Genomic DNA, 72,089 nt, shown 5'->3' with positions numbered 1-72,089 from the left:
TGCTTCATGCCCCATTGGTTTACAATCTTCATTCGCCCTTCCCTATAACCCACAGCCAAGCCTCCGGAGTGTCCAACAGAGTCTATAGCCGTAAAATGCCAGCCCGGGAGGAGGGAATTTAACGCTGATTCTACTTCTGCACTCTTCCCCAAAGTTTCTTGGAGTAAAAGGATATCAGTTTTTGAGTTCATAATCATCTCCCGAAGGGCCAGTTTTTTGGGTTTACTAGCTAAACCCCTACAGTTCCAGGATGAAAAAATCATTTTAAAACATTCTCAGGGGCCTGCACTGCTCTAAGTGCCCCAGGGATTGACAATTGTTTACCATCCGCGACATCATGCTTTGCTTTTACCTGGGCCTTGGAAAGATTGGATTTCCTTCCCCTTGTTTTCCTTTTCAGGCTCTGAGGAGGGGTCAGACCTATTCCACCAAATGTTCCTAAGGACTCAGGTTTATTATCAAGGGATCTGAGATTATAGTGGCATATGGGAGGAGCGGGAATGAGTTTAGGTTCCTCACATGGATCATGTTCACGATTCAGATCTAAGGAAGGGATGGCCGCCGAGATGTTTTCAACACAATTTTCCACATAATTTTCATCATGAAATTCCACAGAAACATTATTTTCAGGGATGCATTTTCTAATATGTGTTCCAGGAACCAAGCAAGCATCTTTTATTTCGGAAGTAGGAAAAGATGTGTTACTTGAATCTAGACACATACCCTTTGAGTCCTCGCTGTGAATAGGATTTTGAATGGCTGCCGCTTCCTTGATGGGCTCCTGGATTGCTGCTTCATTCCCAGGCTCGACTTCTGTTTCTTTCCTTCTGTCCGGGGTGACTTGATTGGCTTCCTCCGATGTCTTCCCCTCCTGAGGGATATCCACCTCCATATCCCCTTCGGTCTGAAGAACTGATGGCTCTAACCTCTGGAGAGACTGATTTTGTTTTGCTATCTTCTCCATCTGAGCTGCCGTCTTCTGATATCTTCTACGTCGCCTCCCCAACGGGCAGTCCCTAGCCAAATGTCCATAGACGTGGCATCTATGGCATCTAAAAGGCAGATGTTCATAGTCCAGAATCTGTTCAAAAACGTATTCTTTGTACTGGATGTTAATTTTCTCTGCTAGTCCTCCACGAGGGTTTAGACTGACTAGGATCCTTGCCATAGCTTTGTTCTGGGTTTGCAGAAAGGACATATCCGCTTCCAGGTAGGTGCCCAACATATTTCCTATTGACTTGAACACCGATTCTACCCAGAGGAAAGAGGGCAACCCCGGGGCCCGAACCCATACCGGAAAGACATCCGTCTTTTCGTGCATCGCATCAAACAATGGACTCCATTTTTTTAAAAGAACAGGGATATTTCCGAAAGCCCAATTCCTTTCTACAACCCAATCTGCCGCTTCCTTGTTCTCAAACCGCACCATGAACCAGCCTTTTGCTAAGACCGATACCTTAAAGCTTCTGATTAGATCTGACTGCCAATTTTGTTCTCCCCATGATTTGATGAAATTGGTTGTGTATTTTTTCCCTCTCGCCCTACCTACCAGGGTGCATTCAGCCACCTCCAGCGCCTCTTCTATCTGCACATCCATTCCCAGCACCAAATTTTCTTCTAAATCCTTCGAATTTATCGGCCTCTGCTTTTTTCTTTTCTCCCCTGACTTTCTGATCCCGTAGCCCTCCTCCCTTATTGGCTCGCTCGCCTCATTCCTATCTTGCTGTTCCGGCTCGTATCTCTCCAGAGAAGGGCTCCTTGGCGCATTGGAGGCTGATAATGTTTTGCTGCCTGGGGCATTAACTGGCCCTGATAGAAACAGATTCGCTTCCTGCTTCTCAAATTCTGGTCCTGATGGGTTCTTTCGTGGTTCCAAGATTCCACCAGATCCAACTTCCTTCCATCCTTCGATCCTACTGGGGCTTACCAGGCCTTTGGCAAGGGAAGCCCTGGTGACTGCCGACGCCCTTTCAATACCCCCATCAAATCTTAACCCTAATGACAATCCATAATTCACAATGTCCTCGAGACCTCCTGAAAGAACGGGACGGTAGAGAAAAGCTTACCTTTATTGTCTTGGATGGGATGTAGAAAGCTTGCATGCAACTCGTTTTCCTCCGGCCCACTTATCTGCTGCAAACCCTTGATACCATGATGGCTTGAACCGTTCCCCTCCAAGTTCCCTTCCGACTGGAGTTTGAACTGCTTGTTAATCCTTAACCCTTCCGGAGAGAGAGAACCGATTCCGCGACTTTCTGTTGCTCCAAAATACCATTCTAAATTCTGGACGGTTGGATCCTTCCCCCAGACCGATAAGATATCCTCCGGAGCTGGGTCCAGGTCTACAAATTTGCTGGGGTTAACCATGGTTACTGAAAAGGGTCACTAGAAATACTCTCAGGTCGTTGAAACTTCTGCAAGTTCGATATTGGGTCTATTCGAAGGAAAATGCCAGCACAATAATCTTTTCTCCTTATTATTTTCAATATATATATATATATATATATATATATATATATATATATTACTTTTATGATAAATAATAATAACATTTAAAATAAAATTATAATTTAAATAATTTTTATATTTTTTAAATAATTACGGAATAAAATATATTATAAAATAAATGATTTAATGGTTTTATTAATACTATAAATCAATACATATCAGCCATTTAATTTAAATAAATACATTACTGTACAATCTTATTAAAAACCTACAAAATTATACCACAATTCCAAAATAAAGAAAAAACCTCTATCCGGGGATACCAATTCCAAAAATAAAAAGGCCCGAAGCAGAAATTGCATATCCAGCCAGGCTTCGAAAGCCTGCACTATATAATTTATTATGTTTAGAATTCACTCGGTTCGAAATTCTAAAATCATTTTTACTATTCTAGAATAATTTGATTATATTTTTTTAAAATTAATTTTAACAAATAATTTTATTTTGATTATTATATATATAATTTTTTAATTTTAATTAAAATATAAAAAAATGTATTTCATAATATTAAATTTATTTATTTATTTAAAAATACAATTTAAATAATTAAAATATATAATTAAAAATACAATTTAAATAATTAAAATATATAATTAAAAATGGTATGAAAAAACACACAACTGATTAGGATTTCTAGAGTATTTGACCGACCCTTCAAAGGAACAAAATATTGGTGGTAGAAATAAATATTAATGGGCAGGCATCGAAAAGTCTATAGCAATCATTAGGGTTCCACCTTGGATCTTGGTTCTCTCTCCTTAATGGGATATAAAAAGGTTGACACTGATATTAAAAAAAGAGTTTAGAGTTTAAATAATAGATTTTTAGGGGAAAATAGGTTGACACTGATTTAAAAAAAAAAAAAATTAGATTTTTATGGAAAATCAGAAAAGTTAGGTTTGTTTGAAATTTGGGAAATAATTTTTGTTATGAAATTATAATTATATTTTAATTTAAAATAAAATATTAAATATATAAATAAATTTAATATAAAAAAAATTTTTAATTAATATAAAATTTACAACTCAAATTTATAATTTTAATTTATATTTATAAATTTCAAATAAATTTACTCATAGGATTTTGGATTGATGGTAAATGGATGCATTGTTAAGATGCTGTTGAAGGTAAATAGGTGCAATGATAAAATGCTCTTTACGATAATCCCCGTAAATGTTTACTTACAATTAAAAAAACATTAAACTACAGCTTTGGTTACTGGTTTGGTTTGATGTTTTTGTATTAATAATAATAATAATATGTTTTGTCGTATTATTATTTTTAAGTTTTGTTTTTGTTTGGTTTATTTGGATTGTTGTGGTTTGTTTTATTTTGGTTATTGTGTGTTTATTTATTTTTGTTTAAATAAGTTTATGATGGATTAGGTTATTTGTTTTGTTTGTGATGAAAATCATGGTTTATCTCTGTTTATTATGACTTGGGCGTTATTGTAGTTTATGTTTTGTTTTATTGTAACTTATTCATATTATGGTTTGGTTTATTTGGATGATTGTTGGTGTGGTTCATGTTTTGGTTTATTTGAATTGTAATGGTTCATGTTTTAAGTGTAATTTATTTATATTTTGGTTTTGGTTTGGTTTAGTTTATTTGGATCGTTGTTTTGTGATTCATGTTTTGGTTTTGTTGTAATTTATTTATATTTTTGTTTTGATTTGGTTTATTTGGATTGTTGTTGTTGGGTCCCTATAATACTAGTGATTACCCCATTACTATTGTAGTTATACCCCTTATTTATATTGTTGTGCCCCTATTACCCACATATTGTTATTTCTGTGCCCCTTAGAATCCCTCTATTATTATTTTTGTGGCTTTATATTATTATTGTTAGGTCGGCTGGATTATATTGTGACTCCTTAAACTCCTATATATAGAAAGGAGGTTTTGTCATTTGTATCATCCAAGAATTGTTCATTTATGTAATGTAAAGGAGGTTGCCCCTCGAAGAGGCTGAATTCTAAGGCGTTGACCTTTCTTTTCTATCTTTTCTTGAGCTTGTTTCATAACATTTGGTATCAGAGCTTTGGATTCTAGGGTTTCGCTGCTCCAAACAGGTCATCGTGGCATTTTCGCTATAACTTTTTCTCTGTGACGTTTCAGAAGTCGCAAAAAAAACCCATTTGAGAAGAAATTGCGTTGAACCTTGGGTCCGAATTTCAGAGTTTTTCGCGCGATATTTTCGGAGATATGATCTGAGGAAGTTGGTCTTTTTGCAGACTCCTGAATTACACTCAAAACAGGTGACCTGGGGAAAATCGTCATAACTTTCTTTCTGAGCATCGGATTGAAATTTTGTAAGAAGGTACAGAAATAGAATGGACTGTAGTTTTCTTTTATATATTTTTCAGAGTCAAAGGTTGAAACAGTGACACGTGGCACGTCGTACAAGTTCGCTCTACTGAACTAGTCTATAATCAAGTCACTGTGGGATATTTCGCATAACTCTTCCTTGGAGAATCCAATTTGGGTCAGACTTGTGGCATTGGAAAGAGGACACAGAGGGCTACTACAGGTCACAAATTCAGAACTAGATAATCAGAAAGTACAGAGATACATCGGAGGCAATATCAAGCTCCTACAAAGTGAAAAAAGGTGTGTAGATTTTCTTTAATTTTTGCTTAAGCTTGGTTTGGAAATTTATTTTGAAGGAATTCAAAGGGCATATTAGAGAATTATTATCGGTAACTGATGCCCCGAGAAAAGAAAATGCAAACACCTAGTAAGGAGCCTGAAAGATCTAGCATGACTCATGAAGAAGAAGAAGAAATGTTATATGATATATCAAAATTACAAGAACAAGTGCAACGAGTGTCACTTGCACAAAAAGCAACAGAATCTAAAATGGATGGTTTAAGGAAAGATGTAGAAGCTAAGATGGATGGTTTAAAGAAAGGTGTAGAAACTAAGATGGATGGCATGGAAGTTAAGGTGAATGGCATGGACGCTAAAATTGATGGCATGGATGATAAGATGGATAAGTTGCTACAAGAAATAGTCACTAAGGGTGAAAGAGTACTAAAGGAAACTCATGATGAGAACAAAAGAAATGTTAATCATGATTCCATAGACTCTAATGTTGGATCGAAGACTCACCATGTTCCAAAAATCGATATGAGGAAGTTTGATGGCAAGGATCCCGCCACATGGATATTACAGATGGAGCAATTCTTCGATCTCAATAATGTGCAAAACACACAAAAGGTACGTATGGCAACTTTATATTTGGAACCAAATCAGTGTGTATGGTATCAATGGCTTTGTTCTCGTAAACAGTTTATCACTTGGGCAATTTTTACGGAAGAATTGATAGCACATTATGAGGATACAAAAAGAAACACTTTTTTTAGCCAATTGATAAGTCTCAAACAAAAGGGTTCAATAATGGAGCACATTGAGGAGTTCCAAAAATTGAACATAAGGGTAAAAGATATTCTAGAGGAGCATAGGATTGATGTGTTCATAGGGCCTTTAAAGGATAATATCCAACATGATGTGCGCCTTTGGGAACCTGATTCATTAGAGAAGGCATTCAGGTTAGCAAGAAAAATGGAAAGCAAAATTATGGCAACTAGGAAGCATACCATTCACAACTATAAAGACGGAAGTGTTGTTGCCCATAGTCTTCCACAACCTACAAGGTTGACACCACAAAAATTGGAAGAAAAAAGAGCAAAAGGGCTTTGTTACAATTGTGATAGCAAATACACAAAAGGTCATAAGTGTGCTGAGAAGAAATTATTCTACATAGATTGTGAAGAGGAAGAAGAAAAGGAGTAAGAAAGGTCAAAAGAAGAGGATATATTCCAGGAACAAAGCCTAGATGAAGAACAAATAAACCCGACCATATCTTGTAATGCATTGGCGGGAATTACCACTCCTCAAACCATCAAGATAGAAGGACAAATCAAGAAGAAAAAGGTAATAGTGTTGATTGATTCAGGAAGCACCCACAATTTTATTCATTGTAGGGTAGCAAAAGAATTGAATTGCTTCCTATATCCAGCACCAGAGTGTCAAGTGATGATTGTAAATGGAGGAACAATAAATTGTTCTGGAAAGTGCCATAACATCAAGCTATCCATGGGAGAATATGTATTGACTAGCCCAATGCTTTCCATTCCAATGGGAGGTGCTGATGTTGTACTAGGAGTCCAATGGCTACAATCCTTGGGTACAATAGCTTTTAATTTTCAAGAACTTTTCATGAAATTTTCTGTGGAAGGAAAGGAAGTTGAATTAAGGGGTATTGCAGGGAAACCAGGAAAGATAATCAGCTCTAATGGCATGACAAAGCTTCTAAAAAAGGAGCAAAGAGGTGTAATTGCACAATTATGTTCGCTAGATGTTTCCACATTGGAATCATCTATTTCTCCAGATCTCCAAAAAGTCTTGGACAATCATTCCAAGGTATTTGAGACTCCCAAAGGTCTCCCACCTATGCGTGATCATGATCATGCTATTCATCTGATTCCAGGAAGTGTTCCTCCAAACATCAGGCCGTACAAATATCCATATGTCCAAAAAAGTGAAATTGAACGTATGGTTGCAGAAATGCTAGAGGCTGGTATAATTCAACCGAGTCAAAGTTCTTTCTCAGCTCCAGTAGTATTGGTGCACAAGAAGGATGGATCATGGCGCATGTGTCCAGATTATAGGGAGCTCAACAAGCTCACTATTAAAGATAAGTTCCCCATTCCTGTCATTGATGAATTACTGGATGAATTGCATGGATCAATTTACTTCACCAAGTTGGATCTTCGTTCGGGATATCATCAAATCAGAATGAAGATTGAAGACATTCCGAAAACGGCATTTAGAACTCATGAGGGTCATTATGAATTTTTGGTCATGCCTTTTGGCCTTACCAATGCACCTTCAACATTTCAAGGTTTGATGAATTCAATTTTCAAACCATTCCTTAGAAAATTTGTGTTAGTATTTTTTTATGATATACTAATCTACAACAAGTCTTGGAAGGATCATGTTGAACATGTTGACAAGGTGCTACAACTATTGGAGGAGAAACTATTATATGCAAAAAGATCCAAATGTTTCTTTAGAGTCCAGGAGGTGGAATATTTGGGTCATATTGTATCTCATGAAGGAGTTAAGGTAGACCCTAGCAAAATTAAAGCCATTAAGGAATGGAAAATCCCCACATCCATAAAGCATCTGCGAGGATTTCTTGGGTTGACAGGGTATTATCGCAAGTTTGTTAAGAATTATGGGAGAATAGCAGCACCTCTAACAACATTATTGAAGAAAGATTCATTTTCATGGACTCCGGAAGCAACAAAGGTCTTTAAACATCTTAAGGAGGCAATGTGCCAAGCACCAGTCTTAGCTACACCGGACTTCACAAAAACCTTTATTGTGGAATGTGATGCTTCAGGAAATGGAATTGGTGCTGTTCTAATGCAAGATGAAAGACCCATTGCTTTTGAAAGTCGTCCAATCAAGGGAAAGTTTTTAAGCAAAGCTATTTATGAGAAGGAAATGTTGGCAATACTCCATGCACTTAAGAAATGGCGACCCTACCTAATGGGAAGACACTTCAAGGTAAAAACGGATCATGATAGCCTTAAATACTTTTTAGAACAAAGATTATCCTCTGAAGAGCAACAAAAGTGGGTCACAAAGATGTTAGGTTACGACTTTGAAATCATCTACAAAAAAGGGAAGCAAAATGTGGTGGCAGATGCACTCTCAAGAAAGGACGAGGATATGGAAGCATTCTTGTGTGCCATTTCTATTATCCAACCAGATTGGATAAATGAAGCAAAGGAGGAATGGAAGAATGACGAAGAAGTGTGGGCACTTATTCGAAAGCTACAACAAGATTCAAGTACTTCTGATACATTTAGCTAGAAAAATGATTCGTTATGGTACAAAGATCGCTTATACCTCTGTAAGAATTCCCAGCTAAAACAAAAGATTCTTATGGAATTGCACACTTCTCCCTTAGGAGGGCACTCAGGATTTTTAAAAGCTTACCACAGGGTTAAGAAGGAATTTTTTTGGGATGGCCTTAAATCAGATATTCAAAAGTTTGTAGCGGAATGTTTGGTTTGCCAACAAAATAAAGTTGAAACAATTAAGACACCGGGTCTATTACAACCTTTATCCATTCCAAGCCAACGTTGGGAGGAGGTTTCAATGGATTTTATCACAGGTTTACCCAAGTCTGAGGGAAACAGTGTAATCATGGTGGTAGTTGACAGACTTACCAAGTATGCACACTTTTGTGCATTATCACATCCATTTAAAGCCAGTACAGTTTCTACTGCATTTATGGAAACAGTTCAAAAGCTACATGGAAACCCAAAGATTATTGTAAGTGACAGAGATCCCATTTTCACTGGAAATTTTTGGACAGAATTATTTTCTTGTCTTGGTACTCAGTTAGCTCATAGCTCATCTTATCATCCTCAATCTGATGGGCAAACTGAGATAGTAAACAAATGTTTGGAAGGATATCTTCGTTGCTTTGTATCTAATAAACAGACACAATGGGTCAAATGGTTGCCTCTGGCTGAATGGTGGTATAACACTTCCTTCCATACAGCAACAAAAATGACCCCATTTATGGCACTTTATGGGTACCAACCACCATCAATCACATCATATTTAAGAGAAAATTCTAAGGTTCAGGCAGTGGAACATCACATCGAACATAAACAAAAATTCCTCCAACTCTTAAAGGATAACCTCGTGTTGGCACAAAATAGAATGAAACAACAGGCATATCAACATCGCAGTGAAAGAAGTTTTGATGTAGGTGATTGGGTATTCCTACGGCTACAACCATATAAGCAAATGTCCCTAAAGCAAGCTAAGAAGGATAATAAATTATCGCCAAAGTATTATGGTCCGTACAAGGTGTTGGAAAAGATTGGTACTATGGCATACAAATTGGAGCTTCCTGCAGCTTCTCGATTGCACCCAGTTTTCCATGTTTCATGTTTAAAGAAGGTTATAGGCGACAAGCTCCCAGTTCAAACAATATTGCCAGAACTTGACGAGGAAGGAAAAATTATATTGGAACCGGAAGCAGTCACAGAAACAAGAACTCGACAGCTACGAAATCGATCAATTTCAGAGTATCTTATCAAGTGGAAGAACTTATCCGCTGAAGATTCCACATGGGAGGATGAGAATTTTATGCAGAAGTATCCAGAACTGCTCAAGCGTTGAGGACAACACTTTTTTGAAGGAGAGGGGCATGTTGGGTCCCTATAATACTAGTGATTACCCCATTAATATTGTAGTTATACCCCTTATTTATATTGTTGTGCCCCTATTACCCACATATTGTTATTTCTGTGCCCCTTAGAATCCCTCTATTATTATTTTTGTGGCTTTATATTATTATTGTTAGGTCGGCTGGATTATATTGTGACTCCTTAGACTCCTATATATAGAAAGGAGGTTTTGTCATTTGTATCATCCAAGAATTGTTCATTTATGTAATGTAAAGGAGGTTGCCCCCTCGAAGAGGCTGAATTCTAAGGCGTTGACCTTTCTTTTCTATCTTTTCTTGAGCTGGTTTCATAACAGTTGTGGTTTTGGATTTTTTTTGTTTTATTTTTGTTTGATTTATTTGGATTGTTATTTATTTATGTTTCGGTTTTGTTGTTTACCTATGTTTGATATGGCTTGGCTTATTTGGATTGGTTGTGAACAAGATTGTTCTTTACTTATGCAGGTTATGGTTTGAGTTTGTTGTTTTTTATGTTTTGGTTTTAGTTTGGTTTATTTGGATTGTTGTGTTATGGTTTGAGTTTGTTGTTTTTTATGTTTTGGTTTTAGTTTGGTTTATTTGGATTGTTGTGTTATGGTTTGAGTTTGTTGTTTTTTATTTTTTGGTTTTAGTTTGGTTTATTTGGATTGTTGTGGCTCATGCTTTTGTTTTGGTTAGTTTTATTTGGATAATTATTTACCTATGTTTTGGTTTTTTTTTTTAACCATATTTGTTTTGACTTGACTTATTTAAATTTCATTCCAAACTTATTAAAAAATTTAGAAAGAATGATGATAATATCTAATATATTTATGCTATGGAATGATTTATCTAGATGGGCTTATTAAATAGTGATGATGATATATAAGAATTGAGAAAGAATAATGATAATATATAATACATTTGGCTTTTTGAATGATTTAGCGAGTAGGTAGGACGGTCACTAGAAAAACTTAATCTACCTACACTTGCAAGGGACCTATGATGTAAATAAAAATTCTTGATGTTGAAGAATAATTGCCAAAGTAATAGGACACTTCTCCACAATGTATTTATATCCTTTTTCGTGGCTACAACCACCCTCATCTATCATCACTCCTTCCAGTGTGAAAAATTGAGAAAACAAAACTCAACTATACCAAGGGGTTTTCTCAAAGTATAGTTTCAACAACCTAATCATTGATTACATAACCACATTGAAAGTCAAGAGATACTTGAAATTTGAATAACTTGGGAACCCTTTTATCCAACGCTCCTTATAATGCTTCATAAATTCATAATTATTTAATGATATATATGTTTTTCTAAACCATAAATAGGGAATTTCATATCAATAAAGACTACAACAAAGATTACAATAAAATTCTACTTTGAAAGTTTAACAAAGACATAAAACACCTTAACTTGTTGACACTCCATGCATCTGGAAATGCAATCGTTTAGATTTATTTTTCATATTTGGCCAATAATATGTTTTCTTCGTAGATATTATCATTTTCTAATAACCAAGATGACCTGAGTAAGGTCTTTTATGAAGCTCACACAATATGAGCTTCTTCAAATCATCCATGCAAGACACAAACTATCTATCCTTGAACTTCAACACAACATATTCAGTGTGTGAGTAGTTCTTACTCAATGATCCTTCTGGATCCTATTGCAAATGTTCCTTCACATGTTGGTAATGCTCATCATGAAGCAATGTCTCTTTGATCATTTCCTTGATGTCAACTTAATAAGTGCTTACAATTGTCAAATGGGCCACTTGTAGACTTTTGCTAAGTGCATCTACTGCTTTGTTCTCTTTGACCTTAATGTATTTTATCTTCAATTAGCCATCTAGCTTGTCTTGCATTTAACATGGGTTGGTCAAACAAGTTCTTCAACCCTCAATGATCTGACATGAAAATAAATTTGCTTCCAAGTAGGTAATGTCTCTACATATTTAGTGCATGCACTATTGCTACAAGCTCCAATTCATGAGTGACATATTTCCTCTCATGCTCATTTAATTTTCTCAATTCATAACAAATCACATGTCCTTCTTACATTAGGACTCCACCTAGCCCTTCCTTACAAGCATTTGTGCAAACTATGAAATCCTTTTCAAGATAAGTTATTCTCAGGATAGGTGCATGTGTAAGCAAATGCTTGAGTGGTTCAATGCTAATTATGCACATTGATGTCCACTAAAATTTGACTCCTTTCCTCTAAATGGTTGTGGTTGGATGCCCAATCTTTGAAAATTCTCAAATGAACCTTCAGAAATATCTGGCCAATCCCATGAAATATCTATCTTTTGTAATAGTTCAGGGTGTAGGTCAGTCTAGTGTAGGGCCATGAGATAATTCCCAAGCTGTAGAGGAATCAGTTCCAAGGACATGAAAATTAAAGAATTGATTTAAAGCAATATTGACTGGAGAAAATTGTTTTCATTCCTCATTGCTGTAAAGATTTCTCCTTTAAACATTTATCAAGGCCAAATCATCAACTAATTGTAGCCTCACAACTTAATAAGAAATGGGAGAAGACTAAAAAAGAGTAAAGTTAAGTTATGTTAGAATTTTAAACAAATAATTCACATAACCATAACTATATGATGAAAATACCCTAAGAAATTAAGCATTCATAGATCACGAAATTATATCCTTCTTAATGTCCAAATTTATACTACATCAATATCATCAAAACTTCGAAGAGTCTTTAAAAAAAATTGTTTTTACACTAATTTTGTCATCTTAAATAACAAAGCAATTTTTTTATTATCAAGGATGGATTTTACATTTTCCTAATTATGTTGGTTTAATTTAAACATCTTTAAAAAAATCACACCAAAAGAAGAGCATGCTACAGTCGTTGAAGCTAGAATCTTTAAGTAATAATCTCCAATGCCTCTATTTTTCCTTCATAATAAATTACAATTTTCTCTCTAAGTTAGTTCCCAGTCCCCTTTTTTAGTTCCTTTTGATTTCATTTTAACTATCCTAGAAGAAATAACTTCCAACATTATATTGTGGAACTATTCTTTAAATAACTTCCAATACCAAGCTATTGGAGCTTGTTTCAAGACGTACAAGACTTTCCTCAATCTATATACCTTATGATCATGTCCTAGAACTTCAAAATCAGGAGGCTTCTCAACATAAACTTATTCCTCAAACTGATAAACTTTCCATTTGTGTTGAGCTATTGTGGATAAAATGGTTCTAATAGTATCTAACTTTGCTACTAGAGCAAAGGTTTCACCATAGTCAACACCAAACTATTGTGAGAATCCTTTGGAAACCAGCCTTGCCTTATGTTTCTCAATTTCTCCTTTTTCATTTAGCTTGGTCTTATATACCCATTTTACACCAATTCTAGTTTTGTCTCTTGGGAGATCAACTAATTCCCAAGTATGGTTCTTCTCTATGGCAACAATTTCTTGGTTCATTGCATCAACCCAATGCTTTTCTTTAACTGCTTCTTCAAAATGGGTTGGTTGAGATGAAAGAAATGAAAACATATTATGTTGGTCAAACTCATGCTCCTGCTCATATATTTCTCTGATGCTTCTTGTTTTCTGACTGTCTTCTGAAGATGTTGAATCATTGGTGGATTCACTGCTTGAAGATGTACCATTTTCAGAATGGTATGGCTCTTCTTGAACCTGCAATCTTGGTAGATGTGGTGGATAAAAAGACTGATTTGAAGCTTCATCAACATGATCAAACCAAGATTTATTTTCAAAAAATTTAACATCTCTACTTAAAACAAACTTCCTAGTAACTGGATTATAAAGTTTTGATGAAAACGAATTCTGGGGTCTCTTCGTTTTCAAAATTTTTACAAGCCCGACCTTGGGACCTGTGGGTTATGGGCCCACGAAGCCTATCTAAACCTTCTCACAGTCTTCTCAACATGGTTTGTGGAACACTTCCCACTGATCCAACCATAAGGAAAGACATCTCTCTGGCCTCGTTCGCGTTCTTGGCGCAATTTCCACAGCCTTTTGGATTGCTCCAACTTCCCTCCCTTCTTGCTGCGCTGATGTGCCATATTCTCCAGCAGAGATTCTCCAGCATAGTGTTCCGCCTCTCTGGGATTCACAATAAGATGATGCAGCCACTGCAAGGGTTTCACGATGTTGCCCACAACAAAACGCAACAGGTGGGTGAGTATTCCTTCCTCTTCATATTAAGGCCGCCGCCATCTTCACCCGATATGATGCTATCGACCTTTACCACCACGTTTTCTGCCTACAGCACCAGAGCATTGAACCACCACGACACCACGCAGCATTGCCCCAGCGCCTTTATGTCCCCTACTCTGTTCAATATGCATAGCACCACCGCGTCCGCGTCCGAGAGGCACTCGAACTGCTCGCCAGGTGAAAGCTCCTCCTCATCTTCCTCATTCAACATCATGACAGCTGCAAACAAAATACATGAAAAATGAAAACACTCTAAACGCTGGGGACAGCACTTTCCAAAGTTGGTTCTCCACATCATCGACCGATTGTACTCTCTGTAGCGCTGTCCATGGTGAACGCATCGAAGTTTTAACACAATTTGGAGGCGGCTCTCCTCATGCCCTCCTTCTCTGTAATTGCAAGTAATTTAACTCTTCATAATATACCGCCAGGATTCAGCGCTCAATCCTTCACAAAACTTCTATCGAAAACCCTGCATACTGACATCCCTATTCTGTGGCATTCACACTTTCATTTTCAGCGGAAAAGAAAACCGGAAAACAATTCAAACAAAAACACACAAAGACACAAATTCACAAAGAGGAATTTTTCATTATTTACAAACTCAGAGTACAATTTTAAGGCATCTCAGCCTTAATCAAGATTTCTCTTGCAACTACATTTTGCCCTCTCTCTCTCACGCACAGGGTTTTCTCTTGTCTTTCTTCATTTACTCATGGATCCTTCTGTTCTTATTACACATACATTCAGTTTTAACTAATTTTTTTAACTAAAATTAGTTCATTAACCGAATCTTGTTCAAGGTTGGCCTGGCTGTCCATGTGGTTGTCCACGTGTCTCCTTCTCTAAATTTTTTTCATTGAGGTGTCTGGATGCTCCTGCATCAGACTCCCGAGGTACAAAAATTATGACCTCCTGGTCATATGCGTTTTCTTGTCATTAGCAATTCTACCCACTATTTCACTTCTTCAGTGGAACTTCCATCTGTGAGCTGCAACCAAACCTCTGCCATAGCAAGTCCTCCCTGCTACCAGATGCCCTACCAAGCTTCTCTGTTGAGCTTAGTCCTCCCGGCATCTTCGCGGTTCTCTCCTCTCAAACCAATTGAGCACTCCTGCTCCAGGTTTGCTGCAATCTTCTTGCCTTCACAAAATAAAATTAAAAAAACTATAAGCTTACAAATCTTCAACAAACTATACCTCTTCTTTCTTCGTACCTCTTCTTTCTTCACATGCAAAAAAGACTCCTCCCCGCAACAAATCTTTTCCCGCTCTGATACCACTTTGATGATAACGAATTCTGGGGTCTCTTCATTTTCAAAATTTTTACAAGCCTGATCTTGGGACCTGTGGGTTATGGGCCCACGAAGCCTATCTAAACCTTCTCACAGTCTTCTCAACATGGTTTGTGGAACACTTCCCACTGATCCAACCATAAGGAAAGACATCTCTCTGGCCTCGTTCGCATTCTTGGCGCAATTTCCACAGCCTTTTGGATTGCTCCAACTTCCCTCCCTTCTTCCTGCGTTGATGTGCCGTATTCTCCAGCAGAGATTCTCCAGCATAGTGTTCCGCCTCTCTGGGATTCACAATAAGATGATGCAGCCACTGGAAGGGTTTCACGATGTTGCCCACAACAAAGCGCAATAGGTGGGTGAGTATTCCTTCCTCTTCATATTAAGTCCGCCGCCATCTTTACCCGATATGATGCTATCGACCTTTACCGCCACGTTTTCTGCCTGTAGCACCAGAGCATTGAACCACCCCGACACCACGCAGCATTGCCCCAATGCCTTTATGTCCCCTACTCTGTTCAGTATGCATAGCACCACCGCGTCCGCGTTCGAGAGGTGCTCGAACTGCTCGTCAGGTGAAAGCTCCTCCTCATCTTCCTCATTCAACATAATGACAACTGCAAACAAAATACATGAAAAATGAAAACACTCTAAACGCTGGGGACAACACTTTCCAAAGTTGGTTCTCCACATCATCGACCGACTGTACTCTCTGTAGCGCTGTCCATGGTGAACGCATCGAAGTTTTAACACAATTTGGAGGCGGCTCTCCTCATGCCCTCCTTCTCTGTAATTGCAAGTAATTTAACTCTTCATAATATACCACCAAGATTCAACACTCAATCCTTCACAAAACTTCTATCGAAAACCCTGCATATTGACATGCCTATTCTGTGGCATTCACACTTTCATTTTCAGTGGAAAAGAAAACCATAAAACAATTCAAACAAAAACACACAAAGACACAAATTCACAAAGAGGAATTTTTCATTATTTACAAACTCAGAGTACAATTTTAAGGCATCTCAGCCTTAATCAAGATTTCTCTTGCAACTACATTTTGCCCTCTCTTTCTCACGCACAGGGTTTTCTCTTGTCCTTCTTCATTTACTCATGGATCCTTCTGTTCTTATTACACATACATTCAATTTTAACTGATTTTTTTTAACTAAAATTAGTTCATTAACCGAATCTTGTCCAAGATTGGCCTGGCTGTTCGTGTGGTTGTCCACGGGTCTCCTTCTCTAAATTTTTTTCATTGAGGTGTCCGGATGCTCCTGCATCAAGTTTGTAGGCCTTTGACTGCTCACTATAGCCTACGAAAATACATCTTTCACCCCTATCATCAAGATTTTTTCTTAGTTGCTCAGGAACATGTGAAAATGCTACTGATCCAAAAATTCTAAAGTGATACATTTACCTTTTTACCATCACATGCTTCTTGAGGTATTCTATCTTGGATACTGGTTTTTGGAGATCTATTGAGAACATACATTGTTTTCCAAATTGTTTCAGATCAATAGTTATTTGACAACTTCTTCTCACGAAGCATACATCTGGCCATGTTCATGATTGACTAGTTTTTCCACCTCTGTCGGATCTGAGTACTTTCAAAGGCTTTCCACCCTGCGTTTCGCCTTCTGCATTGAACTCTTTAAATCTTGAGAAAGTATCTGATTTATTTTTGAGAAAATAAACTCATATCTTCTTGCTATAATCATCAATGAAGATCTAAAAATAAAGAATACCACCAATAGACTATGTCTGCATTGGGCCACATATATCTGTATGGACTAGCTCTAAAGGCTCTTTTTCTCTAGAGGAAGAAGTGGGAAAGTTATATCTTTTGTGCTTGACTAGAACACAAATTTCACAATTACAGTCTTTTTTATTCATAACAAGGAGACCAATCACAATTGAATGTTTATGAAGCAGACTTAGACTCTTGAATGGGATGTGGCCATACCTAGAATGCCATAGTTGAGACTCATCTATTCTTGACACATTATGGGCAAAAGACTGGGAAAGATTTTGACTTCTAGGAGTCAAAGGAAACATCTTATTCTTTGTTTTTTCAACCTTTGCTACCAGTCTTCTATTTGGAGCTTTGCCATAGATATAACATGTGTTCCCATGAAATATTACATCATAATCATGTTCCATTAATTGGTCTACACTTATGAAATTATGATGCATATGTGGAACATAATACACAATTAGTGCATTTCTTCTTTGACTTTTTTTGTGAGCTCAATTTTTTTTTAAGCACTATTATCTCTGGAATCTTATACAATCTAGTGATCTAGTGCTCTAATACTATGACCAAAAGTAAAAAACAAAAAATAGAGCAGCGATTACTCTTCTCACTATTCAAAAAACCATTTAAATAAATACTTTTACAAATCTAAATAATAAAAATACACAACTATAAACATTTGCTTTCGATCACCGCTGGATATGAGCAAATTTGATTAATAATTAAACTATAAAAATTATAGTCGTAATTTAATCGTGTTACTAATATTTTTTTTTTTGTTTTTTTTTTAATATTTGTTTGTTTGTTTAACGTAACATAACGACAGAAGTGATTGTTTTTAATGTTTAAAGGTTGATTAAATAATTTTTAACAAAATATTCAAGAGGAATAAATTTATTTTATATTAGAAATTGACAATTCCTTTTATTTATATTACGATTTAAAGAAGTATTTTAATCAATCTAACAAAACCATTTAAATAAGTATTTTTATAAATCTAAATAATAAAAATACAAAACCATAAACGCTTGCTTTCTTCCGTAACCTATTAATATTTAAATAATTAATCAGGTGATTATTTAGAACTCTTCATGTGATACATGACTAGTAATTAAGTTTACTTTAAGACTAGCAATTGTCTTTAAAGGTGCAGAGGTATACTCAAAAAATAGAAATTTAGGGAAGACCATATTTCTTTTTTTAGAAAACTATATTACTAAGAGAAACTTTCTACGTAAGTGGTTGTTTACTTATTGATGGATAGATGTCATTGTCGCATTTGGTTATGCTTGGAGTAAGATGGTTGATGGAAAATAACGCAAGCAAATAGCTAAATGACCACATAATTTATAGGGCAAATTGTGAAGACAAAATGGATCAGTTTTCACACCTTTGCTTTGACTAGCCAAGTTAATACTACTGACACAACAACTGCAAAGTGCTAAACAAAATAATTGACAAGCTAGAAATTTCTCAGAGGAGGTTGGAGCCACTTTTGAGTTTATGAACGATGATTATATATCTCACTCGCTTGCTGATGAGCCCCAAAAATGTACAATTATTTGGGCTCATTCAACTTCCTAATTTGGCTTAGTCCACCATTCTCATTTGTTTATTGCATGTTTTTTATTATTTTTATGTTAATAGAGTGAATTTGGTTAGTCATTATGCCAACAAGTCTAATGGGTGCTTTGTGTAGCCTTTTTGGTCAACTTGGAGACAAATTTGAAGGTCTTAATGAGCACTTGGCAGCCAAATTCGTGGGAGAACAAGCTAGAGGATTTGTAGGAAGGTGTCCCCCTCATTTATGGGCCCTTACCTCGAATTCTCCACCATCAGCTCGGAGTTCAAGGGCCACCGAATCAATCAGCTCAAGGGCAGCCAAGCAAGTCAAGTTGGACTGCTGTTAACTCCAAGTCTTGGGCAGCCAAGTCCCTAACTTTTAGGAGGACTATTGGGTCCTCAAATTGTATAAATAAGAGGGCTTGGGGCCTCATTTGGGTTAGCTAGTTGGTAGTCATTTTTGGTAGCTAGTTGGTAGTCAATTCGTTTAGCTAGTTAGTCATTTTGTTTTAGCCATTAGTTAGCCATTTTGTAATTCGATTTTTATGCAATAGACTAGCTTTGCTTTCAGCTCATGCTCAAGCTCTCCTTGTGGACAGTTTTGATGTAACTTTTCATTTCTTGATTAATAAAGATGGATCCAGCTTTGCACCAGCTCTAAATCGTTCTTGGGAGGCTGTAGTTCTTGGGGTTGGGCCCATCTCAAGCGCCCAGTACCTCCCTTGTTTATCTTTATGTGTTTGCTGCGTTCTTGAAATAAAATCTGCTCTTTAGACTTAATTCGTGCTTTGTTACTTAGGTTTCTTTTGATGGTTCAAGTAGCTTTTCATGTTTATAATAGATTGGTAGGAGTTTGTTATGCATGTAGACCTTTTGGCATGTTCTTGCTCACGTGATATATATGGTTCTCTTTGCAAACAAAGTTGTTGTTTTTTCCATTGATAGTTGGATTGAGTTAGCTAGGACTTGGTTTGTTTGCAAGAATTCATTGATTTGTTTGAATAAGCATTGTGCAGGGCATCTTCATCACCTCCTCGTTCATTTGAGCCTCGTTCAGATCAGCTCCTCCATCACCAAGTCTGTTCCCTCATCTCCCATCTTCTCTTTTGCCAAGTAACCTTACCTTCTTCCCCATTGTTGTCTCAACCACCTTCAAGCCAAGTCAGCTTTCCACATCACCTCACCACTCCATCCATCAGTTCCTGGGTCACTTCAGACCCCCATCCTACCTCCATAACCATCCATGCATCTTCCATCAACCATCCATCCTCAAACATCCCATTTCAGAACATCCTGTAGAAGAATTGCAGACCTTCCTGTAGAAATCTCTGCGTATCCTGTAGGATCCCCTGCAGACATCCTGTAGGAGGCCACTCACTCGGTTGCTGAGCTTCTGAATGCGAGGAACCTCTGTGGATGGATGCTAAGGATCCCTAGGGACCTCTCCTAGCCTCCCCAACCTGTCCCACGCTTTCCTTCCTTCTCCATTCCATCTGCACAACCAAACCCTAGTTAGCACAAAAGCACAATCATTCCATCCACTTAAAGGAAAAATACAAAAACATATCTTTCATGATGCAAGTAGTTTAGATCCATGCATTTGCACTTATTAGAGGTAACAGCAGCATTGGTAGAAGTTTCATTCACATTCTTTGCATTGTAGAGGTTAGACTAGTTAAATTAGGGTTTCCTAGGTTTACATGCTTTGATTTGCTTTCAGTTCATTTTGTCAAGTAGAGTAGCTTTCCTTTGAGATTAGCTTTCGTCCATCAACTAGCAAGCTTCTTCTGAGAGCCTATAGAAGTTGGCTTGAGCCCTAGCGGACTTGTGCCAGCTGACCAAGTGACAGCTGCAACAAGAACTAGTACTTGTGCATATAGCACCGTCGCTTCCAAGTTTGTACGAACTACCGGGTTGATAAAATTAAGAGACAGGAAGCCCCAGGAGTTGTAGCATTATTGCTACAATACTGGAGCTCACCACTTACCTGTGTCCAATGCTTCTCTTCTTGATAAAAGGACCGTTGCAGCAGAAGCCATGTCGATTCAGGTAGGCACCCTTGATATGAAGGTCCTGAAGGTTGTTTTGAAGGATTTTGATTACAGTAATTCTAGGGATGTCTGTGGGGTTATGGTCCGAGATCCTAGAACCGAAGGTGAGGTATGGGATTACTTTCATTTTTTAGGAATACACACGTTGACAGTGTTAAAGTTGTCATAGCCACATATACTGGCTTTGATGATATCGAAGTCTTGGAGGGAGTTTAGAACAGATATGGGGCACGTAGGTGCCACATGGCAGCACGATGTTGATGTGGTGAGGGTTAATGGCCATATCAATGATCCAAATATTATTATTTGAAAAAACTTTATATCACTAAACGTTCTCGACAAGTCGAAAGAAATGGCGGTTCCTATTGTAAGTTTCGAAAAGTTTGAAAAATGACGAATATTTTAAGACCCCATTTCCATAACAGGACATTGGAGGTCAGGTCATCCATAAAAGCATCTCCTACTACCCTTCTCACCATCCTGCATTTGTTGATCCTTCACCCAACACCAATTTCTCTCCTTTGGCTAACTAATTCTACTTGAATTTGAATCCCACTCTTTGATTTTGCGCATCTTAACCTCCAAGCAGACATCGACCTGCAGAGGCCTCCCATTTTGTCTTCAAGTGTCCACTGGTCGAATCACATGGAGCTACAAAGCCAACTGTTATATGACCAAGAGGAGCAGGGGATATGTTTTCTCAAAGGGAAAGAATTCTAGCAGCAACACCAAATCTAATCCTAGCTCCTTTCTTTCATTGAAGATAAATCATAGGACTATGACTTTTCTTAGTGGCAACATAAGGCGACAACTGGCATAGGCTCAAGACAATTTTCCAATCCACTTCTAGGGATCTCAGAAGTTCTAGTGGGCAGTCATATGGCTCATCGCCAAACCCCAAAATCAATCCACACTCATCCTCCTTCTATTCTAGGGTGAAATGTGGCAACCATTCTTGCGAATATGCTAGAACCACTTGTCATATTTTAATTGGAGGGAGGTAGATGAAAATAATGCACTTCCCAGCCTAACCCCATAAAGAGACACCTTCGATGTAATTATTAAATATTTTTAATGAAATCAATGTCAATTTTTATGAAATATTAAAATGAAAAGTTGAAATTTTTAAATATTGTGTCACACTATTTTGATTTAAATTTTGAATGATATCAATTCCAAAATCATGTGAACATATGTATTTGTCCTAAAAGTTTGAATGATAAAGTTTGAGATGCCAATTATAATTATGTGTCTATTTTAAATAACATATTTAACAATCTAAATAAATATGAATGACATGCTTTTAAAATAAGTTATATTCTAATGTTTTTATAAAAGATGTATTATAAATTAATCCTTAACCTACACACCATAAAAATAACAAAAAAGCCTACGTCTCCTCACACATGTCTTGAGCACCATGATATTCACTATGATCGAGATTAACACTTTTTTTTCACTGCAAATATTTATCAATGTTGTTTATAACATATAGTTGTGTCGAATAATCACATTGTTCAAACTCTACAAACTCCAATTTTAAATCATAACATCTAATAACGGAGTTCTAATTGAATAATTGAAAAATCAACCTAAACAAGCCCAAAAAATAAATACATTTCATAATAACATGTTCATTGTTTCCAAACTTTAAAAAGATCTAATAAACAATTAACATGCCTCTAATAAGTAAACACCTCGTGGCCTTGTAAAATATACAACTCATAATAACATCTTCATTAAAATAATCTAAACTTCTCAAAAGTATTCTGCACTCATGTCCACCTCTTTTCCTTCTTTCCATTTTGATTGATAGTGACACAGTAAAATATATAACCAAACGCACACAATTCTATCTAGTTACAACACATCTCCATTAGAAACTTGAACCAATTAAAAGGTTACCTAGAAATAAGATTCCCATGGTCTCTCAAGTCATCACCATGAGCACCCAATGCGTCAGCCACCCAATGCTCGCACAGATGGCCTTGATTTAATAATAGAAAGAGCTTAATCAAATATTGTCCTTTGAGATATCTTAGCCTTCGATTCGTGCTCTTATGAGATCTTCTATTGCACCTCTGCAATCTAATATATCTTATTCTCCACATTCCAACCTATTGCCCACATCATTCAATGCCACCATAACTTCGACCATCCAAATCGTAATCTCCATTTTCCTCTCATTCAATTTTTCGAACTGCTCCTTCAAATCCAGTCGTTATCCTCTGACCCCTTCAATTTCATTGATTTAGGCCATCAAATTATCAATTTCGATTTCACTAGGGCATGAATTTACATTCATCATGAAATCCATTTTTACTCCAATCAAATATGCTACATCAACTTTGACAATTATAATCCTTTCAACATTGAGAGGTGGAAATATATTTTATAATAATACGTGTTCCTTGAATAGTCTCTGCTCTTCTAAAGTGTCCATTGTCTAATCGAGATTGCAAAATTGTAGATTGTCCTTTCCAAATCGTTCCATTTTCCATACACTTGTTGAGACCTCATGGAATAAATGACACTATTTTTTTCTATTATGTCCCTAACTATAGACTTCAACCTATCTCTATTAAGAGGCTAATGTAGACCCCCACAGTGCCCTGTGGAAAAAGCCTTGCATTAGCAACTGAAGGCTTTAAAATAGGTGCTTGGGAACGACCTTGACTTGGAGGTAGAATAGGAGATGGCACCAAACTTTCATTTTTGTTTACTAATTGACCAGATAGGCCTTCCAAACCATCATTGTCCTTTGTAGGCATCCTAGGCATCTTCCGAACCATTGCAGGCATCCCAGACATTCCAGGCATCAAACCTTCAGATTGTCCAATACCAAAACTGTTTCTAGCACCCATACCCATAACATTGGATGCACCATGACCATTGCTCACGTTTGTTGATACAGGCCTTAAACCAAGCTTATGTTCAACTAATGAATGGATCTCATTTATATTTTTAGCTTTTATCTCTTCACTTCTAGGGATCCATTTATTATCATGCAAGTCAAGAACATCACAAACCATGAATCTCATCCAAGATGCCAATTGTTGATTATTAGATAGTTGCTTCATTAAGGAGAAACAAGAATCTATGATAGAAAACGACTTGGGGTTTTCATCAAGATGTTTTCCAACGGTGTTGAAAAGATAACAAAGAGCCTCCACATTTTCTTCAACGAGAGGAGAATTTGCATCCTGACCTAACAAATATTGAATACAATGAACAATTTTTCCATATGCCATTTTTTTTCTTGAACAACTCCCCATTTAGCCTTATGTTTCCCAGAGTGTGAAGTTTTACCATATTCTCCTTGTCACGGTGCTCATATTCTTGATCTGGGGTTGTCATTTGCTTGATTTCTACTCGTAGATTTTCTGCACCTTCAATGCTTCTTGGAAAATTCTTCTTGGAAAGTGTTAATATTGTATCCTCCAGAATGTTATTGGTTTTCTTTCAGGTTCTTCAGGTGGAAATTGAGAAAGTATTATACTTAGATCATGGCATACATAGGGTAAAATGTCGGATCCAAAACTATCTTGTCAAAAATAATATGCATTGTTCCATGTAGAATGTATGTTGAATTGATCCTCGAATTCATTAGTTGATCTTCAAGAACACCAAATGATTTTGGTGTTAATTTGTTGAGTAACCCCTTCATAATTTTTAAAACTTTATCCTTTTCTGACAAGGTTTCCCTCCTGGCTAGCCAAGGAACACCAACCTTCACTAGAGTAGTAGTTGATCTAGGCCCCAAGCCCACTAAAACATGAACTTTTGAAAACTGAGTTTAGTTTCTCTTGGAAAGAAAACTAATAACCAGACTCTTGTAAACACTACAATCATGCAAAGTGATAAGAAGATATAAACAAGGCCCGAGACATGAACTTTTGAAAATTCATTTTAGTTGCTCTTGGCGAGCAAACTAATAACCAGACTCCTATAAAAACTAAAATCATGCAGAGCGATAAGAAGATAAAAACAAGGTTTCATCAATTTTCATTGGCAGGTCGTTTGAGGATTTGGAATTGCAGAGAAGGCTATGATACTAAACATTTTGGCTACCTAGAAAATATAGGTAAATAAATTATAAGTATCATAACCTAGCATGATGACGTATCAAATGTTTCTTCAAGGAATTTAAAAGAGCCAGTTGGAAGGCATTCTTTTCGAGTAAACCACGCCTTTTTTAAAGCCACATAGAGTCAGTTGGAAGGCATGTTTCTCGACTAAACCACACCTTTTGTGAAGCCACTCGCTAGTTGGGACTTTCATTCTTTACATGTCAAAAACGCTACATGGTGAACAATTTTCAATGTTCTTATGGAAAATACATTCCATTTTGGACATCCTTTAGTCTATTACATAGCTTTGTAGGCACCCTTCCTGGAATCCTTTCTGCCTCCAATAGCTTTATACTTCATCTCTTTTGCACCACATTGAAGGCCTCTGAATGTGTACTAGTATTTCAGTAAATTATTATTGAAGGGATTTATGCTCCACTACTAGCTATCCCAAGATACGATATGATACAACCAATGAAAGTATTGAAAGTTACTTGCTTTCTCACTTCCAGTAGAGGACATAAATACTTTAAGATGATATGACAATTTTAAGCCACGATGCTCTACAGAGGTTTCCCTAATCTCTCCAATTTTTTAGAGGATTGATGACACATTGTTTACAAACACTTTCTCACAAGGATACAAATCTGTGAATCCTATTTCATGTCATGTTACCTGAAACCAATTAAATGAATTTGGTTCAATTAAATTTGGATTTTTTTTTTTCTATTATTACAGGGCCTCTAAAAGCTAGCTCCACTACTAGCTAGCCCAAGATATGATACGATATGACCAGTGAAGGTATTGAAAGTGACTTGATTTCTTGCTTCTAGTATAAGAAGGCATAAATCCTTTAAGATGATCTGACTATTTTAAACCATGATTCTCTATAAAGATTTCCCTTATCTCTACTATTTGTTAGGAGATTGATGACATAGTGTTTACAAACACTTTCTCATAGGGCTACAAATTTGTGAATGTTATTTCATCTCATGTCACCTGAAACCAATTAAATGAATTCGGTTCATTTAAATTTGGATTTTTTGCCATTGTTATAAGGCCTCTGTAAGTTTTCTCTTGATTTCAAAATGGTTGGGATTCCTTTCACATCCTAGGGAGCAGGATGATTTTAACCCCTAGAAAACCTCAAACACCCCTAGCTTATGTCTTTGTTGTTGGTTCAACACCAATGGAATCAATTTCTTTATTCGTGACTTTCATCTGTGCATATGGATTTTCACTTTCATCAATAATAGGCTCTAGAGCAAGCTCTACATTTGTACATAGAATACCTCAATATTAAGACCCAAGGAAACAACATATTAATTATTCTCATCTTCTTTTTCATAGTAAACTAATGTTGTTCTTGATATGCCAATTCTTTGACAAGAGTCCCTAGTTTCATTCTTTCATTCAAAGCTATTAGTTTCAAGCAGGATCGTTGCCCTTTTGAATCTATGAAAAATAAGTGGTTGCAACTACTCTCACAATTATGGAGAGCCATATATAAGTTAACGGGAACATTAGAGAAATTTTGAGGTCTAAACTGGGCCTAGTAAGAAATATTATAAAATAATAGTGGAAATAAGAAAATGAGATTAAATTACATCATCAAATTTTAGAGGGAAAAAAGAAAAAACTACTTTTTCAACTCGTATTTTCAACTGATCTCCCTATGGTTTTACTCAAATTTTGAACAGGAGAACTCATTGGATGAAAAATTTAATTCATCATCCAAGGAATACTCATGTTCCATACTTTCGATGGACCCTTCTACATGAAAAATGAGAAATACATGAAAATTGTGGTTGAGTAAAATCGTAGGGAGATAAGTTGAAAATACGAGTTGAAAAAGTAGTCTTATTATTTTTTTATTTTTTAATCTTTTCACTTTTTTACTCCAAAAATGGTGAATCATCCCCGATGGTTGACATCATCATCTTGAATCCTATTGGTTCTTATAAAGTTGATTTTGGTTGTACATTTTTTTTTTGAGTCCCATTTTAGACATCAAAATTTCTCTAATGATAGTTCAAGAGGTTGGTGAGGTAGAAAGCCATATCATTGTGAGGAATATAATGTCTGATAAGTAGGTTGGTTGGTTCCTGATTCTGTAGACCCGTTATTACCTCAACCATAGGGAATTCAGAATCCTACCCTGATGCAGCTATGCTTTCTCTTACCACACAACATTTGGTGTGCATAAAGTTTTTTATAGTCAACTATGTGCCAATCAACCTGCATGTTCATAACACCGCACACCATCATGTGGATTGGTGAATCTCACTATGTTGTGAATTCGTGAGAATGGGATACTCCCTCCAACCCTTGTTTCCCCCATCGCTCACATGGCATCTTTCATTCTGGTTTAGCTTAGTCAATCAGGCTGGAAAGCACTACCAGGCGCTTAACAAACACACCTTTTGAATCGGGTAAGCATTATTTTCTTTTCGTCCTTTGAATCAGGTAATAATTTCGTTCCTCCCAATTACTTTTAATTGTGACATTCTCTTGTATTCATAGGCCACATTACGAAGGATATCTCTATGCAGGTCATTTTAATGTAATATTTTCAACAAAGAATGGTCAAATCGATGCATAATCTCTTTGACGAAGAACAGTGTCTCGACCAGTCAGGTGCAACTGGTGGATGAAAAACTTTGTGAACCAGAAACCCGAGTACCTTGGTCAATGGCATATGCCATGCAAAACCTTTTCCACGTGTCAGGCTTTAAATGGATGGAGGACGATGAAAATAGAGCATGGGGATTCGTTGGGGTGAATAATGTCTGCTCACCCCAACCCGCAAAGAGAACACCTTTGATGTAAAAATAGAACGAGAAAATTGACTTTGATGAAAAGGTTATAAAATGGGATAATAAATAATTTTTAATCTGATGGACTGATTATAATGTACACATTTAATCTGTTTGTTTATGGTAGTTTCGTAGAAGATATTGATATATTTCTTTTTTTCTTTTCTTTTTTAAGTTGTCTCAAAGATGAAGATACTCTTTACTAGATATTACTAGATATTTTATAACTTTGACTATGGTTTGAAATTCTTCTATATATGTTTGTGCAAACCAACTTCCCATTATATTTTATGCTTTCTACAATAAATGGTACTTGCCTCATGGCTATTTTGTTTTCACATGATATGGCCTTGTTGGCACATTTTTTTTATTTCTAAATTTTCATGTCATCTTGCCTTTCTATTTTATGCTTTCTATAATAGATGGCACTCGCCTCATGGCTATTTTGTTTTCACATGATGTGGCCTTGTGGCACATTTCTTTATTTATGAAAGTTCATGTCATCTTAGTGCTACTAAATATATACAAGATTTGAATGGATTTGTCAGTTTAGTTGTTGGCACATTTTCTTCAACTTTATGGTTTTTGATGTATTTATTTGTTTTTTCCTTTTCTTCACAGGTGGTACATTTACTTTTGAAGTTCATTGACAATATTATTGATATATATGTGTAATTTAATTGCAAAATATTAAAAAGGCACACAAGGGAAGAGGATTGTAGAATGGAATTTTCAACTCTTTACCATGTGAGTAATTAATTCAATCTTATTTTTTTTCAACTTATATTACATAAATGAATAGAGTTTCTAGTTGATTTGCTTTCATTGCATGCTTATTCCTTCTTTCACTACTAGTTAACTTGCTTTCACTGTATTTGATAAGTCATGCTTTTAGTTAGCTAGTAAAAGCAATGAATTGTTAGCTAGTAATGAATTGTTTCTCCTTTTTTATATATGTTCAAGTGGATAATATAGAAATTCGATAGTCTCTATTTTGAAAATTATTAAAGATGAATTAGGTGCCCAAATTCCCTTTATTCAGTTTTATTTTGGCATGTAATAGGGACTCCTTGAATTGAAATTTGAAACTACTCTTCTATATTACTACCTTTTCTTGAAAAAAAATGTCTTTATTTTTTATTTTACTATTTTTGTTTAGTTAACTCATGCCTATGCATTTAAAGTTTATTTCTGCTAAAATTTACCTACATTATACATTTAAATCTAGTCATGCATGGTTTAACATGGGTGATGGCCTAACTAATGCTTATATACTAGTGCATATGTATAGGAATACTATCAACATCAGTCTCAATAGCCCATAGATAACATATTCACATAAGCATATTAACAATATGGTTATCACCATTCATATTAGCAACAAACACAACAACCATATCATCATCAAATGCATCAACATTAATATGCACTCCAAACCACTATATCATGTTGGTAAAGAAACTCCTTTCTAGATTTTGGACTTGTGTAACAGGTTTACTAGTATTTGAGAAGGGAGTCTCCAAGGATTGTTATCCTAGAGAGATTCCTTTCTTTAGCCAACTCGAGCGCAAGAAGGAGCCCAAACATTTCATCCATATTATTTTTCATCTTGACAAGTCCCCATGAATGCTTAACTATTTGATTTCCTTTGAGATTTAAGAGGATCCCTCCCCATCCTATCACCCTTATGTATCGTTAATTCTTTTATCCATTGTGTCTAATGTTATTGCAATTTGATGGATTGATTTTATTGTAGGCAGTTAATATGTTTGTTTATGGTAGCTTTCTAGAAGATATTTATCTTTCTTTTTTTTTTCTTTCTGTTGCCAATTCTCAAAGATGAAGATGCCCACTATTGGGTTCTGCTATGACATTGACTATGGATTGAAATTATTATATATATGTCTGTGTTGACCAACTGACCTTTCTATTTTATGCTTTCTATAATAGATGGTACTTGCCTCATGGCTATTTTGTTTTCACATGATGTGGCCTTGTGGCACATTTTTTTATTTCTAAATTTAATGCCTTAACTGATAGAAATGTTTTTCTCGTGGAAGTTTCTTTAAGAAACACCTTTTTTCTTTTAATGGCTTGTATCTCTTTCATCATATTAATTGTTAAATGAGGCATTTTATTCTGAAATCATTGATTTTATCTTCTTGTTTTTGTTTGTGCAGAGATATTTGTGCCAAAAGGTCTTGTGGAATGTGACCTACTGGGGTATGTGTACTTTATTTGTATTCAGTGTTCATGTGAACTTTTCCATGTGTTGTAAATGAAGATCTATAGATAAGTTATATTGAAAATAGTGATAAGAGTTTTAAATGATATTTTAATTAAAAAAGAAGAAGATGAAAACACATTATTAATAGCTAAATGAATATCTATTGGTTGCAGATTGGATGGATCGTATTCATCTTCCAACCCCAAACTATCCGAATAATGGAGCTTCTAGTCCTCAACATGACCCTCGAATGGTGGATGCTAGTAGTTACATAGTTTTTAGAGGGAAACCATTGAATGATTTGAAAGGTGGAGAGACATATGTGCAATGCATTGAAAACACAGTGGGAATGTTTTGAAGTGATTAAACAACATTTCATATGTAAATTGTAGTTGGGTCAATATTAAGTTGGAAACTTATATTGTAATACATGACATTTCATATAATAAAATTTTTGGTTCAAATTATTTATGAGTGTACTTGATATTTCTTGATGTTGTAATCAACATATGAGACTTTACATGATTTACATGCATTTTCATATTAGATGAGCATGAATATTGTATGATATTTTTTTAATATAGTCGCAAAATCATACTAATTCATTTATGTTGATTAATAATGAACAAAAATAAAATGAATAGACAATGACTAAATTAGTCATATATAATGATTATTAATAAAAGTAAATGAAATAAATATACACTACTAAATTAGCCATTTCACAACCAAGTATACTACTATGAGATCATTCAAGGAAACCAATTAATGACCAAAGAAATATGAAAAAAATGTTGGTCGCGAGATAGGATACTGTAAATTAGCTGCTAATAGTCGGTTATATGCAGATTTTAGTGATCTTCTGAAATCAATTAATGACCAAAGAAATATGACCAAAATGCTCATTGTGAGGTAAGATATTTTAAATTAGCCACTAATAGTCATTTACATGCAAATTTTAGTCATTATTCATAGTCAAACATTTGTCATTTCCAATAGTCATTTATCTTTTTTTTTGGTCATTAAATGTGGTAAGTAATAACTAATTCAATGGCCAAAGTCACGACTAAATATACTACCAGATGATAAAATTAAGATAGTCAATTAATAACTAAGTTAAATACGACTAAATTGGTCGCGAAGATAAGATATTGTAAGGTAGCTACTAATGGTCATGTGACTGAACATACTCATTTATATGCAAGTTTTAGTAGTTTTTTGTCACTAGTTTATGTTTTCCTACTAGTGATTATTCTTACTATCTCTAGTCTACCACTAGAAACCATATGAAATATACAAGAATTTAGAGTCTAGGGCAACAAAATTTAAACATCACCAATAATTTAAAACCTAAAAGTTCACAAAGATAATGTTTCCCCACAATGGGGGAAACAAAAAAAAAACAAAACAAAAAACAAAATGTGTGGCATTTGAAATCCATAGAATCCGAGTCAATAAGCTAAGGATACTAGATATAGACTTGGAAAATAAAGTGCTAACATACCAGATGGGAATGTAGAAATTCCTTGTAGATTCAAATTGCTTATGTGATTTGGTAAAACAAAAGACTTGAATCTACTCTACTTATTAGTGGAAACAATTAATTGATCGAAAAATCATGAAGCATACAAGAGAAAGAATTCAATCATCACATTACATAATGATTTCCTGGGGAAAGCCACAGCTAGAAACCCCCACTATCTATTTATTGCATTAGTAAGAAAATATAAGAAGATTACAATGCTTTTCTAAATCCCGAGCAACCTCTGCACTATCTCTATTTGTCTCACTGCTTCCTAGACAAGATTAGGCCAATACTTAACCAATTTTTTATTTTCCCAAGTCCCTATTTCCTTGCATTGTTTCTCAAGGAATTAGCCTCCTATTAAATAGAGAAATTCCTCAATTTGGATGATTATACAACTAATAGTACACTTCCCTTGAACTCTAATCTCTACTGGGTAACTCTCAGATCTCATATGAATGAGTTATTTATGGTTGAATTATCAGCTAACTAGTTAAACACGTGAAACAACACCTCACTGTTATACCTCCTACTAGTTCCGCCATTGGTTGGAACTAGTTTAACTGACTTTAACTCAGTTAAACTGAATTAATTAATTGCAACTCAAAAATAAACTCAACTAGGGCTCCTATAAAGTAGGAGACACTCTACATGACTCAATTTAGACCCTCAAATCAAATTAGCTAAAACAACTAAGTCAAATTAACATAGCTAAATCATACAAGTTGTCTTTTTATGTGGAATTACAAATTTTCTCCTAATTTAATTCAAGGGAAAATTAAATTAGAATTTTCTTGTTTTCATTTTCAACACTCCCTTTCAACAAGAAAGGGATTCACATCTACCCTGGTCCAACACCTTTGGAATGTACTACATGCTACACTTATCATTGTTATTGCTGCTATTGTAACATCTGAAGTTGAGAATAATAAATAAATAAAACAACCACTTAATCAATATGCAACTGTCTACTAGGAAAATTGTGTTGTTGTTGAATCTGCGAGCCTCCTATGCTATTGTCAACTTCGTTATGCACTCCTCAGTATCTGACTAACATTGATCCTCCTCCTACTGAATATTGTGGCCCCCCGTAGCAAGGTAATGATCCATGAGACAAAAACATCTCAATGGACCCTGCCCAAATTTCTGCAACTCTTGGGACAATTGCTTCACATCACCCCACCTCACACTAGGAGGTATAAATGCATGCAAAAGGAACTCTGATCTACTCATACTATTGTTGTGATTGCTATGTTGTTGAGTTTTCACTACTGCTACAACTACTGCAATATTGAGTCTCATCTCACCATATCCTGAAGTACTATCTTCCATAGGGCTACTCCCTCTGAGTCTCGATCTCCTTGTGAGAAATCTTTGTGTTCCTCAATCTACCAATTTCAATGATCACAACTCATTTTTGTGTCACTAAACATTAGCTCACTTATCTTCCCACTAGTAGCCTTCTAGCTCCATTAAGAAGTTTGCACATAGGGTCTTCTAGATCTTCCCTGAACTAGAGCTCCATCAATCTGCAATTTGAAATTCCTGATCTAATGTGAATCATGCTCTGATAATAATTCCTATTCTGATACCATGTAGAAATTCCTTGTAGATTCAAACTACTTATATGATTTTCTAAAATAAAATACTTGAATATACTCTAGTCATCAATGGAAACAATTAATTGATCAAGAAATCACAAAGAATATAAGAGAAGGAATTCAATCAACACATTACACAATGATTTCCTGAGGAAATCCACAACTAAAAACCCCCGCTATCTATATATTACATTAGTTAGAAAATATGAGAAGATTACAATGCTTTACTCAAGCCCTAGCAACCTCTACACTATCTCTATTTGTCTCATTGCTTCCTAGACAAGCCTAGACCAATACTTAACCAATTTCCTGCTTGCCCAAGTCCCTATTTCCTTGTGTTGTTTCTCAAGGAATTAGCCCCCTATTAAATGGGGAAATTCATCAATTGGAATTGCGTAATCCATCATAGCCCTTCCTCTAATTGCATGCACCACTTGTACAATTTAGATGATCATACAACTAATACTACACTACCATTGAACTCCAATCTCAACTGGGTAACTCTTAGATCTCACATGCATGATTTATTTATGACTGAATTATCAGTTAACTGGTTGAACACTTGAAGCAACACCCTAATGTTATACCTCCTACTAGTTCCGCAATTGGTTGGAACTAGTTTAACTGACTTTAACTCAGTTAAACTGAATTAATTGATTACAACTCAAAATAAACTCAACTAGGGCTCCCATAAAGTAGGATACACTCTACATGACTCAAGTTAGACCCTCAAATCGAATTAACTGAACCAACCAAGTCAAATTAACTTAGTTAACTCATACAAGTTGTCAAGTGATGTGGAATTACAATTTTTCTCCTAATTTAATTCAAGGGAAAATTAAATAAGGATTTTCTTGTTGCCATTTTCAAGAGGGAAAGCATGAAAACCAAAGGACTAAAACCATGAAACATAAGATACCTAAGCATCAAGAATAAAATGAGGTGTTGAGGCTAATGGGTTGTTCCTCGACATTGCATGGGATGGAATTGGAGAGCTAGGTGGAGACTCCATCTCTAGGTTGGAAATACTTCCTTTCCTATCCAACATGAGGGATAGCTCATCTAATCGATGAATGAGATTTTCTTGAGTTTTTTTATCCTATCCATAAAATCTTCCCTAACAACAACTTGACATGCTAGTATAGGTCTACTATATGAAGATAATGATTCTGACAACCACTAGAGCTACGAGGGTCAGGAACCCAAAGGGAAATACCTACCATAATCTTTCAGTCCAAGGCGACCTATCTTTTTGTCAAATTTCATCCTCTACCAATCAAATTGCCTCATAAATCTTGGTAGGAGTGTGCTCATGAAAGTTGTGAGAGGAAGCCTCAACATGAAATCTAGATTTGGAACCACCTGAAGTATTGCAACCTCCTCCTCTGTGTCAGTAGCAAGATCATTGGTGTGTCGTGGATGTTGGAGGCAATAAGACTTCATTAAAACCTAGTTGGAACTAGGTGGGAAGTTGTAAAAGCTTATGTTGAAGGAATTTAATCATAAGGTTATGCTAGGCAAGCTACACTGACAATGAACTTGGGGAAAGTCCTCTTTGTCATAAAAAGACTACAAGGATGAAGGGAAAGTGAGAGGGTCTAGAGATGGTCCCCATACATGAGCGCCTATGCAATAGTCAGAACTCATGAAAGACAAAGGCAACATTAAGAGGAGGAATCAAAGGAGCAGAAGGATAATAAATATATTACCTAAGAGAAGGAGTAGGGTTGGGCATGCAAACCTTACTCGAGAGTCAAACAATAAGACAGAGGAGCCTCTACCACCCTCCTTAAGAGGTGAGGTCTAATAAATGAACCTTGACAATGTAATATGTAAGGAGAATGGGTGGCAAGAGGGTTTGCCATATCATATCCTTCCCTCATTAGCATGGCAATAACATCACATTAGGGCAACAATAATAATAACTTAAAATAAAATTACAATTTATTTAATTTTTATAAATTTTTTTGATCTTTACCATATGGAGAGTATCATAAAATAAGATGCTTATTTAAGTTTATCAACAATTTATTTTTTTATGATTACAAAAATAATTTAATAATAAAATATTAATAATCATTTATATTATTCCATTCATCTCTTATATTTTTAGAGCGCAACACACCTTGAATGAGAGATTTTCACCACTCTATAGATTCATATAACAATATGTGAGTACAACTTTCACTCGAGAGCAATATACACCATGTTTTCCAACTTTGGCCACCATTCATCTCTTATGTTTTTAGAGCGCAACACACCTTGAATGAGAGATTTTCACCACTCTATAGATTCATATAACAATATGTGAGTACAACTTTCACTCGTGAGCAATATACACCATGTTTTCCAACTTTGGCCACCATTCATCTCTTATATTTTTAGAGCGCAACACACCTTGAATGAGAGATTTTCACCACTCTATAGATTCATATAACAATATGTGAGTACAACTTTCACTCGTGAGCAATATACACCATGTTTTCCAACTTTGGCCAAACAATATCATAACTATGTCATTAGGATAAAGTATGATAAACTATAGATGTGACAATGACAAAGAGCAAGCACAAATAGACTCAAAAGGTTTTGAAGTAATTCATTGTTATTTTTATTGACCGACATACACCATGGTTTCCGACTTTGGCCAAACAATACTATAACTATGTTGTTAGGATAAATTGCTATGGCAAACAAGATGTCACTATTAGTCTTCTCTTTCTTTGGTATAAAATTAACTGTGAAAGAATGAGTGACTTTCCCCCATGTATGATTCCTGAGGTTCCATGGGATGTTAATGCTTCTTCCCAATAAAATTTGGGTGGTTGGTTGGCTTGAACTCATCTCTATCTCTTAGATCGCTACATGCCTAATTACTTAAAGATCTATCATTTTCTCAGGTCAAAATAGAAATTCATCCTTCTCTGCATTCATAAATTTTGGTTGCAAGGGCGGTATAGATTCTGTTCAAGAAAGAGCCGAGTCAAATTATTCACTACTGAGCACCAATCGATTGAACAATCCAAAAACCTTTGCCATTTATATTTTTATCGATTATTTTCCAACTTTTGAACAGTCGGGAGTATCCTTCTTATTAAAATCGAAATACCCTATCCTTTTAGATTTAAAGTTGTAATCTCTGATGAAGAAATCCTACAGTGCAAACATTTTATATAAAAAATTACATGGTATGTTGAGTGTTTGTAATGGCTGCCTGCTTCATGCGGTGGAAAGCTCCCACGCAATCGATACACAACTGTTTCGAATCCCTAATCACTTCCGAAGCCGCATTCACCATCAGTACCACTTTTTCCATGTAGCTCTGAAAGTGTATAGTTACTGACTGCAAAACCCAGGACATCACAACAAAATCATCAGTTCAATCAAAATTTTCCACTTATTATTAAACCATATCAATACAAAGAAATACTTCTTCGTCCATATGTCATACATGAGGGTGTCCAGACACCGTTGGAATCAGATGAACGATTGGGTTACCAAAAAGTTGCACCTCCTCCACTGGCCCAACTATGTTGGAGAAAGAAATACTTGTGTGTGAGATCATTCTGTATGTCACAGCGGTAGCCGCCTGTCATCCATTATCATTATTAACCCAAAATTTAAATAATAGTAATAATACAGTAATTTTCATGCAGACATGTATAGATTTTGATACCTTGACACCTGCAAGCTTCATCAGTAGTTTCCCACTGGCATAAGTAAAAGGTGCCTCCAGAGATAACTTTTTCCTCCTTGTCAAGCTAGTTACAGCGCGAGCATAATCCAAAGGATTCTGTTGTTTCACCATGGGAAGACGAAGGATCATATACCGTAAGTTATTCCCCCACCTTGCTCCTCCACTCCTGCCAGATTTCATCATGTCGGCCACATCCTGTAATTATAGCGAATTGCAATAAGAAGTTTTCATGCCAACTGTCGTCCACAATTCATAGATTTTTACGCCGTAAGGCGTTTTCCTTTGGGATTAACTTCCCTGTCCACATTAGAGACAGGTTCTTCTAGGATGGAAGGAGCTTGCAATCTTCTAGGATGGAAGGAACTTGCAATGAAGCTGACCTCGTTGACAAACATCATCTGATAATGCAAATTATGTATAAACAACCCTCCATTGATCTGAGTTATATTTGCATTGGAGAATTACTACACTCGCAGTTTCAGATCATACACAAAGATCTTGGCTAATAACATTGTGTAGTAAAATTTCTAAGATTCAGGTACTTAGACAAATGGGCGATTGCAGAGGTTTTCACTGGGTCTTCCCTTTGCATTATTGTCCCTAATCTTTGCAGTTTTGGGTGCAATCATCTATATCTTGGGGTAAGTTTCCTTTTTGCAAATCTCTCAACATATCCACTTTTTCAAATTTCTGGGTTCTTAACATTTAGATTGTATGGCCAGTGGATTGTAAATTTTTGGAATATGAGTTTTTGTTGCCATATCTTGCATCAGTTTTGAATATTTCGATATTGACTTGCCTATGCCCATATTTTTGTATATGCATTTCAGGGCTGGTAAACATGGCAAAGCTTCCTCTTAAAGTGATGAGATGGTTCACTCACCAGATATCCTGTTGAACATCACAGTGTTTTCATTCTTTTCATCTGTCTCGATACTCTTATTCATGTTTGTAAATCAAAGTATTGTGTATTGTCTGTTCAAAATAATTTTAAGGTGGATTAGGTCAACAATATTGATCTTGAGATGTATTTTTCAGCGAAGGCAGAGCTTTATCTGTAAAAAGCAAAGTACAATAAGTTATTATCTGCAAAAATAGTAAGGAAAAAGAAGCTTCACAACCGTGAACTTCTTGTTTTTTCATTAATAATGTAAAATTTTTAATGATTGGGATTTATAATTTTCTTTGTATTCGAATTGAATAATCTTAACCATTAATTTGTACATTTTTAACCGGTATTAAATTTTTAACAGATCTGCACTTCTTCAATTTAGTTAAATTTTACACTCAGCTAAAAGAAATTGTATAGAAAAATGCTTTTCTTGAATCTTGGGTTCTACAAGAGAATTGGTTATTACTACACTCAGCTAAAAGAAATTGTATAGAAAAATGCTTTTCCTGAATCTTGGTTTCTGCAAGAGAATTGGTTATTGATACTCTTTCAACAATTTGGAGTTTACAGAAAATTGCAGTAATGTTGGTGTTGAGTTTTATACATTGTAATTTGTGCTAACACCTCTATCGAAGAGGTCCCATTAGCGATTCTGATACAAAGAGGAATCCCATTTGCTTCTCGGCCAGGAATTGTTGCTGCCTTCACCATCCCTGTCTCCAGGGTTGCTGAGGCACCCAGATCTACACCAAAATGCTACTATTTTAGTCATTTACGAGTGTAGCTTCAACCTTGATGCAAGAATCATTTATCTCTTTTTTGCTTCAATTCCAGCCCATGAATATGAATATACATATAAATCACTCACTTACCTCATAATAACCATTAGCTCTATCACTTCATAACTGATGTGTACTCTTCTCAATATTGTTGACCTAATCTGCCTTAAAATTATTTTGAACAGACAATACACAATACTCTGATTTACAAACATGAATAAGAGTATCGAGACAAATGAAAAGAATGAAAACATTGTGATGTTCAGCAGGATAACAGGATATCTAGTGAGTGAACCATCTCATCACTTTAAGAGGAAGCTTTGCCATGTTTACCAGCCCTGAAATGCATATACAACAATATGGGCATAGGCAAGTCAATATCGAAATATTCAAAACTGATACAAGATATGGCAACAAAAACTCATATTCCAGAAATTTATAATCCACTGGCCATACAATCTAAATGTTAAGAACCCAGAAATCTAAAAAAGTGGATATGTTGAGAGATTTGCAAAAAGGAAACTTACCCCAAGATCCAGATGATTGCACCCAAAACTGCAAAGATGAGGGACAATAATGCAAAGGGAAGACCCAATGAAAACCTCTGCAATCGCCCATTTCTCTGAGTACCTGAATCTCAGAAATTTTACTGCACGATGTTATTAACCGAGATCTCTGTGTATGATTTGACACTACGAGTGTAGTAATTCTCCAATGCAAATATAACTCGGATCAATGGAGGGTTGTTTATACATAATTTGCATTATCAGATGATGTTTGTCAACGAGGTCAGCTTCATTGCAAGTTCCTTCCAACCTAGAAGATTGCAATGTATTTTTCAGCGGAGGCAGAGCTTTATCTGTAAAAAGAAAAGTACAATAAGTTATTATCTGCAAAAATAGTAAGGAAAAAGAAGCTTCAGAACCGTGAACTTCTTGTTTTTTCATTAATAATGTAAAATTTTTAATGATTGGGATTCATAATTTTGTTTGTATTCGAATTGAATAATCTTAACCATTAATTTGTACATGTTTAACAGGTATTAAATTTTTAACAGATCTGCACTTCTTCAATTTAGTTAAATTTTACACTCAGCTAAAGAAATTGTATAGAAAAATGCTTTTCCTGAATCCTAGTTTCTGCAAGAGAATTGGTTATTGATACTCTTTCAACAACTTGGAGTTTACAAAAAATTGCAGTAATGTTGGTGTTGAGTTTTATACATTGTAATTTGTGCTAACACCTCTATTGAGGAGGTCTCATTAGCGATTCTGATACAAAGAGGAATCCCATTTGCTTCTCGGCCAGGAATTGTTGCTGCCTTCACCATCCCTGTCTCCAGGGTTGCTGAGGCACCTAGATCTACACCAAAATGCTACTATTTTAGTCATTTCCGAGTGTAGCTTCAACCTTGATGCAAGAATCATTTACCTCTTTTTTGCTTCAATTCCAGCCCATGAATATGAATACACATATAAATCACTCACTTACCTCATAATAACCATTAGCTCTATCACTTCGTAACTGATGTGTACTCTTCTCATCTTACATCTTCTGGGTAGCTTTACCACAGTAGGCTCATTTTGATACGAAATAAAAAAAGTAAATACGTAACAATCTTACATCTTCCCGGTAGCTTTACCACAGTAGGTTCATTTTGATACGAAATAAAAAAGTAAATACGTAACAAACCAACATAATGCAAAACCAGTTGCTTCATTATTTCATATTTTATTATATACATGCATTATATGTATATATTATTTTCCTAAAGATAGATTTGTTTTGGACACATACGGATCTAAGTATTTTTAGTGCTTATTTCTATCATTTATATATGAACAATGTGGACACTATTTTTAGTGTTTATTTCTATCATTTATATAAAAACAATTATGGACACGCTATTTTTACAATTTTTTACAATTATGTTTTAATGGTAGAGTGAAATTATAAATAGCATATTTATATAAATTAAATAGCTCATAAATATTAATAGTTAGCAATTTATGTAGGTATCAAAAGATGTGTTTTATAATACATTGTATAAATTGTAATTTGATTATATAAATTAAAATAATGGTTAATATTTATAAACATTATATTTAGAAGATGGGTTTATAGTAATTATAAAAAGAATTAATATATGAGCTAAACATATGTGTATTTACAAGAAAATGTAACAAGATTTACTGAGCCCTGGCTTGATACCATAAATCATATATACCACATGCCCAAAACTAGGAAGGCAAATAGTTAGTTAATTAAATTTTGGGGGTTAGTATGTTATATTTATTACCCTAAAAAGTAAAAGTTTGAATTTAACTAACAAGAAACGTAACTTATTCCTAGATCTATTTAATATTATTAAAACTATCTAAATGGATAAAACATTAAATTTATATGAAATAAGAAAAAATAGATAACCTATTAAAATAGTTAGATAATGACCTCATACTAACTATAAGGAATCCAACATAATTTGATTTTAATCAATTTTACCCTAATTAACATGGTAATTAATTTAGAAAGAATATAGTGTTTCCAATAGGTTAAATTATTCAATATTAATTTCATTTAATTATATCTAAAGGGATGGAAAGAAAAATCATACTTTTGGAATTCTTTCATCAATGTGTAGGAACGGACAATACTTGTTTCAATTGTTTACTAAGTCAATTAAAAGGATTTCATTACCTAGTCGAACAGACGGTGTGGAAGATGAGGGGGAGAAACAAATAAGACCGTAGAAAAGAACAACCCGGGGTGGGGACAGGAGGGGGAAGGGGGCAACTAGGAAGAAAGGGCAGGGATCCAACAACTGCTAATTTTCTAGTCGTCATCCCTATTGAGATTCCTCGGCCTTTTTTCAATTTCGATGGCCTCCCTAAATTTCTGGTGATGAAAGGGAGCAATCTTGGCAATGGCCTCAGCCTCCTCAATGCATATGTGATGCTTTGTTTTTTCCGCGTTATCTGCCAAGGCGGAAGACCGGGTCCTCCCATGCTTAATGTCAGCTGAGTGTTCGTGAATCCTTTGATTAATAGAACGCCCCGTCTCACCAACATTGGGGGTCCCACAGGAGAAAGGAATAACATAGACACCTTTCATGTCTTTGGGGTCAATAGGGTCTTTTACAGATCTAAGGGACCTACGGATGGTGTTAAGGGGTCTAAAGGTAGAGGGAACATTATGCTTTCTAAGGATCCTTGCAATCTTATCCATGGTCCCTTGGATGAAAGGGAGATGAACCCCCGAGACACGATCCTTAGGGTCTCCCTTTACCTTGGGACCTTTGCTCGCTTTAAGGAAAGCTTTCAGACCCTGTTGCCTACTATAACCATTATTAACAAACACGTTAAGGAGATAGGCTTTCTCTCTATCGAGGTTCTTTTCAATTATTGAATTGAGGCTTCTGTGATCCATAATAGTTGTAAGCAGAACTTCGGCGAAAATCACATGAGGAAAGACCTTTGTCGACGCATTTCGAACCAACCAGTGTGGTTCATCGTCAGGACAAGTTGAAGAAATAGATCCAGCTAAGCATGTTAAATAGTCTGAGCAGAGACTCCAACGGCTAAATCGACCAACGGCTAATTTTGACCTACGGACCGAGGTCAAATTACTATTCATTAATTTAATAATATTATTATTTTTAATATTAATACATAAAATATTTTTAATGGTTAGTTTTAAAAATTAGTTAATTTATTTATTAATATATATATATATATATATATATTAAAGTTCTAATATTAGGTTATTAATAAAAGTTAGGATTCAAAATAAATAAAATACTATTAGTGGTTAGTTTAAGAAGGTAATTCACTGCACATGACGTGCATGATGTAATGGCTGGGGCGGATGGCTTTCACACCCCCCACCCAAGTTCAAATCCTGTGAGGTTGTAAAAATTGGAAAAAGAGAGGGTCCTACCGAAACTTACAAAAAAGAAGAAGAAGGTAATTCACTTATTTATTTAAATTATTCACTAATTATTGTTAATATAAATATAAATATAAAATATATATATATATATATATATATATATATATATATATTTCAATTAAAATCATACAGTTAAGGTTAAAAATATCAATAAAATAAATAAAATAATTTAAATGGTTAGTTAGAAAAGGTAATTTATTTAATTTAATTAAATTATTTGTTGTAAGTATTTTTTTTTTAATTAAGTTATTTATTAAATATAATTAATATTATATTAGTAAAATAATCTTGCTATTATATATTATCAATATTAGTAGACAAAATATAATTATTAATTTAATATTATTAATATTAATATTAATATTAATATTATTATTATTATTATTAATATTATTATTTATGGAAAAGAGTTAAAATAGGTAAGATAAAATACTTTAAAGGTTAGTTAAAAAACTTTAATTTAATTAATTTATTTAAATAATTATTAATATATAAATATATTAAAGTAATAATATTCGGTTATTTAGATAAAAGTTAGGTAAAAGACAGTTGAAAAATAAATAAATTAATAAATAAATTAACAAATTAATTAACAAATTAATTAATTAATTAATTAAAAATAATAATAATAAAATAAAATATAATAATAATAATAATAATACTTAAAAAAATAAATAAATAAAATAATAATAATAATAATCATAATCATAAATACATGTAAATATAGGGTATATAAATAAATAAAATAGAGAGAACGACAAAAAAGGGGGAGGGACAGGAAAAAGACCAAAAGCAACCACAGAGCAAAACGGATCAACCCCAGGAGGAAGGAAGGCTCCAGGGGGAACACAGAAAACTAAGACGACAGGGCAGGGATCCAACAGCTACTGATTTTCCAGCCGTCATCTCTATTGAGATTGTTAGGCCTTCTTTCAATCTCAATGGCTTCCCTGAATTCATCGGAGATTCTTGAGTCACAAGCATTTTGAGGACACCCAACTTCTGAGCAGGGAAATGATGGGAGCTGGCATGAAGATACTGCTCAGTATGAGTTTTCTTCCTAAACACTTGGTGGGAGAAAGAACTGTCATCATTCTTAGAGATGAGAACATCCAGGAAAGGTAAACACCCATCAACTTCTTGCTCCATAGTGAACTTTATGGATGAGGATTGATTATTGAGATGTTGGAAAAAGAGTTCGATTCCTTAACCTTTTTTCAATTTCGATGGCCTCCCTAAATTTTCGGTGATGAAAGGGAGCAATCTTGGCAATGACCTGGGCCTCCTCAATGCATATGTGATGCTTTGTTTTTTCGAAGACCGGGTCCTCCCATGCTTAATGTCAGCTGAATGTTCGTGAATCCTTTGATTAATAGAACACCCTATCTCACCAACATAGGGGGTCCCACAGGAGCAAGGAATAACATAGACACCTTTCATGTCCTTGGGGTCAATAGGGTCTTTTACAGATCTAAGGGACCTACGTATGGTGTTAAGGGGTCTAAAAGTAGAGGGAACATTATGCTTTCTAAGGATCCTTGCAATCTTATCCGTGGTCCCTTGGATGAAAGGGAGATGAACCCCTGAGACACGATCCTTAGGGTCTCCCTTAACCTTGGGACCTTTGTTGGCTTTAAGGAAAGCTTTCAGACCCTGGTGCCTACTATAACCATTATTAACAAACACGTTAAGGAGATGGGCTTTCTCTCTATCGAGGTTCTTTTCATCGGAGATTCTCAGCACTCAAGTCGCAAGCATGTTGAGGACACCCAACTTCTGAGCAAGGAAATGATGGGAGCTAGCATGAAGATACTACTCGGTATGAGTTTTCTTCTTAAACACTTGGTGGGAGAAATAACTGTCATCATTCTCAGAGATGAGAACATCCAGGAAAGGTAAACAACCATCAACTTCTTGCTCCATAGTGAACTTTATGGATGAGGATTGATTGTTGATATGTTGGAAAAATAGTTCCAATTCTTCCTGGCCATGAGACCAGATGACACCAGTGTCGTCAACAAATCTATTCCAGAGCTTGGGCAAGAGACGAGCTGAGGAAAAAGCTTTGGACTCAAAGTCTTCCATAAAGAGATTAGCAACAACCGGGGACAGGGGGGAGCCCATGGCAACCCCACAGGTCTGTTCATAGAATTCCCCTTCAAAGCTGAAAAAAGTGGATGTGAGACAAATTGCAACTAAATGAGCGGTGTTAGGATCAGTAAGGCGGTTGATGACCTCAATGGCCTCCCTTATAGGAATGCAAGTATAAAGGGAAACCACATTGAAACTCACAAGAATTTCCTCAGGGTCGAATTTGATGACTTTAAGGTCATTGACAAAGGACGAAAAGTCTTTAACAAACAACTCTATGAGGCCAACAAGGGGTCTAAGCTTCAAGGCTAGGAATTTAGCAAGGAGGTAGGTTGGACCACCTATGGTATTGACAATCAGCCTTAGGGGCGCCCCCTCTTTTTGAATCTTTGGAAGACCATAGATCCGAGGAGTGATGGGGCTACTCTCAATAAGCTTATGGCAAAAGGAACCCACAGTGTTGCTAGATTTAATAGCTAGAGAAACAGTTCTCGAGACCTTCTTCAGGGGATTTTTGTTAAGCTTTTTATAGCTGTTGCCACTGTTACAAAGATGGTCCAACATCTTCTGTCGGTAATCATCCTTATTAAGGATGACAACAACCCCTCCTTTATCGGGTTTGAGAACCACAATGTACTTGTTATGGTTCAGGGATTTGAGGGCCTCAAACTCAGCCTTGCTAATATTGCTCCTAGGGGGCTTTGCCTTCCTAAGGACAACAACGCAATCTTGCCTAATCGTGTCCTTAATATTATCGGGCAAGCTCCTAATCCCAAACTCCATGTCACACATAATGTCTTGTCCTTAATATGAGGGTTAAATGTGTGGCATTGGTGTAACCACTGATTTTGGCTTTCCGTTGGACCCATTTGAGCATTTTAATTAGATCTCTTTTACAATTCCCCAGAAAGCGCGATAAAAGCAAATGGGGAAGCCATCAAGTCCTGGTGCTTTATCCGGCTGAAGAGCCCATATGGTTTTTCTAACTTCCTCCTCATCAATTTCCTTATTCAAGGTATCATTCATTTCCTTGTTGATGCTTTTGGGAAGGAATTGTAGCAGGTCATCGTAATCCTCTTCATCTGTTGTTTCAGTTAGAAGGTCCCGATAGTGGTTGGTAGCAGCCTGTCTGATGGCTTCTTGGGTGGTTTGAAGGTTACCTTCAGCGTCCAAGATTGAGCTGACGGTATTGCTTACTCTCCGCACAGTAGTCTGTTTGTGAAAGAAAGTTGTATTCTGGTCCCCTCCTTGCAGCCAGAGTTGCCTCGATTTAATCCTCCATTTAGATTCCTCCTCTATGTTTACACGGCAAAGCTGAGAATATAGTTCGCTTTCTAGCACTTTGCTCTCTTGGGTGAGGCCCTACTCTTCTATTTCCTTTTGGATATTGTTCAATGTATTTTTGATCTCCTTTTTTATCCTTTCAGGCTCCTTATAACTGATTTTCACCCATTCTTTTATCGCTTGTTTGGTGTTTCTAAGCTCGGATTCCCAAATGAATCTGAAAGATCCTTCTACATGCCGCCTCTACGATTTCTCCACAATATCTTTAACTGTTGTAATACCATTCCAAAGTAGGTTGTACTTAAACGGGATGGGTCCGAGAGGGAAATGCTTTTCCAGATTAAGAGAAATTGGACAATGGTCGGAAGCTGAACATGGAATAATATTAGCGTACCCAGCAGTGAAGGAAGAGAGAAGCATGAAGTTAATGATAATTCTGTCTAGTCTCTCCATTATGTTGCTTGTACCTAGCCTGCGGTTGCTTCAAGTGTATCTCCTATCTTTTGGAATGATATCAACTAGATCGTGGTCATGCATAATGTCTTCTAGCTGAGCTCTGAAAGGATCCGGGGAGAAAATACCTCCTCTTTTCTCATTAGCATGGAGAACAAGATTTAGATCTCCTCCTAGTATGACATTGGTATTCTCCTCTACGTTCATGCTGACTTTGATTTCCTCCCAACAACACTCCTTATCCCTGAAGTGGTTAGGTGCATAAATGTTGTATATAACTAGAATCTGCTGATCTTCTTTGTTTTCTAACACTGTTTGGATCCAATGCTGGTTAATAATTTCTGACTTATAATTCCAAATGTTTTGATTCCAGATTGTAGCGATTCCTCTAGAAGCTCCCCTGGATTCACTGATGCTTCCATTGTACTGCTTGTTCTGTTCAATGATTTTAGTCATATCCTGCAGGCTTTGCTTTGTTTCCTGTAACAAAAATATCCCTGGTTTTTCACAATAAATAAGATCTTTCAGGGCTGCAACTTTGGAGGGCTGCCCTATACCCCTGCAATTCCAAGATAGGATTTTTCATCATTGGGAGAGTAGTGTGCGGAGAGGTGCTCACCCCCCTTGATCCTTGTGAGTTTTCTCCTTATCATGTTGTCCTAAGATGTAAGATTCAATAGGGCTTTGAGTGCCCATTGCTATGTCCTTTTGGGCATTCTCATCTCGGTGTTGTTTTGCAAATTTTCTGCCTGGGCCAAGTTTCTTAGGAGAGTCGCTAGAGGCTCCATGGTCTTTGGATGAGCTCTTGGTGAGTATGGAGAGGGGGGGTCCAAGGGAAGTTTGGGAAGGGATCACCAAAAGAGTGGAAGGATCAAAGGCAGCTGAATGAATCATGGGAAGATGCGAGGGTTCCAAGGGTGGAGCATCAGATAAAACCGAGAAGGGATTGGAGGTAGAAGGGGGTAGGGGAGGGGAGAGAGGAGGAAGGGAGGATGAGGAGGGGTGGGCAATCTTTGAGGCAGGGGGTTCAGATTCTGGTGGTGCTTTAGCTGAGGGAGCCGACTTCTTGTTTTTTACTGTTTCCCACTGTTCTTCTTGTGGGTAATTTTCAACATTAGCAAGAGAGGGACAACGATTGGCAAAGTGGTCGTATTCATGACATACCTTACATTTGAATGGTATTTGCTCGTAATCAAGCTGTTGAATATGGCTCCAATCGTCCACTTTGAGTTTGATGGCTTCCGGTAGGCCTTTGCCAAGATCCACTTCCACACAAATGCGCGCGCATGCTTGCATATTATCCTTTGGCTCGCTGTGATCTATGTACTTGCCTACAACGTTTCCAATTGCACGAACCGAGTCATCTCCCCAACAGTGAAGAGGGAGATGAGGGAGTCTGACCCAGACAGGGACATCATTGGGGACATCCAGTTCTAGATCAAAATCCGGGGTCCATTTGTTTAAGTATAGTCCTCTGGAGTCCATGAAGTAAGGCCCATTCCTGAAGATTAAATCCTTGTCTTCTTTAGATTCAAAGTGGAAGGTAAAGAACCCCTTTCCACAGAATCTGATGGAGATTTTACCTTGTATTTTGTCAGACCAATTTCTTTCAACCCAATGTTGCACAGTTCTTGGAGATGGCCAGAGGCCCGTGAACTGGCCGATGAGACCTTTTTCTGCAAGAGAGAGGGCTGCCATGCGAGGAATGGCTGGAGGTAGATTAACTTCTTGGAGAATGTCCAGTTTTTTGACAAACTTCGATATTGTTGGGCGATGCCATTGTGGTGGGAGAGATTTGATGAGAGCATAGAATGCATGCTTGGGATCGCCCCCCTCCGGTGAGCAGTCCGGAGGGGCCATGGGAGCCGAGGAAGGTCAAGAGAGGGCGCAGCATGGTCAGGGCAGCAGCGAGCGCGCGACCGTCCGTCCACATATAACAAGATTCTTAACCATTAAGACTTATCCCCAATTTACCATGGGCATTCTTCATTTATAAATAGACTTTGTTACAATACCATGGGTCAATATCAAACTTTATCAATATTGCATGCCCAAGAAATCATAACCTCATATGGCACTTTTTTTTTTTTTTTTTTTTTTTTTTTTTTTTTTTTTTTTTCAGCTGGTTCACGAACCCTGGTCAGTTGATCCGCTACTCCAGGTTCGAGAAATCTGGGTGGACCCCACCCGAAGGGGGTCCACCCCTCGGTCACCACAGACCTAACCCCAAGAGCTTTCGGGTTTCGACCCTGTGACCTCCCATTGGCGAGGCCCCGACTTGACCTATTGAGCTAACCCTTGGGGCTAACCTCATATGGCACTTGTTCATGGGACATATCTTTTATATTAATCAACCTAATTGAAAGGGAGACAATGACATAACTACTTTGGAGATAAAGTAGCACTATCACAAAATAGACACAATTAATTTTTTAATAATAATTATAATTATATAAAATAAACTTATAATTAAGCCATGGGTGTGTCTATTTTGGAATATGCCTTCCATAATTTTGAATGGTGGATGGTAGGGAATTAATCTCATTGAATATTTTAGAATATTCTCAATAATATTTACAAATGAAAGGTTGACATTTATTCCCAAAGTAAGTTACCATCTTTTTATCAATTGAATTAAATTGATTAATTAAAAAAAAGTCATATGGACAAGTGCCATATGAAATGATGATTTTTTTTGGTCCATGTGAACGTCATAAGGTGTTTCCCTCTCGAAAGAACTTCCCTCTCACCTACTTGTCATTACTATGGATCATTGGATCACGTGTTAGAGGATTGGAGAATGTCGAATCGTTCGATCATCATAGCAAAGTTTGTTGGAAAGAAAAATTAATTCCCTCTCACCTACTTGTCATTACTCTTGATCATTGGATCATGTGTTAGAGAATGTCCAATCATTCGATCATCATAGAAAAGTTTGTTGGAAAGAAAAATTAAACCCTAAAAATTTTCGTTCGATCATCAAAGCAAAGTTCATGAAAGGAAAATATAAACCCTAACAGTTTTCTTGTAATTTTTTTATAGATATGCGCCAAAGCTTCCATGGTCACTCGTCCATTGTGTCCATAGCTCCGTTCCGTTGATGTCCCAGCAAGATGCACTTATGCACTTCTGTTACAGCTCCAATTTTCTCATTTTCTGCCCAATTGGTGGCTTTAGCCTGAAAACTTTCGGGTTTGTACATCTGTGGTTGCTTGAAAACTTTCGGGTTAGTACATCTATGGTTGCTTGAAAACTTTCAGGTTAGTACATCTGTGGTTGCTAGGAGTAATGGTTGGCCATTGTTTCGCCTACTATTTCCACCCTAATACTGGTAGTAGGTGACAAGATTGGCAGAGGAACAACAAATACTACTTCTTGCCTACCCGTTGGAGAGAAAAGTTTACTGCATCGGCTTAGGCCATTTCGTTTTTTGGCGCCTTGCTGGAAGGAGTGAATGGGGCTTTGATGTTGCTGGAAGGAGGGAATGGCGCTTTGTTGTATTGGAATGCTTGTACAGCTATAGTGATGACATTGGCACCTTTGATTGACCACTCGCTTGGATTTCGCAAACCTTTGATTGACAGCTCGCTTGGATTTCGCAAATGGGTTTACAAAGTCTTAGTTGTTCTGGTGACTGCTTGCACATGTGTATTGGTTATCACAACTCTAGTGGCCACAGCTTGTGGATTAGCCCATGCTACTAAAACAGGCCTCCTCATCAAAGCTCAGGTATCTGGAAGCCCTCAGGAGGATTAAGGTGATAGATAAAACTAGAACACTCATAGAAGGAATATTTAGGGTGGTAGATGTAAAGTTTGTTGAGTCCGAAACCATTGATGAGCAGAAATGGATATCTTGGTAAGTCATTATTTCAGAGGAATTTGATTAAGAAAACTAACCATGGAATTTTCTTTCTCTACAACTATTTTTGTAATAATTTTTTAATAATCATATATATATATATATATATATTGGTTTGGATGTTCATATAATTGATATAAATTTTGTATAATGTAAGTGACTTTTTTTGTGTTAAGTTTTGAATGACATTTTGTTTACTAATTTTTATATTCAATGATCTTCTATATGTCACTATTCTTTCGAATTTATTTAATAATCACACACACACACACACAATATATATATATATATATATATATATATATATATATATATATATATATATATATTGGTTTGGATGTGCATATAATTGATATAAATTTTGTATAATGCAAGTGATTTATTTTTATTTTCTAGCTTTGAATGACATTTTGTTTACTAATTTTTATATTCAATGATCTTCTATATGTCGCTATTCTTTCGAATTTATGGCCTTACTGCGTTTCCTTTGCAACATCTGGTGCAATTGCTAGTAAATAACTTGTGAAAAAGTCACACGGAAGCTCCAAAAATCGATTATTCCTGCAAAGCAAAAATTTGTAATTGCAGAAATTAGAAGGGGGAGATAAATGCAGTACATGAAGTCCTGGAACAGGTCTTGTATTCACTAAAATTGTCGACCACATGCGCAGATTCGATGGAAGATGTTTCTTACCATCAAATTCCCTGTCTTCTGATTTTGAGATTCCTTCGGCCTTGGCTTCTTCAAATTAATTACAAGATTTAGAATAATATTTCCCATCAGGATGATTTTATTTAAAAGACTGAAAAGAGGGCAACTGACATTTTATAATTATAACGATTATTCTGTCCCAGAACCTTTTAATACCAAATATGCACTGCGTGTGCTGGAAAACCCCTCATTCCCTTTAAAAAATTAAAGATCTGCTTGTACAGACCGTATTCGCGTTCCAAATACCGCAGGATCCCGGCTGAAGTCATTGCCAGCATAACATCGTTTACCATCTGCCATTCTTTAACAGCGTCAGCATTCATCTTTATAGCTCAACCAAAAAAAAAATTCAAAGATTACCTATATTTAAGATTTACAAGACTTCAGATCGCTAAAGATAAATAGAGTGGCACAGAAACAACAAGGCATCATACTTACCTCATTTACAGCAGTCTTGACAATCTTGAAATCTCCTAGATTAAGGGTCGCGTGTTCAATTTGCTTAGGGCTCCTTTCTACGTCGGGATAGCCCTTTATTGGTGTATTGCTGTCCTTAATCCACACAATTGTAGCTCGAAAATGCATGATGTCCACAATAGTGTACCAGATTACAAGGAAAAGATTGTAAAGAACCATGATCAGAGGCTGCACATGCAATATGTTAAGCTCCATTAATTTTTTGCACAATTGCTGCCTACAATTATGGAATTTAAACTGCAGTCTTTCCTTAACTTATGGAAACCAACTGCAGTAGTTTCCTTAAGTTAAGGAAATCAACTGCAGTTAATAAATTTATTGTTGGGAGCTACTGAAGTGGTCCATTACTCCCATCTGGAGTTCTCTACCTTGATCTGTGGAACATCTGACACATAGCCATCAGAAGCTTGATGGAAGCTTGGCTATAAATTCATTTGTTTGGTCCCCAAGCTTGCATCTCAATTTTCCCTTCAGTTTTTACACCATCTAGCTGAGAGAGCAAAGCTTGGAAGTGCCTTCAGATTTTCTGTATTCTTTTCTTTTGCTTGGATTGAAGCTGGAGTGCTGAAGTAAGGAAAGCAAAGTGGACTGTGGTTTGCATCAAGAACATCACCAATGGCTGGAGGTAATTTATATTTCTGGGCATTAAGTTTTAATGATTCTTTGAGTTTTCCGCATACAGAATCGCTGTTGAAACTGTAGAATTTTTACAATTGGTATCAGAGCAAAGAATTTACCTCTGCCTTGGTGTGAGTTAGAAGCTGACTTCGTTTTCTTGCTTTGGTATTCAGTCTGATTTGGATATTGTTGGTGTATAATATTAGATTATAGTTTATATCCATTAGACCATATGTCCAGGCAGTCTGAGTATGCTTCGTCTTACAAGACACTTAAGTATTGGGATACACGACAGTCAAACCCAGTGCATACACAGCAATTACCAGAGCGTTGTTTTGCATTGAGTGTTCGGCATCCTCTTATGGTTGTTGGGACTGCCGATAGGAATCTTATAATTTTTTAATTTGCAGAATCCTCAAGTAATTACTTCTAACCTTGTTTGTCTAGAGATGTGCTAATTATATTGTATTATAATTGTGCTACTGCTGGAACTCTCTTGTTACTTTAGTTATGATACAATCCTTCATTTTCATCTTTTTTCAAATATTCGGCTTAAGTTTGCTGCTTGCATAGTGTTCTTTTAGTCGAATTAGGGTTATACATAAGGGGGCTTTAACTTTGGACAAGCAGTGATGTTTTGGTTGCCTGAATGATATTACAGTTTGAACCCACTTTATGCACTCTTTCACATAATAAATAGTAACATTCAGAATTAGAATGCAAAAATCCTTGATTAGGAACTCTTGGACAAATTTGACTGTTTTGGTTTTCTGTAAAGATTTTGTTGGATAGAAAAACATGCTCAGGTTAAATGTTGGCATTATGATCTATTGTTATTCGTGAAAGGAGGGCCTATAATTACATCAATTATAAATTTATAAATTGTTATTAATTGGATTTGCTTGCAAATAATTCCCATAATGCTGAAATGAACAGTAGTTCATTTACTAATAAATATCCAATGTAATGACAATAGGTTGAAATCCATATTGGTTCAATTTTGTTTTATTATTATTTTGAATAAGATAGATGATAGAATGTTTGATACCTTGCCATTTGATGGTGTACATTTTTTTTTCTCTTGTAGAAATACCTTTATATTCCATGTGTATATATGGTTACATATATATTGGTTAGATTGTATTATTATTTTAATGAGTTTTACTCTGGTTAAAGAAATGTTTATAATTTTATAAGAAATTGTTTGTTTATGCAATTTATAATGGATAATGTCTAGTGATCCATATAATTTTAATTAATTAGAGAATAGCCACAGCCATGAGTTGCAAAGAATCATAACTATGGTACAATGCCATGAAGGAAGAGATGAATTCCATAAAGAGTAACGAAGTCTGGGATCTTGTTGAGTTGCCTAATGGTGCAAAAGCCATTGGATGTAAATGGGTCTTTAAGACAAATAAAGACTCATTGGGAAACATTGAGAGATACAAGGCAAGACTTGTTGCTAAGGGATTCACTCAGAAAGAAGGAATCGACTACACGGAGACCTTTTCTCCTGTATCTAAGAAAGATTCCTTGCGCGTTATTATGGCATTAGTAGCCCATTTTGACTTGGAGTTGCATCAAATGGATGTGAAAACGACTTTTCTTAATGGAGATCTAGAGGAGGAGGTTTACATGAAACAACCTGAAGGATTCCCCTCTAGTGATGGTGAGCAATTGGTTTGCAAGCTCAAAAAGTCACTATATGGTTTAAAACAAGCATCCCGCCAATGGTATTTGAAATTCCATAATGTAATTTCTTCTTTTGGTTTTGTAGAAAACATTATGGATCAATGTATATACCTGAAAGTTAGTGGGAGTAAAATTTGTTTTCTTGTTTTATATGTGGATGACATTTTGCTAGCAACCAATGATAAGGGTTTGCTACATGAGGTGAAACAATTCCTCTCTAAAAATTTTGATATGAAGGATATGGGTGAGGCATCTTATGTCATTGGCATTAAGATCCATAGAGACAGATTTCGAGGCATCTTGGGTCTGTCACAGGAAACCTATATTAATAAAATTTTAGAGAGATTTCGGATGAAGGATTTTTCACCAAGTGTAGCTCCCATTGTGAAGGGTGATAGGTTCAATTTGAACCAATGCCTAAGGAACGACCTTGAAAGGGAACAAATGAAGAACATTCCATATGCTTCTGTTGTCGGAAGCCTAATGTATGCTCAAGTCTGCACAAGACCTGACATTGCATTTGTTGTGGGAATGTTGGGACGATATCAGAGTGATCCAGGTTTAGACCACTAGAGAGCTGCAAAGAAAGTAATGAGGTACCTTCAAGGAACCAAAGACTACATGCTTATGTATAGACGGACGGACAACTTGGAAGTAATTGGCTACTCAGATTCTGACTTTGTTGGATGTGTTAATTCACGCAAATCAACATCAGGATACATTTTTATGATGGCCGGTGGAGCTGTATCATGGAGGAGTGCCAAGCAGACCTTGATTGCCACTTCCACTATGGAAGCCGAGTTCGTCTCCTGTTTTGAGGCTACTTTACATGGTGTATGGCTTAGGAGTTTCATTTCTGGGCTTAGAATTATGGATTCTATCTCTAAGCCATTGAGAATATATTGTGATAATTTAGCTGTTGTTTTTATGGCTAAAAACAACAAAAGTGGGAGTCGAAATAAACACATCGACATTAAGTATTTAGCTATAAGGGAACGTGTTAAAGAAAAGAAAGTGGTCATTGAGCACGTCAGCACTGAGTTGATGATCGCTGATCCTTTGACTAAGGGCATGCCATTGTTTAAATTCAAGGATCATGTAATCAATATGGGACTTGGTTCCATTATGTAGTTTCTCATTGTATGGACAATGTTATTTTAATGAAATTCTTAATTATTGTGATGTTTTTTCTCATATTTATGTGCACTTTAAGTTGATTTGAGAAAATTCATTTAAGAAGGACCAAGAATAAACATAAGGTTTATTCATTAAGAAATTGTTGCCATATAAATTATAATAAGAATAAATGCATAGTAATACATGGAAGATAATACTCGTCATTAGAAGACTTATCGCCATGATTCATGTATCTATTACTTAATACAGATTATCAATGGGTTTTAAGTTGAGACATTAAGTTTGGAAGTATGGACCAAGTGGGAGAATGTTAAGCTCCATTAATGTTTTGCACAATTGCTGCCTACAATTATGGAATTTAAACTGCAGTCTTTCCTTAACTTATGGAAACCAACTGCAGTAGTTTCCTTAAGTTAAGGAAATCAACTGTAGTTAATAAATTTATTGTTGGGAGCTACTGAAGTGGTCCATTACTCCCATCTGGAGTTCTCTGCCTTGATCTGTGGGACATCTGACACATAGCCATCAGAAGCTTGATGGAAGCTTGGCTATAAATTCATCTGTTTGGTCCCCATCTAGCTGAGAGAGCAAAGCTTGGAAGTGCCTTCAGATTTTCTATATTCTTTTCTTTTGCTTGGATTGAAGCTGGAGTGCTGAAGTAAGGAAAGCAAAGTGGACTGTGGTTTGCATCAAGAACATCACCAATGGCTGGAGGTAATTTATATTTCTGGGCATTAAGTTTTTAATGATTCTTTGAGTTTTCCGCATACAGAATCGCTGTTGAAACTGTAGAATTTTTACACAATATTCCCACGCATTCACCATTAATCGGCCTTGTGTTCGATTTTGGAGTTTGGTGTGGGATCGTGGGAAGGGACTGAGGATCAACAACCTTTTTGGTACAGGCCAAGAAAAGCAACATGAGTGACACTCCGTCCCCTAAGGAACGATGTATTCTTAAGACGGCGCTGGACTCTGCATCCTCCGATCGAACGCGCAGAAAATGAATTTGCCACAGCAGCCTGGAGGGATCCAGGGGAGGGGCCGTCGCCAATTGGTTAAATATTCCTTGACAAAATCCAGACTGCAATTCTCGTCCGGGCCAATAAACGGGACTATAACATGATTAGCAATATTCACATGGACAGGCAACCATTTCAAAACCCCTCTTTTCTCTTCCTTCTGCCATCACATAAAATAATCAGTACATCTTAGCCTAAAGAAAGTCCTCATGGACGGAGTGCTAGTAAGCCACATATTAAAAGTAAAATAATTGAAAGAATTAATATTGAAGATGAGAGGACCAACCACAATGTTGGAGAAGCGCTTGTGTTTAATCGAAGTGTTCTCCAAACCTGCTGTTGCTGCCTCGATATCGATCTGTGTCTTCAATCCCACACTGACAAGAATGTAACAATTTAGAGATGGTTCGCTAAAGACGCGGCCAGCGGGTGTCATGGGTTCTAAACCCTCCAAGTCTTCCTATTCCCTCAATTGGTCATCATTTTTCACTGCGACTCTCTTGACATGAAGAACATCGTCGGCTGATTCCATTCTTCTTCTGAGGCTCATACTGGGAATCCTGCACGATTAGTTATTTTGGCCAGCTGAACTCAATAAGTTGCAGCCACATATAGAATGGATAAACTGGCAGCGTCGCCGCTCATCGCTTCCCTCCATACAATTCCAGAGATATTAGTAGTTATGACGCAAAATAAACTAAAAATAATTAACTAACCAAAATCAGAGGTGCAACATCTTGTCATGTGCACAAAATACTTCATAAGATACCCTGGGTTGGGTCCTCTTTAATGGAATTATGGCTCAGTTGTAACCCTACAACCAAGAAAAGACCAAAAAAAAGTTAATCTAACCATGTAAACATCTATCACGCTCATTTCCAAAGTTTTAAGCATTGTCGCACAAGTGTCGTCACAGTCATTGCAAAGTGTATCTTTAGTGTTGCACTTGTTGTAAGTGGTTGTAAAGTTGTTGCACTGACGGAAGTTTGTTGTTCACGTGTCGAGGATGATCTATGTTGTTGTTTCATCAAGTATTCTAAGTGTGTGATCACATTCGAAGTCTTATCACTGTTCACATCAGCCTCACCGATCCCGCACTTAGTCAATTCTTGAAAACTTTCCGATCAAGCAACCTAGCCTCATCCAACCTTCCTGAAATTTGCATTGCACAGTCTCAACCCTCTAACTGTGACCTTGCCTCTTTAAACTATGAAATGTGTTGGCGGAATAATTTAAATGAAGAATGACCCAGGGTTCGACCTAGGGTGCCAACAAATATTTCTGCGTAGTCTAACACTTCGCCGACATTTTCACTCCCTTGAATCAAAGGAGTGTCTCACCCGAGGTGAGCCAGAACCATAGAAAGATGGAAGGGAGATCTAGAAATATATATTTATGCAGTTTACATAACCATTCATAAATTCATTTTGATAATCGAAATTAAACATTTAAAAGGAAATAACAACATGCTAAATTTTTTTAAAAGGAGGTGCGAAACACATAATCATAGGGAAAACTCCCATTCTCCTTTATTAAATAAGTTTAAAGCCAATTTACATTAGTATTTTCTCAATACACCTTGTGACACCTTACAGATTGTGTGCATACATTATAACTCAACATATTTATCAAACAAGGATCACGACATTAACAGATTTGCATACAACAATCTTTCTTTCCCAGCTCAGATCTAAATTCTTCAATGAAACATAAACTTTGCGGCACTTCCTAACCTTTATGTTGTTGTCTAAACTTGTTTCTCAATGCTCTGCATCTTATTTTATAACCCATGCTCGCTTGATTTGGTCTTCGATCCATCGCTCACTCGATCTGCAGTTTTCCAAAACCTTTGTCCATTGCCTTGGTTTTCCTGTTGACTGTATCAAAATCGGTTCAATTTTTTGTGGTACACACCCATAATTTCCGCAACACAAGTCCCAAAATAAATATTTCACTGCCTCTTTAATTTTTCAGTGCTCTGCTTCCGGCAACTTTATCCAAAATTTCCTCAACAACTTCTAATTCTTCAAAAATGAAGGACCCAACATGCCCTGACCACAATCCATTGACTCGCCGTCAAGTCAATGTGATGTTGTTGTTGTTGATACATCTGAACTCTAGTCTAGTTAGCTTATGCTCTAATTGGTTGCACTACCTTCAAATGAAGGACCCAACTCTAGAACCCTTTGAAGAGTCGACTCCTTAAAGATGGTGAATGCAGAAACATAGGAGTTCCACGAGTCAAGAATTGTAGATACCTTGGTTGAAAATTATATAATTGTCTGCTCACTGAGATCATTGGGTTGTTCCTGAATCTGTTAATCAACAATCATAGGCAGCGTGCTCAAGGTGATAAAATGTCTTTGTGCCTCCTGTCGAAGTTGGCAAAGAACTTGTTTAGTTTCCTGGGCCCCATATTCCAACTGGTTAATCTAAACATCTAGTGCATAGGCTTGATCCAGAAGGTTCTTCTTTACTTCAATATCAAAATTCACCATTTCTTGCTAGAACAGGTGCTAGATGTTCTCACCCAAGGGATCAATAGTTACATTCTTCTTCACAATAACACCACTGCCACCTGAAATTTGGTTGAACATTTGTTGGGACTCTTGCATAACTTGTGATATGGTTGTACATATAGAGGTAGTTGTCTGAATCTTGTCAGTGATATGATCTTGGTAGAGCATCGAAGGATATGATGAAGATTGATGCAGAGCGATGATAGTGTCCTAGAGCTCGATATTTTTGGCAACAATTTGTTTACATGCCACTTCAACAAAAGTGCAACATTTGGCAGGGGAATATGCAACAATATCTTCAGGTTGTTCTTCATCATAGGGAACAAAAGTAAACCACAATGACTACAATTGAGAATGAAAATCACTTTTCTGAGCCTTTAATCCATAGTTCTCAAAGTGCAACTCTGTTTGTATGGTAGCAGCAACATGGAGCTGATGTTGTTGTTCATCATAGGTGACCTGAAGATATGTGAACCGAGTCTTTGTCTGAATTAAATGATTCTCCAAATGAAAGACACGAGCATGAATAAACTTGAACAACTGCAGTGAAGACCATGTGCTAAGGGTGTCGACGGAAACTGTATCAACTGGTAGAAGTCGTGATTGCAGTGGTTGTCAACTATAAACCGAGCGTTATGACTGAACTTGAGGGGAAAACTCTCGCTGTAGAGCGCCCTTATGATTTTGTGCAATTCGATGAAGAACAGGGGCCGAAATGAAAGAAATGAGATCATGGTGCTGGGTGGAAAGGGATATTACCTGACAACATTGCTCTAGATCTTTCATGTAATCGGAAACTTGCTCAATAGAGATAAGAAAAGTGGTGGAAGAAGAGGGATGAGATGAGGTAGCGGCATAAGGAAGAGAGGTGGATGGTGGGGGAACAATAGCGGTATGAAAACTAGAGGAAATAATAAAGGTGGAATCAGTTTCCATATGTTCTGGCTCATCAGTAGTAGTGGGTGAATTTGGACAGTCAAACATGATCACTTCCGATGAGTGAGGTGAATCATCGGAAGCTATATGCGGGGATGGGGGTTGTTCTTCATCAATGGGAACAACAAGATCATTGGATGGTGGCTCGGCATCAAGGTCGATGATGGTGGAAGCATGGGTATCATGATGAGATTGGTGAGATGAAGCGGAAATAGGGGTGGTAGCAGGTGGAATGGTGGCTGCGATGGTGGGCAGTGTAGTGGACACAATGGTGACTTGATGTACCTAGGTAGCTTGCTTGACCAAAGAACCTACCTCAGTCCATGTAGCATCTTTTGAGCTTACGCACTCCTTAGCTTTCTTCAGCAGGGGTTGGATATCTTCTAGAATATCTCAAGGATTCTTATGCGAGGATGAAGGGGCATCGCTGACAGGTCTCATGGCATCAAAATTGTACAGGTCCATTCCATCTTGCCACCACGACATGACTCTTGGCCAAGTGATCAATTCATTGTTGAAATCGCTCTTGCTGAGGTAAAATGGCAGCGTATGAGTTATACCGAACCGGGACTGATGAGCATACTAGTTGAGCAGAGGGATCGGCACTTATCAAATGGTTTAGGTCACAACATCCATTTTGTTGAACCAATTTCCAAATTCAAGGTCATTAAAATCCTTGTTGACAATTTATTTAGTACTATGCCAAGGTGCATAAGCATATGCAAGAGGTTCACCTTATGCAACTATGTTGAGGTCTCAACCTTCTAGAGCGCACCATTTGTACATAGCAAGTGGAAGAAGCAGATATCCAAAAATAAAATATGTGGGCCAAGTATAAACATCATGGATGGCTTCAATTAATTCATCAAGAAGATAGTTAGACCAATTGAGTTGGTCCCCTCAGATGCAAGACTCTGCAACTGATACGACATCCAATGAATATTCTCCTCTAGCAAAATAGTGCATGGTGGCAACAACTCGAATCAACATATTATTAATTATATTAAGAACAACTTCATGCCCTTTTTTGTTGGTTCCATACTTTTTATAAAAATTAGTCGCATCGGTCTTCTTGTCACATTTAGTAGTTTTTTTAAAAGTTGAGCTAACATCAGCACCATAAACGGACAGTCCTGTGAGTCTTTAAATATCTTCTGCATGGATGGGATATTCTCAGTCCAACCAAAGAGAACCCCCATGGAGCTGACTAATTAAAAACTTGGTTAAGCTCATAACTTCACCAATGGTTCCAAAAATAGGTAACTTGAGAATAACAAAGAGAGTGTGCGATTTCAAAGGACGGAAAGTAGTTTTGACTTCTAGGGTAAAATGAGAATTGGGATGGGTATTGGGCTCCATAAAGACATGGGTTCAGAGCACAGGGAACAACGACAGATCATAGTGGTCATTATCAAATAGAGTGAATTTCTCATATTTCCCCAAGAGGTCGTCCTGACAGTGGATACGAGAGTCAATAGGATATATACTAACAACAATTTTGAATCGACGAACTATGGTTGTGGAAAAATGGGTATACATAAAAGGAACAGGGGGGAAACAAGGAAATGAGGATTCATGGGTAGCGGAGAATGAAGCCAGAGCGAAAAATTAGAGTGCTAAACAGAAAAAGATGAAAATAGAAACAAATGGAGGGCATAAATAGAATAGTTGGCGGGATGGAGAGCGTAGTCATTATGTGCAATAAATGCGACTCTAGCATATACGAAAGAATGTTGTGATTTAATAAAAAATATAACGATAAGGGGAAATCTAATCAAGAATTTGGAAACAGATATGGAAACTAACTCGAACATGACCAAGAGTAATTACAAGAAGGACAAGCATTAATGACACTGACAAGACAAGATACGACAAAATCTCCCCAACCACAATGGATTGCATCGGGACACAACTGAAAAGACAACACACTTGCAGAAAGGGCGTAAAATACAAACTATCAAACTGAAAAAATAATTTATTGACACAAATATCCTAACTCCTACCTACTACTCTCGCAATGAGAGGACACTTTATTTTGAAGTTGAATTAGAAAAATAGGGCTTCAGGAAAGCGCCATTCACCCATCCAAAGAAAAGTGTACCATCTAATTGAGCAAGCCGAACAACACCATAATATTTGATTTCCACAACATAAAAAGGACCAAGTCAATGCATCTGAAGCTTACCAGGATGCTTTTGATACTTGTTTTCATAGAGTAGTAATTGGTCACCTACAGAAAATGAATTCTTCTTAATATGTCGATCATGCCAAGCCTTCTGATGCTCCTTCTCAATAGTTTGATGGAAATAAGCAAGAAATTGGGACTCATCAAGTTGTAATAATTCATGCACTCATTCAGGAATGGACTCGTCTTCAGACATTCGAGTTTCATGAGCAATAAAAATATTAGGAACAATGAACTCAATAGGAACAACAACTTATTTTCCATAAACCAGTTCAAAAGGGGTATACTTATGCAACCGCTTGATAGTAGTTTGATAGGCCCATAAAGTAGCAGGAACTCGTTCATCCCAATCATCTCTATTGGTGGAGAAAACCTTAGTAATTCCCTTTTCTAAAATTTTATTGAAAGCTTCGACAATACCATTAGCTTGCAGATGATAAGGAGTGCTCTTGTGATGCTGTGTCATGAAATTTTGTAGCAGAGCTTGGATTGTTTCATTAATGAAATGGGAACTTTGGGGACATCTAAATCTAGTAATAATATTTTCAAAAATAAACTAAGTTGTTGTATCAACAGTGCAATCTTTAACCAGAGCAGCTTCTGCCCAACAAGTTAAATAATCTGTTGCGGTAATGATATACCGAGCGTGCAAATGACGAGCAGGAGGGTGAATAGGCCCAATAAAATCAATATCCCATTTTTCAAAAGCAACAAGAGCTTGCACTAGATGAAATGGAATTTCATCGCGACGTGACAATCAACCAACCCGTTGACAAACATCGCAAGTCTTTGCATATTCCTTCACATCCTTGAAGAGAGTCGGCCACCAAAGGCCAACTTGTAGGACCTTTCGAGCAGTAGCTTTCCCTCCAACATGAGCGCCTGCAATTCCAACATGAAATTCCCATAATACGCCTTCGCATTCATGATCAAGAATACAATGATGCAAAACTTGGTCTAGTCCCATTTTATATAGTTGTCCTACAATAAGTTGGTAGTTTGCGGCTCTAACCACCAAATGCTTCTTTTGCACAGTAGTATAATCAAGAGGGCATTTCCTTGTAGCAATAAAATTGGCAATACATTCCAAGTAATCAGGGACAACTTCAATACAAAACAAATGAGCATCCAACAACTGATCATCAAGTGATCCCCCCAATTCGCCTGACTCTAGCTTGGAAAAATAGTATGGCCCCACATTTGACCTGCCCGACTTGATAATCACTTAAAATAACAGTAATCACTGACAAATCCGCCCTTCAAGTACAATCTTATTGACTAAATATTTCAGTTTTGAGTGGTCTGTGAAGAATTTGAATGGACCTACCAGCAAATAATGTCGGAATTTTTGTAGTGAATATAACATCAGTAAAGCCTCCCGTTCTGTAATAGTATAATTTTTCTCTGAGGTGGAAAGTTTTCTGCTAGAAAAATAAATTGGATGATCCAAGATTCCTTCACCTAGTTGCATTAATATATCTCCTAAGGCAATTCCAGATGCATCAACATGGACATGAAATGGATTTTTCCAGTCAGGGTAGACCAAGATGGGCGCACTTGCAATTTTCTCCTTCAAAGTATCAAATGCAACATCACATTTAGTAGAACACACAAATTGTTCATATTTCTTTAGAAGCTTTTCAAGCAGTGTTGTGATGGAAGCATAATTTCTTATAAACCGGCGATAATAACCAGTATGGTCCAAAGTGGAACGCAACTGTCAGACAGAAGTGGGTGGCAGCATATTCAATATTACCGCAACCTTGGAAGGGTCCAAACATACTCCTTCCTTATAGATGATAGAGCCCAAAAATGTTCCAAAAGGCACAACAAAAATGCATTTCTTCAAGTTCATAGATATTTGAAGTTGTCGACATCTATCAAACATAATTCTCAAAAAACTAGGATGGTTTTCGAGCCAGATATAGGTAGTCGAATCATCCATATAAAATTCCATAAACTTATGTATATATTCATGGAAGGAAGCAATAACAATGCGCAAGAAAAAAACATGGGGCATTCTTTAACCCAAAGGTAGAACATGTAACAACCCTGGTGAAAATTCGATGTAATAAAAGTTAAAAAACAATAACCATGATCAATGGGACACTTATTTTAAGCTGAATGTTGGGCAAGACATCCTAGGGGGTGTTCATTTGGTTGTTTATGGCTAAGGAAATTGGGAAAGGCAATGGCCAAGGCATTAAAAGGCAAAATGGAAGTTTTGGCACATTTATTTATGAAAATAATGGAAATTAGGAGAAAAAGGAGGTGAAACGTCACAGGTTGCATGTGAGGAGGAAATGAAGGAAAATAGTGGAAAATGAATAAAACAGAGGCCTCATCCATAAAAATGCTTCTAAGGATCAGTTGGTAACATTTTGTCAATTCAGTGTTGGACCTCTATCATTATTATTCTCTCTCCCTCATACTCTTGGATACTTAGAGTTTTCTTGGAGCAAGTAGGAAAAGGAAGAGCAGGAAAGCACAAGAAGGCATTGACATCAGCAACTACAACAAATTTTCTTGTACGTACCGAGTTGCATGTATAATTTCTTCAATAGTTTTGGCATGCATGGCATATACATGTGGTTTCTTGGTTGTGATCTGTCATTGGCATAGATAATTGCCTAGATCGACAGTGGATTACCTAGCCTTACCATTTCCTGCATTTCCATGGTGACTATTGTTTTACTTTCATTGTTTGTTTTTGGTTGGTTCTCATGTTTCCTTAGCTTGGGTTGAGTTATTAGTCCTGGAAGACCTGGTTGAAGAAACACTCTGGAAGCCCTGTAACAACTTGGCTTGAGTTACTAGTCCTGGAAGCCTTAGTTGGAAAAACACTCTGGAATCCCTTGGTGGGTTGAGTTACTAGTCCTAGAAGCCTTGGTTGGACAAACACTCTGGAAGCCCTATATAAGATGTGGGTTGAGTTACTAGTTTTGGAAACCTTGGTTGGAAAAATGCTCCGGAAACCCTAGAAGGCTTGGATGGAGACCAATCTGATGATGGTTTTGTGACATATGACAGTGAGGCAAAATCATTGTTTGATGGGTTGAGGTGGATAGCCTCTGGAAGCCCTAGATGAGTTTTGATTGATGTGTTCTATGAGATCCCACATTCATGCTTGGAATGTTGCACGTGGGTGAATGGCTAAAGAGAGATTTGGCTCAACCATTCTATGGTCAAGTGGAACATGGTAGTCTAATCTTTGGTTGGTTTATTGCATTCATTAATGAGAAATTCATTCCCTTGATTTTCATGTGAAAATGTATTGATGTATATATGGATTTTGATGGCTGATATGTTTATGGTATTTTTGTTCCTATTATGTTGGTTATATGTACATTTTGTGACAATAGCTATGTATGGCTCTCAGCATGTTTTTACTTGTACATGTATGGATAGTGTTTCTATGACATAATAGATGATAATGCAACAAATGGCATGAGGGAACAATGGTTCATAGCAATTCTCAGATAAGCATGAGATACCTACACTTAATTATGTTGTTTAGACATGTAGGTTACATGTTGATGATATGTTTGACAAAATGCCTGTCATGGCTAGTAAGGGTTTGGTTAAGGTCTTGTTGGTCTTATTACTTTTTCTTCATTGTTTCCCTATAATTTTCTTGATTTCAAGCTATCATTCCATTCTCGGCAGTGGCTTGGGCTCTAAGCCTGAAAAAGTGGCTTAAATCCTGGGGTCGCTGGCACAGAACTGAAAAGTTTGGTCCACAGTCACTGGCATGTAGGCCTATGAGAGCGACTTTGGGTTTCTGGTCACTCCCTTGCCCATAGCATGAGATCAACTATGGCCTAAGAGGTCCAGAAAAATAGTGGGACCTAGGGACAGGTTGTCACAGTGATTGCCTTGTCTCCCGAGGGTATTTTTGATGAGGTTGGATGATTGTATGTGATGTTCTGTTAATTCCACTTCCTTAAGGTCACATAGGAGGTCAAATCTGATCATAGTAGCCTCTCGTCTCATGTTTACCCCGGTTGGCATGGTTACTTTGGGTAGGCTTGGGAGGAGGGTGTTACAGAGTGGTATCAGAGCATGGTTCAACTCTTGGACTGGATGGGTTGAATGTGTTGGTCATGTATGCATGTCAATTGCATGTGTGTCTCTTACACTTATATACTTGTTACATTTTCTTGATGATTGATTAGGGTTGTAGTATGGTTATCATGGAGAATTTGATATTGATTTCATGAAGAGTAATTGTCATGAGCATGTGACTAGTTGCATATGGATTATATGTTGCTTACATGTTGATTTTATGGTGCCTACTTACATCCTTGTATGTTAGGTTACATTCTTGAATATTTGGATTACATGTATCATTCTTGTAGGTTGATTGCAAGAACCGATTGATTATGTTCAACTACATGCATTTATGTGTACTTGTAGTTGGTTATCCATTGCTTATGCATATTGTTGGTTGCATGTAGCAATGTGTATAATGGAGTAATGGTTTTTGTCATGCATGAGGTCATAGCATGCATTATTGATATGGCCTTGCATTGATGACTGGACCCTAGTTAGAATGATGCTTGTGAGTTGATAGATTTACTTGTGTATGTCGATATGTTGTTATGATTATGTTATACATGTATAACATTGATTTGGTGATATTGTAGACAAGGTATCCCCCCCGGTCTATACTAAAGTAAGTTGATTTATTGTGATTTGGTTTATCTGAGATATTGTGCATCGTAGGAAGAAATATCAAATGTCTAGCAAAATGATTGACTACAAAGACTCTCCCTATGAATCCAAAGAACAGTATGGTGTTGGGAACTCTTTCAATTTGGTAGTAACACTGAGAAGTTTAAAGGAAGATATAAGGAGTTGTAAGGAAGATAATGACATAATCATACAGACACAGGAAAAGTTAGCAGAGGTAAATGCAGTGATACTCCAAAGCTTGTCAGATTTGCAATGGCAAGGACCACTTTGGATCATTCATGAGAAGGAGGACAAAACTAATGGGGCATATGGTAGTAGATCGCATGACGATCACCAATCAGATAGAGAGGACACAATCTGGGATGTAAGATTGTTGGACACTCCAGAGAGGAGAAGGGATAGACACAGGTATGACTCTAGTTCTAATTCAGATAAGCACTATGATCGTCACTGTTATCATCCTTACAGGAGGAGTGATAGGGGATACTTGCCAGATGAGTTTAAGAAAGCAAAGCCACCTAATTTTGATGGAGAGGTAAAGAGATCATAGGATGCAGAGGCTTGGTTACTCGGTATGAAGAAGTTATTTAGGTTGCATGACTACTCAGAGAACATGAAAGCTAGAGTGGCTACTTTCAGTCTTAAAGGTAAAGCAGACATCTAGTGGGAAGATGTGAAGAATATCAAGGACATAAATGAGGAAGATCTGACTTGGAGTGAATTTGAGCAACTATTCAAGAAAAAGTATCTTTCAGAGAGATACTTTGATGACAGGGAAAAATAATTCTATGAACTAAATATGGGATCCATGACAGATGATGAGTACACCAGTAAGTTCTTAGAACTGTTGAGGTATGTGCCTTACCTTAAGGAGGAGAAGGCTAAGAATCAGAGAATCATTAGTGGACTACCAGTTTCATTCAAATATTGGATTGAATTCGATGATCTTACATCATTGGAGGAGGCCATTCGAAATTTGAAGCATTGTTATGAAAAATTGAAGCGCAACAATGAAATTAAGCTAAGTTGGAGAGGTAATGAAAAGAACAAAGGAAAATAGGATAAAAAGCGAGCAAGGCCACACGGTATAGATAACAAGGAGAATGTTGCACCACCTAAGAGATTCAATGCATCAGATAGAGGACAGGGACATCGATCTAAATAAAATAATAAGGCTGGAGGCTGGAAGCCTATAGAGTGCTGGACTTGTGGAAAAGATCATTGCAGGAGAGATTGTCTGTAGAATCAGGGTGGTAGGCCTCAAATATACAATGCACAGGAGGTGCAGACTGTTGGAGATGTAGGCTAGAGTATTCCTCATATCTACACAATTGTGGACAACAGGCAGGTAGAATACCAGACATCTATCATTGAGATGGACGGTAAGCTTTGTGATCAAGTTATTTCTATTTTAATTGAACCTAGATCTAATTATAGCTATGTTAGTCCTGAATTGGTGGATAATTGTGGTTTGAACAAGGAGTTGCATGCAGAGTTTTAGTTAGTGCAGTTGGATACAAGTACAAAGAAGTGAGTACATCATTGAGTAAGAGCTTGCGCATTTGACTTAAATGGTATGCCTACAACAACACATTTAAATGTATTTCCATTGGGTTCATACACTATGTTATTGGGCATGGATTGGTTGTATCTACATAGAACCAAGGTAGACTGCTATGACAAAGCTATTGAATGTATTGATGACAATGGAGAACCAAGATTCTTACATGGTAAGAAGAAAGCCACATCAGTTAGGATGGTGACAACTATGCAATAAAAGTGTAGCTGCGGGAAGGGGTGCAAGCTATTTGCATTACACATTTCTAGTGATAAGGGTAAGGAGGCTGAGGATGTGGATGTGTTGAACAAGTACCCAGTTTTGCAGCAGTTTTAGGATGTATTTCCTAAGGACATTACAGAGTTTCCATCTCGCGAGGAGGTAGACTTTTCTATTGAGTTATTGCTATGGGAAGCTCCAACATCTAAATCACCTTAGATGATGAGCACACCTGAGTTGGTTGAGCTAAAATTGCAGTTGAAGGAAATGTTGGTTAAGGGATACATTAGGCCAAGTGTATCACCTTGATGCACACCAGTCTTGTTTGTGAGGAAAAAAATGGTACACCCAAATTATTCATTGACTACAAATAGTTGAACAAAGTGACTATCAATAACAGGTACCCTTTGTCGAGGATTGATGACTTGTTCGATCAACTGAAGGGAGAAGATATTTTCTCGAAGATTGAATTGATATATGGACATGATCAGGTATGCATCAAAGAGGAGGACATTTACAAGACTGCGTTTAGAACCATGTATGGACATTATGAGTTTGTTGTTGTTCCATTTGGCTTAAATAATGCTCCAACTACATTCATGTGTTTGATGAATAATGTGTTGCACCCATATTTGGATAAGTTTGTTATTGTGTTCATTGATGATATAATGGTATATTCTAAAAATGAGGAAGAGCACTCTTAACACTTAGCAGCAGTATTGAGGTTGTTGAGGGAGCATCAATTGTATGTTAAGCTCAGCAAGTGTAGTTTCTTTCAGACTGAGGTGCACTACTTGGGACATGTTGTCTCCAAGGAAGGCATTGTAGTAGATCTAGAGAAGATAAGGGCCATCATGGAGTGGGTAGCTCCTAAGAGTGTGGATGAGGTAAGATATTTCATGGGTCTGGCAGGATATTACAGGAGGTTCATCAAGAACTTCTCATAGATTGTTTATCCCATTACATCCTTACAGAGGAAAGGTAAGAAGTTTGAATGGACTGAGGAGTGTGAGGCTAGCTTTGAGCAGCTTAAGAAGTTGTTGACACATGCACCAATACTACAGATTGTAGATCCAGACAAGGAGTTTGTGGTATGCACAAATGCTTTCAAGAGAGGGATTGGTGGAGTCCTTATGCAGGATGGATAGGTAGTATGTTATGAGTCCTGGAAACTAAACGATCACGAGAAGAACTACCTGAAATATGATCTTGAGTTAGCAGCGACCATACATGCATTGAAGATTAGGAGACACTATCGTCTTGGCAAGAGATTTGTACTTATGAGTGATCACATTGGGTTGAGGTATTTGTTTGACCAACCAAATCCGAATGCCAATCAGGCTAGATGATTGGCCATGATAAACAAGCTTGATTTAGAGATCAGATACATCAAAGGTAAAGAGAACAAGGTGGCAGATGCTCTCAGTAGATGGTTACAGGTACATTACTTGACATCTGTGAGCTCCTATGGGATGGACTTACAGGATAGGATCTTGCAAGTAGGACAACAGGATGTCATGTATATGGAGATTGTGCACCGGTTGCAGTAGGGTGATAACATAGGAACATGTATAGGTCATGGTACAGGTACATGCAAAGGTACAGGTACAGGTGCAGGTGAATAGGGCATGGACTATTGTCTTACAACAGATGGATTGGTCAGGTTCAGAGATAAGATATATGTGCCAGATCCCAGTGAGCTCAAGAAGGTGATCTTGAGGGAGTTTCATGTGAAACCATATTCAGGTCACCCAGGTTATCATAAGACATTGACATCAGTGAAGATATATTATTATTGGTCGAATTTGAAGAGGGGTGTAGCAGAGTTTGTGGGAAGGTGTTTCGACTATTAGCGAGTGAAAGCAGAGTGTAAACATGTAGGTGAACTGGTACAGCCAATCATGATTCCTTAGTGGAAATGGGAGGTTGTTTCCATGGATTTCATCACAGGGTTGCCAAAGATAGTGAAGCAATATGATTCCATCATGGTCATTTTGGATAGGTTGACAAAGGTTGCACATTTCATTCTGGTGAAGTCTACGTTCTCAACTAGTGATGTGGCACAGGTGTTTACCAGAGATGTGGTTAGACTACACGAAGTTCCGAAGAACATTGTATCAGATAGGGAATTGAAGTTCACTTCCAATTTTTGGAAGGAGTTATTTACAGGTTTGGGCACATAGTTAGCCTTTATCATAGCTTATCATTCGTAGGTGGATGGACAGACAAAGAGGGTCAACAAGATATTGGAGGACATGTTGAGGATGTATGTGATGCATCAACAACAGAAGTGGGAAGAGTATCTCCCTTTGGTCGAGTTTTCATACAACAACAGTTATCAGGAGTCATTGAGGATGAGTCCTTTTGAGGCATTGTATGGGTGGAGTTGTAACACTCCTATCATTTGGAGTGATCTGGTTAGCAGGGTATTGATTGGACCAGATATGTTGATAGACATGGAACAAGAGATGCAAGTGATCAAGAAGAATCTAAAGGCAACACAAGATAGGAAGAAGAGTTATGTAGACATGAACAGGTTGTTCAAGGAATTCCAAGTTGGGGAACAAGTGTACTTTCCCATAAAACAAAAGAAGAGCTCCTGCATATTGGCTCATCTGCCAAGCTGGAACCATAGTTTTGTGGACCCTTCAACATCATTGAGAGGATTGGGCCTGTTGGGTGTGGAGCCTAATTATCTTCTTTATTTAGAGGTATCGCTGCATTGGACCTTAGTTCATAATGGGGAAAAAACACCACCTGTTTGTTCGCCACTAGGGGGGAAATCACGATTTTTATGAGGCCCCCCCTGGCATGGGTTTGGGGGCATCACTCCTGAAGCTAAAAATAGATGTAAAATTTCCTTGTAAAATATTGTAAATTTGTAATCAATATGAGCCGTTCATTAGGCAAATGATCTGACGGTATAAGTTATGTTTAATTTAGGTTTATTTTCCCTAGAAGGCAACCCCTCGCTATATATGAGGGAATTGTATTGTGGCTACGTAGATGTGTATTCTGAGCGACAAAAGAGAGAGGAGATTGTGTGAGGGCGAAGAGGAAAGTACAACGGATTTGTTGTAGGTTGTATCTCTTCATTTTGCTAGATAATATAAAGGAAGGAATGGATGTTTCTCCTTGGAAGTAGCCAAAATTGGGTGAACCACGTATATCTGTGTCTCTCTTGTTTTATGTGTTTTCTGTGTTTATATTTCTGCAATATTTTATGTATTCCATTGCTCTATAATATGTAATTTTCTAAAAACTAGTATCAGAGTTGAAGGTCTATTTGGTTGATAAACTCGCAGGAGAGAAGGGTTCCTGGTTCGATTGGGAGTAATGACAGAAGATGGTAGGTATAGGGTAGAAAAATTTAATGACCAAAACTACCAAATGTGGAAGATGCAGATGGAAGATTATATGTATCAGAAAGATTTGTACCTACCATTGAGAGGGAAGACAAAGAAGCCGACGATTATGACAGACACACAATGGGATATTCTCAACAGGAAGGCACTTGGAATAATACAGTTGTGCCTAGCAGTGTCGGTAGCCTTTAATATTTCAAAGGAAACAACAACAAAGGGTTTAATGTCGGCATTGGTTGAACTATATGAAAAACCCTCGGCCTCAAACAAGGTATTTCTTATGAAGCATCTATTTAATATGAAGATGTCAAAAGGCAGATCTATTGCTGATCATTTAAATGAATTTAATACGGTTACCAATCAATTAAGTTCTGTAGGGGTAAATTTTGATGATGAAGTTAGGGCTCTATTATTTTTGTGCTCATTTCCAAAAAGTTGGAATGGTTTAGTTACTTTTATTAATTATGCAGTCTTGACAATCTTGAAATCTCCTAGATTCAAGGTCGCGTGTTCAATCTGCTTAGGGCTCCTTTCTACGCCGGGATAGCCCTTTATTGGTGTATTGTTGTCCTTAATCCACACAATTGTAGCTATAAAGTGCATCATGTCCACAATAGTGTACCAGATTACAAGGAAAATATTGTAAAGAACCATGATCAGAGGCTGCACATGCAATATTCCCACGCTTTCACCATTAATCGGCCTTGTGTTCGATTTTGGAGTTTGGCGTGGGATTGTGGGAAGGGACTGAGGATCAGCGGCCTTTCTAGTATAGGCCAAGAAAAGCGACATGAGTGACACTCCGTCCCCTAAGGAATGATGTATTCTTAAGACGGCGCTAGACTCTGCATCCTCCGATCTAACGCATAGAAAATGAATTTGCCACAACAGCCTGGAGGGATCCAGGGGAGGGGCCGTTGCCAAATTGGCTAAATATTCCTTGACAAAATCCAGACTGCAATTCTCTGCTAGGTCAATAAATGGGACTATGACATGATCAGCAATATTCACATGGACAGGCAACCAATTCAAAACCCCTCTTTTCTCTTCCTTTTGCCATCACCTAAAATAATCGAGTACATGTT

General features: G+C 36.8%; 3 pseudogenes; 1 reads left to right on the top strand and 2 right to left on the bottom strand.

Moving 5' to 3' along the window:
- Positions 1-36,042: 36,042 nt before the first annotated feature.
- On the bottom strand, positions 36,043-62,134 carry LOC149206622 (wax ester synthase/diacylglycerol acyltransferase 11-like; annotated as a pseudogene).
- On the top strand, positions 37,109-37,456 carry LOC149206624 (signaling peptide TAXIMIN 2-like; annotated as a pseudogene).
- Positions 38,512-38,847, bottom strand: LOC149206623 (signaling peptide TAXIMIN 2-like; annotated as a pseudogene).
- Positions 62,135-72,089: the final 9,955 nt, after the last annotated feature.

Source organism: Pinus tabuliformis, chromosome 1_2 (genome assembly GCF_031772625.1).
Source record: "Pinus tabuliformis cultivar Carrire ecotype Pingquan chromosome 1_2, CPIR1, whole genome shotgun sequence".
Taxonomy (NCBI): Eukaryota; Viridiplantae; Streptophyta; class Pinopsida; order Pinales; family Pinaceae; genus Pinus; species Pinus tabuliformis.
Note: the sequence above shows the minus strand (reverse complement) of the source record. Positions and strands in the feature narration are given on the sequence as shown.